The sequence below is a fragment of the Cygnus olor genome, chromosome 3, assembly GCF_009769625.2.
Source record: "Cygnus olor isolate bCygOlo1 chromosome 3, bCygOlo1.pri.v2, whole genome shotgun sequence".
NCBI lineage: Eukaryota > Metazoa > Chordata > Aves > Anseriformes > Anatidae > Cygnus > Cygnus olor.
The window spans coordinates 9,685,321-9,757,409 of NC_049171.1; the positions used below are offsets into that span (position 1 = coordinate 9,685,321).

Genomic DNA, 72,089 nt, shown 5'->3' on the forward strand with positions numbered 1-72,089 from the left:
GGTATCACTGTAGCCCCTGGGACATCACCAAATGTGTAAGCAGAGACAACAAGGAGTAACATGCTTATTTCCATTATCATGCTTTCTTGCTATATGGTGGAGATAATGAAAAAACAACATGATTTTACTAAATAAAATGTAATAATATTGGAAATAGATTTTAACCAAGAATTTTATTTGTCAACAGTAGAATTGTGCGGTTTAATCAGCAAAATACTCAGGTGCACAGGTAATCCTAAACCACTGCAATAATCTGCTGCACATATGCAAAGCCTCTTCAACCTTAAAAGGCATTTTTTTCTGAAATCTGTGTGACCCTTGGCCTGTCCTAGAATTTAAAATCACAACTACTACAATGATGTTTCTAATTTTGAAAAAAAATTTACCCTGTGAAGGAAACAAAGCCCACTGCTCATTAAGGCTGTATTTATAAAGGTGATCAGAAAGTGAAAAGCCTTTGATGTCAGTACCAATAACCTGAGTGACATGTCCCCTTCCTTTTTAACTTTTCAGAGCCTCAAGCCTAGCAGGTGCTGTTCATCATTCAATAATGAAATTTATAACTTGGTCCGCATATAGATTAAAGTTCAGTCCCGACCTGACAGCCATATCTGCTATCACTTTCGTGGCTTCATATATTTCATTATCATTTCTAGTCATGTCATACAAAAGGTACTGACTTTTTTTTTCTTCCTTGCAGCATCAGCACTTTCATAAAATGGAAAAAAAAAAAACAACTCCTCCTCAGATGAGACATAGGTAAACCTGATTATTTCTTTAACTACCATGTGCAAGCTTAATTCACGGAACCTTCCTTGTGGCCTTCATGCAGCTAGTACCTCAAGGGGTGCATCTTCTGGAGTGTTGGTTATCTAATGTTAGAAGAAAGCTAGTAGTGAGTGCTTCTTATGCTATATAAGGCAAGTTAGTCAGTCCCTTTGTGCTTCTATTCCCTATAGATTATGTGAAGACAGATTTTTTTTCTCTTCCTGAGCAGAGCTGTGCCTTGAAAATGCTCTGGAATGATCTCGTAGAAATGCATGTGATATTTTGTAGAAATTTGTGTTGTACAGTACCAATCAGTTAAAATTCTTGAATTGATGGATCAGCTCTGACGCTGAGTGAAGCCAACCTGTCAGACTCCTTGACTTTGAGTGATTATTGAACAGCTCAAAGAGCAAAAAGAAAAAACAAATTGTTCAGAGTGGTGGAAAAATGAACTCCCAAAACAACTGGAAAAGATTTAAACATTATTCCTTGGCGTATTTGTGAGCAACAGAAACAACCAAAAAGAAAAACAAAAACGAAAAACAGCAAAAAGAAAAACAAAAAGAAAAAGAAAAAAAGAAAAAAAATGAGACAGTAGTTCTGTAACTGATAACTCTCATATCCAAAGCTTTATTTAATTGAAATGCAGAGGGCTGTGTTAAACCATAGTGTGCACATTTGAGGAACATGCTATTCTGTAGAAAATTAGCATATGTGACAGCTAAATATTTGAAAAGAAAGAATAAAAATTAAATTAAAAAAAAAAAAAAAAAAAGGAAAGAAGTTGTTTCTATGTTAATGAACTCAGCGTGTAAATCTGGAAAACAAATTGAGTCTCTGAGAAGTGGCCAGATGTGGAGATGAGGAAAAGCTTCACAGAAAACACAGTGGTGGAGAGAATCATTTTGGGGAAAGCAGTTAGAATTTTGTAAGCAGAGGTGGCATCCTGTGTATGTGAATGTCTGTGGAGACAGCATGTGCTCTAACAGTATGAATATGTTGGAGGGTTGAAACAATGAGAGAGCTGAAGCAAAAAAGTTTACAGAACTTTGAGCTGGAGTTCTCAAAAAAACATGGTTCCCTGAACCACTCATGTCACGATGCTCTGGTACGACATGATATCTCAGAGGGGCTGGCCATAATGGAACATTAGAACCTGGACAAAAATGATGAAGAAAAACTGCCACTGGTTCAAGAGCAGTTACTGGAACAACATTATAATTTTGCTGCAGGAAATCCCTGAATTGTCATTAAGAAAGTAAATGTGTCTTAACTTTTTTGCAGATGCACTGAACAAGTTGTACCAGTAACACTTTTGTTTGTACTAAAAGAGACAGTAGATGATCAAGCTTCCAGTGGTGAGCTTAGAAGGAAATAGTGAATGGAAAGTATAGATAGTGGAAACTGGAAAAAAAAAAGGGGGGGGGGGGATGGAAAAACTGCTATTTTAGAAATACATTAAGCACTTCAACATGTCACCTTGTAGGAGAGAGAGAATAAAGTCAAGGTTTGCAGGATTCTTTGTAAGAATCTCTTGGCAGAATACAAAACTGAATTTAGAGAGCCCAACCTACCACAATTCAAAAATACATTTCTTTGCCTAGGGACAACACAAAATGAAGGAACTGGGGAGGCTTAATACTTTGAAAGGAAAGTATGAATAAAAGCTTCAACAGAATTGCAACATTTTCATGTTAGTGTAGAAAAAAGGCAGACCATTTGCCCAGGAATATACTCAAAAGAACTAAATAAATATGTAAAAAGGAAACATTTTCCACTACCTACAAGGAGAGAAATTCTGGAGGAGATGGCTTATGCGAAATATTTTTCTACTCTTGATGCCTCAGCAGGCTTCTGGCAGCTGTTCTTAGACAAACAGAGTGTATGTTTATGCACCTCCAACACCTCCTTTGGGAGACACAGTTTCCTCCAATTGCCATTGGGTTGTGGTTAGCACCATAGGTGTTTCGCCAGAAAATACAACCATTTTTGTCTGATGAGGGACATGCTAAGACCTAAACAGATGACACTGATCTGGGAAACACAGTAGAAGAGTAAGACCAATGTTTCCAAGGAGCTCCCAAAGAACCTGAAGTGCTGGCCTTGACCTCAACAAATAATAAAGAAATGTGAACACCGTCTAGTATGTATATTTCTCAGAAAATTAAAAGAAAAAATAAAAAAAAAAAAAAGAAGAAGAAAAATGGGAAAAGATGCAAGAAAAGAGATGAGAAGGGAGAGGAAGGGAAAGGAAGATGCACAAGGATTCTTTGCAACATAGGAAACTTAGTATCTTGTGTGATTTCTTCCATCAACTGTTTGTATTGCTGCTTTGCTAAAGTCATTGAGTGAAATGAGATGCAAAACTTAATAAAAAATCTGCAAGAGTTAAGTGAAGAGGCCTTTGCCCTTTGAGTAAGCATAAGTTGAAACTGGTGGTGGGTGTATCCAGTCAACTCAGATGATGGCTGATAGACCACCTCTGTCGAAGGATTTGACTAATATCCAGTGACCAAAAAAGGAAATGTAAAAGAAAAGTATCATCAAGAAGAATAAAAGGCCATGGTATTAATATATAATTAAAGAAAGATTGATGGATTTTGTATATGTGTCAGTATTAGAAAAGCTATTGTTGGCATTACCAAAACAGAACTGAGAAAAACAGTTCCTTTCTGGAAAGGACATGTATAAGAAAGAGGCAGTTCACTTTCAGGTGAGTGATTTAAGGTTACAGACTTCTTCTATACAGCTGTGGACAAAAATATAACGACAAATTTTGATAAATTGTTCTTTCTATAAACAAATCCAGACTGTGAATGTCAGGAGAGCTCTTTAAGACTAAGGCCTTACAAAAAACGCTGTGTTAACACACAGTATGGCTAAGAAACAAATTCCAAGCCAAAATTCTTTATCAGTTTTAAGAGGTTCAGTTAGAGTATTATCTCTGTTTTCTCTTTATTGGTACTCATATGACCATCCCTAAATACAATAGGAGGAATGTTACAACGATGCTCACACGTCTCTGAAAAGAAAGGATCAGTGAGTATTAGTGCTGTGGAGGCTATCAGGGCTTGCCATACATACCATAAATACAGGCCTCCACAGCCAGTGTTATGGAATAGGACATACTAAAAATGCTTTCTCCTGCTGACTCCCAGTTATATGCTGGCAGTAGATTATTGTGCTGAGCTTCCTTAGATGTTTTTTCTAGATTCCACACGCGACTGTGACCATCAAGTCCATTTTCATTATAAGTGATATACTGATGTGTATGATGTGCCATTGCTTATGTGCAAGAGTTCAGGCAGTTTGAAAGTAGGCAATAAATGTACTTAGTCCTGAGCTCCAAGTCCCTGCTCAGCAATATCCTGCTCAGCAATAAAGCTGGGGGAGTTGGCCAGGGGAGCTGCTGCTGCTTGGAGATGGGATGGGCATCAGTCAGTGGGTGGTAAGCAATTGCAATGTGCATCACTTGTTTTATGTATTTTTGTATCATTATTATTTTCCCTTCCTTTTCTGTCCTATTAAATTGCCTTTATCCCAACGCAGGAGTTTTACCTTTTTTTCCAATTCTCTCCCTCATCCCACTGGAGGCGTGGAGAGAGCGAACGTCTGCATGGTGCTGAGCTGCCTGCCCAGTAAAACCGCAACATCGTATTATGCTTTCATTTAATCCACATGTGCAGTGCATACATAGCTGAAGCTAGAACATCTCACTCTCAGATATATGTCCTAACTACTGCACAGGGGTTGTTTCATTATTCACTTGCCTTATTTCTGGGCCTGGAAACTTAATATATTGGTAGCACAGTAGTCCCAGGTTGATCAGGAAGGCTGCTCCCCTCTCTGACCACAGCACAGCAAGTTCTGTAGTTCCAATGTAAGTGCGGCTGTTCCAGTCTTTTAAAGTAAAGGAATGGACTCAAACACTTATTTTGTTCATGTATAGGTGAGGAGGAATTAGAATTAGCCTGCTAATACCACAGCTGGATTGAAGTCCATGAAGGACAGAACATCAAATGATCCTGCCTTCAGCATGTGTTTGGACTCTATGGTACCATAAGGCCCTCTAAGATACTGTAAGGCCCTGAGCATCCTGATCTAGTAAGATCTGTTTTGAATGTAGCATTGCATTAGATGACTTTTAGGGGTTACCCTACAAACTAAATTTATTCTCTGATTCTATTATTATGAAGTCTTCCACATCATGTCAGAGATCATCCATATCCATTATAACCATGCACATATTATGTCTGAATGAAATTATTTCAGCATATAATAAGCATTGTCATACTTCCTACAATTCATAGGGCCATTGATTCAGTCTATATAGTGATTTGATTTTTTTTTCTTATTTCATCAGCATTAATAAATGCTGTACATTTTCCTAAACAAACCATAGAACTTCATTTACTTAATGGTTAATTAGCATACGTTGATGACTTTTTTACCCCATTTAAGGAATTTTACTAGGCTCTCCTAAGGCAAAAAACCTGAAATGTGCAGAACCAGTTCCTTTCTAAATATAATTTGTTATTTTTTAATAATTTTTAATATTAGTATTTAATCTTTTTGAAAGGAGAGGTGAACAGAGATACTGGTCTCTGGTATTACATTGTGCTTCAGCAATGCCTGGAGTTTACCATGGTGAGCCCCAATGCTGAAACTCCCTCATTCTATGTAACACAGCCAAAAAAAAATCCTTAAGAGAAAAGAACCAGTGAACACAGCACTCACTGCAGACAGCTTTGTCCAAAGATGGATGGAGAAATACAATTGAGGTAATTGGTTTTTAGATCAGGACCACATCTGTATAGATTAGAGGTATACAACATAAACCAAAGTTTGGAGCTACTCCCAGTGTAGAACACTGGGGAATGAAGTTCAATTTTCTGTCATCCTTTCAAATCCGCACTGATACCCTCTGCCTCTCTTTGTCAAATGGAATGCAAAAGATGCAAAGACGTGAGAGCTGCAATGCCATCACCAGACTTCAGAATGTTTCCATCTCCAAAGCCTTTGTTTCGTTTGCAAGAGTGAAATTCAGTGGAGAGAGTGTGACTTGGCCAAAAGTAATTGAGAAACATGCAAAATAAAATGAGATAATACCATTTGAAACAGTTTGATCCAGAAGATAAACTGTTCTGAGGTCAAAGCTCACGGGTTCACAGAAATGGTTAAATAAGAACTTTATATTGTCTAGCTCCATGTGTATATTGAATCTTCTAATGGTGATTCCTTGGTGACGGAACAGATAAAAGTAGTGTGTGACATTTTCTGGTACCAGCAATGAGAAACACCTGCTGTCCCTTGACTAAGTAATACAGCAATATAAACCTGTCCCGGCAGAATGGTGCACCCACATTACCTACATGCTTATCATGCTTGTGGGCTGAGTCATGACTTCTGTAATCTAGTTACGTCCATGCAATGTCATGTTAATTCGATCAGCCTGCCTCTGCCTGGGCCCAGAGAAACACCTGAAGGTAGCGAGGAGACAAAGGCAAAATATGGAAGTAGCTAACAAATCTCTGAATCCTGAACACTGGACAATCCAAAGCTCTGTTAATCTGCAGTGCTAAAGTGAACAAATAAACAGATTTTAAATAATAGTGAAAATCTCTTGATATTTGAATGCAGAAAGGGATCACATGCTAGGAACAAAAATACGATATTATTGTACAGTCTCTTTGGTAGAATCATGTTACAAAGTAAAATCACTTTTATTACAACACATACTGAGGCAGCTGTGGACACAAAAGTAAACAAAAAGCTATGTTGCTTTTTGGAAGTAAAAATAATAATCTGTTGGTTGTTGTATTGTATCTGATTGGTGTGAACCAAGGACAGAAACAGAAATGGAAAAGCCTGAGAAATGCTTTCTTTTCATGATGTTTCCAATACTGATGAGTTCAGCAAAGAAAATAGATTTCTGCAAGAAATCTCTCAGAAATGGCATGTTCCAATTAATACGATCAGACAGAATCCTAATTATAAGATATCTCCTTTATTGAAAAGTATGCCCCATGCTTACTGTTTGGTTGAACTGACGCTAGGAGATACGTGGTTGTAGTGTATGCTGGAATGGTAAGGTAACTTAACCGTGAAGTCCAAGAGCAAAAAGATACAGAGAAATAAGAGACTTTAAAGATAACTGCTATGATGCGTAGTAACATTTCAAGGGAAAAGGAATTACCAGTTAGCTAAGCCAAAATTTAATTTTTGATTCAACAAGCTAGGAGGAAATATTTTGATTTGGGAAAGTCAAAACATTTCATTTTGATCAGATATATGAAAATTAAATTTACTGAACAAAATGTTCTCAACTATTTCCATATTTATTTTATTTTTTATTTTTTTAACGAAATTAGAATCACAGAATGGTTTGGGTTGGAAGTTACCTTAAAGATCAACTAATTGCAACCCCCTCACCTATATTAGTTTCAATAGATATGAGTAGAGAGAGCATTCAAACTACTAGGATTTCTCATGGCATAAAACCAGTCTTACCAATGTAAATATTCATAAACAGCTTTTTATTTGTTTGTATTTGAATTTAGTTTATATTTGTAGGCTTTTCTTCTTCATTCAGATGTATTTGTTGTCTGAATTTCATAGTTCTGCTACAATTAACAAATGAAATGGAATTTAAATTAAGGAGACAAAGGAATCGTACAGAGCTCACTTTCAACATGAATATGACCTGATTTGCCAGAATATTACAAGTAAATTTAATTTTTATTTTTTATTCTTAGAAAGGCATATGACAAATTTTAGCAGAACAAAGTAAAAATCCTTAACCTTTCATTCTTCTGCCTGTAAAAGGAAGATGTCTAAATTGCACAATACTCTCATCTTCTCAAATACTCATACCTTCAAGCCTTTCAACATCTATGGTGAAAGCATGCTGCAGTGATCATTTCTTCCAGCTATAATTTATGCATTGTAAGCTTTCCTATGTAAATGCAGGAAATGTATTTGAATACATTGGGAGATGCTGTAGCTGTGGGCTTTTGTTTTCAAAACTCTGTTAAAGAAAAAAAAAAAAAAACAGTGGAAGAGTAACATATATCTAGTATATGCTCAGTCTTCTGCCTGTGGGGACTCCCAGCAACCAAAGCAGTGCGGTGTTTGGAGCGCAGTGAGGATCTAGATCTCTCACCTTTGGACCTTTGGCAATTTGCTCCGAGCTTTCTAAACCGTTTGCCTCAGCTGCTTGCTACAGACTATATAAGTGAAGGTCCAAGTCAGAAGGCTCACTCTCCCTCTGAGGCAGTAGGGAAGAGGTGAAGAGGGGAGGGAAAGAAAAGCAGAGGAAAAGAGAGAGCAGCAAGAGGGTTCGGGGCTCGCCATGGGCCCTGTGCAGCTCTTGCTGCTCTTGCTGCTGCTCAGCAGTGGTGTTCTCACACGTAAGTACCGCCTTTTATGGCAGCGCTTTTTGCTGCTTTATTTATGAACTCGTTAAAACAATGATAATGCAAAAATCAGCAAGACAGTGGTTTATAGAATTAGAGAGGGTAAGTGTGGTTAAAGAGGCCATCTCTTCCCTTCAGAGGACTAGGCAACTATAGGAGGATCCCAACATAGGAAAAACCACAAATGTTTTCTGGTGCCTTTTGATCAGATTTAATGTATTTTACAACTTATAAGGAATTCACGTAGTTTATTTGGGCCTGATTGTTTTTCTGTAATGCGGTCCTTGTTCACATCCATGGAACTACTGCAGCTTACAGTTCAGGCTTATGCCAGGTTTTGCTGAACCATGTCTGGGGTGTGTGAAAAAAAAAAAAAGGGAGCAATAAAGCAAAATGTATTTGGCAGGTAGCACTTAGGTTTGAAACACAATTTTGTGTTAAGGAGACACAGCCATCAGTAGTAGTAATAAAAGCAGTAGACCAGCAGAGGTTTCCTTCTAAAATCAGAAAAGACAGTCTGGATCAATATGGTGCAGTGTATTGTGAGCTATCTCTTTGCTTCCCAAGAAGTGACTTTTCAAAATATGACACTGTAGTGTTATGACTGCAGGAACCTCAAGGAGGGAAATGAGTCTGGGGCCAATTATGCAGTTCTGAACCACTGTCAGGGTTTATATGCAGATCCAAGTCAGCATAAATACACCTTTGCAGGACTACCATTCTGTTCCTGACTGATGTTACAAAATTTTGAACGATGCACTTGTTTCTAATGCTTAATATTAGCGTTATTACTGTTGCTACTATATTACAATAGAGTGGTCAGCCTTGGAATTCCCATTATGGAAGCCTGGAAAGTCTGCAGGAAATATTCTGAAAAGTGTTGGCATTCATGTGTGATGTCCAAGGAATGACATAGCACCACATGAGTGCAGCAAACTTACTAGGATATATTTTATTATATTTACAATAGTCATATGGGATGTGTCTAAGACATAATGGAGCAAACAATTCTTAAATTAAATAGTCCTTCAATTCATGTTCTTTTTCTCCAAAGTGTGAACTCTGAATATTCACACTGGTTGCCAGAGAAAGCATATTGATTGTTTAAACAAAATAATCAACAAGTATATTTATCTTGATCGATATAATTCAATCCTATTTATTGCCCTACATTGTTTACCAAAAAAAGATTCTTGGAATAAAAAGGTTTAATAGCAGAGAATTGTAGTATTACTTATCAAAGTTGTCATTTTTCAAATGTACAAAACGCGAAATAAGCCATTCATTCATTATGCAGTATTTCTGTGTTCCAAATAGACAAAATGTTTAAAGCAAGCAAACTATGTTACAAGGTGTATTTCATCTGTCTACCTCTGAATTTTGTGCCTATTGTTTAAACTTTTTCATGTAATACAGAACCATTAAAAATACTTGCCAACCTAGAAGCTGATCCATCTCCTTGTAAATCAAAGTAATTTAATTCAGTGAAAAGTACATCAAAAGTTGGTATTAATTAGACAGGCCTTACAGTGAAAATGTAGTATTTCCTTTTATATATACATAGTCCTTGCTTTATGACTATAAACTGCCTGTGCAACTTTTAATTCTTGTTTTTATTCTTTACAGAAGAAGAAACACCTGAAAATGGAAATCCCGGATGTTCAAGTAACTGATTTCTTGCATCTGCTTCTGTTGTCTCATGTTGCTATATTAACTAAATACAATATTCAAAGCTTTTTCCTATTCCACACATTTCTGCCTCAGAAATAAGTGTAACAAAAGTGATGGCAATATTCTGAAGCCTTAACTGTCATTTATTTTAAGTATTTAATTATCCATAAGGCTTAACCATAAGAATATCAAAAGTTTTAGTAAAATCAGAAGAGATGAGATAGCGTTTCTAAACTTTTTAAAAAGCTCCCTTTAAGAAGCTTTTTTTTTTTTTTATTGTTTTGTTAATTTCTTAATTCTCAGGTGTGAATTCCTTAATCTGGAAATCCCTGTTTATCAGATGTGAAGCTTTACTAGTGAGGTTATGCACATTACACTTTACCATGAGCTGAACCTCACTTCTGATGTACTCTTCACAGTGGCTGCTAAACTCACAGAATTGCAGCTGGATATCTAACTAAATAACTGCAAAATAAATCATCAACTCTGTCAGCAAGGACAGCAATTCCTTAAAACAAGTCAAGACTCAGGAAATGCTGACTTTATGCCCTATCTCCATAATGAACTCTGACTGGCCCTGACTGCTTGGTTAGACACATAATGTTCCACCATAGGGTCAAAGTACCAAATAAGTTGTTTTGTCCGTTGTCCCTTTTGATCTTCAGGCTTTTTTTTCAGTTGTTGGATACTTTAGCACCACCGCCAGGCAACTGAGGCTATTTCAGCTGCCTGAAAGAAATTCAAATTCTTTTCTGGGCTTCACTGCCAATTTCTTGTGTATTTTTGATATAATAAATTCGTTGGTATTTGCATTTCTAATCTTATCATTTCCGTATTCCTTTTCCATCTATTCCTGTGCAAAAGCAGAAAATGAAGCAATAATTAGCCTTTTGGCTTTAGCCTAGCAGATATTGGTATTGCAAACATTTCTGAGAATGTCCAGCTAAGCAGTGATAAAGTCCAGGACAGTAAAAAGTAACGGGGATAGTGGTGATTTTTTTTACTGCAGTTAAATTTAAGGTTAATTAGATGACTTAAATCATTTGTCAAATGTTTGTCAGTAATGCTGGTTACTATATGGTAGCAAGTATTAATTATATTATATTAATTGTCGAGCACTTTCCTGAAAGTAATCTAGTTAAAACACTATTAAAATAGTTAAAGCTTATAAAAATTATAGTCCAGTGAGGAAATACAATATCCGTAGTAATGTTCCATTCTCCTCTCTAAGTATGCAATTCTGTGGTATATATGACAAGATGCCATTTCATTTGCCCTGTGACATGATAAATATTTTATAAAAGAGGAAGAGTACACCTACATTGATGGCAGGTGTAGGCAAGCAAAATCATACAGATTTGATGGTGGGCATTTGGGTTTATAGCAAGATGACTGTACCTTTTTCTTCTGCAAAAGTAGATCAGATATGTTGAGACAGTCACAAATAACCACATAGTAGATATTTAGGAAAATGAGTTTCACTTGGCATCACTGTAATGTCACAGTAGCAGTGAGCTGCTCAGTCCGAACAGAAGGAACAGTTATTTCAGGTTCAGATACAGCTAAAATGCTTTAACACAGTCACTGAAAATACCTGATCATATGTTTAGTTTAAAATGATGCCTGTAAATATAATGGGAGTGAATTGTACCTGAGGATATTATATGGCCTACATTATACATTCCAGAAACAAAAAGAATATCTTATAGCTCTGTATTTGACACTGAGCCAAAATATTCTTTCTTTATGTCTCTGTTATGATGTTCATTTTTGCTTGTAGGATTTAAAATTACAGACAAATTGCCTCTGAAAACAACAGCAACACATTAAATAATGGTGAAATTCATCCTTTTGAGGAATCCCATTATGTTTTATGGCTTCCTTTGATATAAAAGAGAAACACCTCTACTAATCCTTCCTCCTGCCTTATCCTCGCTCAAAAACTGAGTGGTTTTGTCTTGCAGTAGATGGTCTTTATATAGCAAATTTTATATAGCAAAAATTTAACACCATTAAAAAGTCTACTCTAGTGAAAATCATTGATCTACTAAGTGAATTCATTACAGTATATCACATTTCAGGAAGATGTTCTGTAGATTCAGATGAAATAGTAAAATGGTAATGGAGAAAGCTACTTTTGATGTTCTATCCCTTTCTGTGTTTATTTGTTTTCAGTCTTTCCCATGTGATTTAGGTAAAGAGTTTCTTGCATCTTTGAATTATTAGGCAAAAGTCTTAGGTGATTTTATTCATTTTATTAAGAATTTAAAAACTGCCATTTGATTAGTTTATTTTTAAAGTAATGGGGTCATTCTTAAAACGGTTCCACATCCTAACTTTTCTGCTGGTTCTGTCATTAACTCAATTAGGTGTGATTTTGAGGCCAGGTGGGGTCATATTGTCAGTTCTCATTCTATACAGCATTGGACCCAAAAACTTATGCTTCCTCCAAAAATTTTTGTCTGAGCTATAGCTACTTTAGAAAATATCCAGCTGACATGAAGGCATTACTTCTCTGTCTAAAAACTCCCCTATTGCAAGTATAAAAGAGAGTAGTGGGGCACTTATGCTTCCTTTATGAGGGGCATTCATTTTAGTTACACGACATTAAGTATGTATTGTAAGGATCTCAATATGCATAATCCTACTAAGTGATAAAAGCTCTCTTGCTTTCCTAATTGCAGAAGATGCAACCAGATTTAAACACCTCAGGAAATATGTTTACTTATATGAAGCAGAAACATCAAATGGAATCACGGGAACAGCAGATTCTCGAAGCGGTTCAAAGATCACCTGCAAGGTAAGGAAAAGAGGGTAAATACAACTCATTGGGACTGTATACTGAGTAACATAGGAGCTGGCAACTGAGAAACATCCTTCAGTGTTTTTCCAAACAGGATTATTCTTTTGAAAGTACATGTTGAGAGCCCTGAAGACTAACCCTCCCTATTCTAGACAGAAGGCACTTCATACCTTCATACCACTATATTAGTGTTCTGTCTTGATCTGGCTGTACTTTTAGGGGAGAGAGGAAGAAGACCTGGTAGTTGAACTTTGCTTCGCTACCAGGCTGAATGTGTATCAAACAATTCTAGAGGTTAAACTAAGACAGCTCGCTGATGCCATGAAGACCACTTGGTCACCTGTTGGTGGTAATAGTCAGGCCAGGATCAGTGCAGTAGGGGTAAAAGGCTCCACAGGGCATTAAACTAATGTCCATCCTGATCCTGCACCAGCTTGCCAAAAATATTCCTTTTTAAATGTTTTTTCAGAAGTTGAGTAGATGGGGAAAGTATTCTGTATTTAGCTGACACAATTTGACAGTCTAAACATCAATCATTATAATGACTCAAGTTTTCATACAATTTTTCTAGTACTATAAATTTTCAGAACCTAGGTTGCTTGTTTACCGTGTGTATACTCCATGCCATTAGCCAAGCCAATACCTGCTTTCAAGTCTTCTACCTCAAGCTACCTTAAGCTGTTTAGAGCAGTTTGGAATCTTTCCCAAGAGCTGCTATCAGCACAATTCTGACAATTTACCAAGCCAAGGAAGACTATGTTCTCAAAACTGGATCTGGAAACATGGTAATGAAAAAACAGATAAACACATCCTGTTTGTGTTTTCAGGTTGAACTGGAGGTACCACAGCTGTGCCACTTCATCCTGAGGACAATGCATTGCTCCCTAAGGGAGACGTTTGGTGTTGACGCTGAGGGAAGATCCATGCTGAAAAAGTCAAAGAACTCTGAAGACTTTGCAAATGCCATGTCCAAGTAAGCAATATCAATTATCAGTACAATACATCGATATCAATACATCAATACCTGTAGCCTTGACACTGAACAGCTGGTAATGTTACAGCCCTGACTATGCTCTTCCAGGCTTAAAACACACTGATGATAAGGTGGCAGGTTTATACGCTATTTCCACAGCAATACTCTCTCTATTATATTTAGGGCTAACTTGATACAGTTCTCGGTTGTGACTAGGGAAGTGTTGTTTTTTTTTTTTCTATCCAGAATTTTCACTTAGAATGTCTTTGTAATTTGTGTCATTTACATAATGAAACTGTTGGTTAGTCTCCCAATAGATTACTGCAAGTGGAAGGTTCCTTCTTATAAGGAAATTCTCAAATGGCTGTCTGCAGCCATTTTGAGATCATTTTCCATTGCTGATATGGTACAAAGACTGTGCAACAGAAAGGCATTTGAGACTGAAGTCCAGTTTTCCTATCATGATCTTTAATGACCTATGGGACTTATCTTTTCCTTACTTATCTGCTTTCGTAGCTTACTGCTATTATTTCCTCCACCCAGCTAGACCTCAGTGCTCTTTAGTGTGTTGTATTCATGCCCCTTTATGCATGCTTCAGCGCCTCACTATCCACTTCCTCTTGTTTCCCAAGCCATTTTAAGCCATAGATTTTAAAACAGCTTAAGGAAGTGTTAAAATATTTTTTTCAGAAAACAATCACGGTTTTATTTAAAAACCGCAACTAGCAGAGAATCTTTCCCATCTTTTTGTAGCCTATTGCAGTAGTTAATAATTACCTCATTCTAAAAATTTGCTTATCTCCTCTCTGAATTTGTGCAATTCCAACTTCCAGCCATTGCTCCTGATATTTACTTGTCCTTAGATGACGTAGTCTGGTGATATCAGAATGTCCTTGGTTAGAATTTTGCTGGGAAATACCTACTTTAATAGTAAGACTTTGTAATAGTAGTAACAATGAATAATAAATAATCATAGACCAAAATAAATGTGATGCTTTAGGTGTAGCCCATCATTTTATTGATAGCATGTTCTTCACCATGTGGTTTTGACATGTTTTCATACTAATGTTGGGGATTTTTTGGACAGACATGAGCTAAAATTCAGCATTCAGGATGGAACAAAAGTCAAGCTGTATCCAGAGAAGGATGAACCTTTGAATGTCCTGAATCTCAAGAGAGGGATTATCTCAGCTCTGCTCGTGCCAACAGAAACAGTGGAAAATGTAAAAACAATTTCTATGGTAAGTATTTTGAAAACCATTCACATTATTTCCTTAACAAATGGAAGAAATCTCACCTAGTAGAATTACTCCTAAATATAATTTTCAGAAGACCTGGAAATTCAAATGAGAGAGGGTGCGTTTCTGCTAGATCAGAAAATGTCTGACAGCATGAATAAAGGTACCAATTTCTTTCTTCTCTCCAGGATACTATATATGGAAAGTGCGACACTGAGGTTGAATTCAAATCCAGGAAAGGAAATGTTGCAGAAGATATATCAATTAACAGGAACCTTAAAATCTGTGACAATTTCAGCCCAATCAGAGACTATGTCAGTCCCATTGCCGTTGTGAAGGGATTAGTAAGTATACCACTAAAATTCTGTAATATAACATTCTTCACTGCATCACTTAAAATGATAAACAACTACTAATTTTGTATTTATCTTATAAAAGCTTCAATAGGTTTTCTGTACCCTTGCGTAAGAACAGACTGTGATTTTGCTGGCTGTCAATAGAGAAGAACAGATGCAGACAAAAATAATATAAGTACCATCTTCCATGTTCTTCTCATGATTTTTTAGAGGAGACCATCTCATAGTTTGTCTTCTATAGGGGAGTTGGTACTATTGATTACACAATAACCTATCAGATCATGTACAAATTGTTTGTTTAGTGGGTCAAAATTTTCAATATTTCCATTTCACGTAAAACATACAGTCCACCAACACCCTGATATTTTTGTGATGTGCAGGACAGGGCTCTCTGCCCTAAAGTAAAAGTTTTGACGTACTGTTCAGGCTATTAGGAATCCACAATGATCAAATGCAGTTGCTTCCATGAATATTTGCAGACTTCTTCCTGATAACATGGCATCTGTGCCTTTGAGTGTTTTTCCTAAAAAAAAAGGAAAAACACAGGACTTCATATAGTTCTGAAAAAATACATTTATTGATTTCTGCCACTTCTACAGCTTGTTGTAGAAATCTTTAAAATGTGTATAATAAGAGTGAAATTACAAAGAACATCAGCTTTTATGCGGGGCCTGAACTACTTTAAAAATTACAAACTAGTTCATATGAATGAGTCCTTTATCGTAAGCAACAGGGGATCGATCATGAAGTAACTACTAAGCCAAACATCACAGTGAGGCCAGAGGAAAAACTTCAGTGGGATTTTTGCCTGTGAAGAGACTTAAGAATAAAGATTACTACTAGCACAATTTCCTCTTTGTGTGAGAATGATTACAGTTATGCACCATCATTTTCAATATACTGTAACTGTTAACATTACAGAAGATGTGTGGCAGCCTGTAAAACTATGTTTGTTCCTATATTATTCAATAAAATGACTGCCATATTGTTTATTTTACAGAACATCCCATTATCTACCCTTTTGAGTAGTACTCAATTCTGTCATTACAATATTGATGCAAAGAAAAGGCATATAAGAGATGTTGTCTGCAGTGAAAAACACCTGTTTCTGCCTTCCTCATACAAGTAGGTTGCTCACTACTAAATATAACACTTCTAAAATTAATATTTATTTAGAATGATGATGTATTAAATTCTGCCATGACTTCTTCCCCAAATATGCATTTTGTTCTCAAGGAGGCAAAAAGCATAGCAAGATCCCTCAAAGGTATTTAGACTCATCTAAAGCTCTGAATATTTCTTTGTTTGCTAGAAATCGTTATGGTATGATGACAGAGGTCAACCAGACACTGAAGCTTGAAGATACTCCAAAGATCAATAACAGAAATTTTGATGGAGGTACAACTGCGATTCTCAATAAATGTCAAATACGGGAACTTTTTTTTGTAACAGTGAATTCATTAAAGATGTGTTTGAGGGCACCAAAAAATTAAAACAAATTTTAATGAATCTTCATTGATTTAGACATAAAAAAGATTTGGGTAGAAGCAGGGGAAAATTGAAAAATTTAAAAACACTTTGAAATTCTAAATGATCTTTGTCTTTTTATTTTAATTTTGAAATTAATCTTTATAGTTAAAAAGTTATAAATAGTCTGGAAAATAATTTAATCTTTTTGGAAATGAGCTTAATAATACTTTCTTAGTTAACCATAATTCCTTTTGCAGCTTTTAACTTCAGCTGCCAAATCTAAACAGTTCATGATTTCTATAATTAGGTTCTGAAAAACCCTTCTTTAAAATGCAATTCTTATTCCTAGTCAGAGTATATTTCTCCTAAGATACGTTCATTAAAAGTTAGAAAAGCAAACTCTGCTAATATGAAAGGTGTCAAGGAAATGTTTTCACGAAATTTTAAGAAATTTTATGCAAATAAGTATCATGATTCTGCTTTGGAGAGAATTGTATTTAAACTCTATTCCATTATTTTTACAAACTCTTCAGCTGTTAAATTTCATCAGTTGTGGTATAAAACAATCTACAGTGTTGATATTAATTATATTGCGTATAGCAAAAGGTAAAAATGAACACAGGTCCTTGATAAAGATATAAAGAATGCTATTTTTTCATTGCTAGATGAACTGGAAGAGAAAGGACTTGCCCTGGAAGTTGCAGATGCCAAATTTTCTCGTCAGGGTGATGCTGTTTTGAAAATTCTTCAAGAACTGCAGAAACTTGCAGCCTCCCAGCAAAACCAGCAGAGAGCAAGACTCTTTTACAAATTTGTTTCTGGACTTAGAAGTTTACACAACACCACTCTTGGCTCTCTTGTACCAAAGATGATGGAAACTTCAAGGTATGTTCCAACAGTTCATTATACAAATACAACATGTATCAAATACATAGCAAAATAATTTCAAAGTTGATTTGCTTCACACTCCTTTAAATTGTAGTTTAATGGATGTAAAGATTGTCTTTCATAAAGATAAGTATCATACTAATTTTCTAGAGAGAGAAATGAGAGTAAGTAAGAACTTTGAATTTAATATTTTTCCATCAGAAATTCTTGGATGGTAATGACAACTTGAACATTAAATATATGAAAACAATATAAGAATTTAAATAGGTCTGAAAGTTCTAGGTTTCTGTGAAGTACTAATATTGCTTGATCATTATATGCTCAAATCTGCCAATCTTACTGGAAAAGCTGAACTATAAATTAGAGTTGAAGCACAGCACAGAGTTTTTCTCCCAACCACCATCCCAAGTGTGTACGCCTGATGCAATCCAGTGAATATGTTATTACAGCCAAATATCTTTTATCTAATTTTTCTCAAGGACAATGTAATACCAATTTCCAAGAACACAGTATTGAAAGTGAGATTTTTTGAGACATGAGGGCACAAATCTTTGGTCTGTCCTCCACTCCCCACCCAGACTATTCCTGTCCTGGCTGGACTTACACATACTTCATGCCTTCAGTCTGTTGAAGGATCAGAGCCTCAGGCTAGTTCAATATATTTTAATACGGAGAGGTATGGGAAAGTCTGAGGTTGTGGAGAAAAAAAAGATATGCCTGTGTAATGACAGTATTGTTAATACTTTATTCTTGTTCATATCTAGTCATTACATTGTAGCTTGTAAAACTAAGAAACTTGTTTCTGATAAGCAATTGCATGACTTGCTTCCAGTCACACATTAGCATACATGATTTATATTAACACACCTTAATAAACACGTCAAATGTTTCTTTCAGACATGAAGCATGCAAGGATAACAGCAAACAAGGAATTAATTAACCAAGGCCATCCCTTTTCTTTTCAGTTCCTTCACAGTTCAGGCTCTGACTCAGTGTGGGACTCCAGAGTGCTATAGTGCCATTCTTCAAATACTGAGAACTGGAAACGTGAATCCACTTGTGGTAGACTTGGTTACATACACACTGGCACTATTGCCTTCTCCAACTCCAGAAAGAATACGGGAAATTCTTAACATGGCCCAGTATCAGCCAAGTAGAGCTTGTTTTTATGGCTTGAGTCATTCTGTTACTAAGTAAGTAATGGTAGCATGTAATTTTACAAAATAACCTCAAGAAAATATTACAAAAATAAATAGGCATTTCCTATTTTCTCCTTTTGTTTCTAATATCTCTGTTGCTTTAGGTTCTATAATGAGAAGATGATTGTGACAGAGGAAATAATGAATGTTGCAGACTTCATGATGTCACTGCTTGGCACTGATTGTTCTGGGGATGCTGAACTCACATACCTCACACTTAGGGTATTTTTATTTTTTCCTTATTGTAGCACGTGTATTATTTTACTTCTATTGGTGGAGAAAAAAAGTTTATCATTTTTCTATGTTTTTATCACTGACAGGCTATTGGAAACATGGGTGCAGTAATGGAGAAAGCTAAACCCAGCCTGAAATCTTCTCTTAAGACATGTATTAGAAATGAAGCTGCATCACTTTCAGTTCAGAAAGCAGCCATCCAGGCATTCAGGAAAATGACTATTACTGAAGAGGTAAACTGGGTCACAAGAACCAGCATAAACTGCTTTCAGTTCACCCTGACTGTTCACATAAATAATTGAATAAACTAGGACATTCCTATTAATTCATATTTTTTCTATCTCCCTTTTAGCTGTCTGCAGCTTTTTTGGAACTCCTTTAGTTAGTTTAGTTTTTGTTCACACATCTGAGAAGTTCTGCAGACATCAGATTTGGTGGGTGTTGCTCCTTTGAGATGAAGCTGCTTTATATAGACAGTTTCAATTCAAATGGGAAGTTTGGATCTGTTCCTGTCAGAGTAGCTTAAATGAAGTTCTTATTTGAAGCTAGGTTTAACTAAGGAATTAATCCAGATTTAAATGGATTTAACTAAGAAAAATCATGTTCCTATTCTATACTGTCACTTTGTTGTCACTGTTATTAGCAGTACTAGTGAGATTTATGTTTATAACACAGTTATATGAAAGCACCTCCTACAGAATGGGTGACATTATACAGTGCACTTCAGCTAAGTATAGTGAAAAACAGTTTCAACATCAACAATTTCCTACTCTAAAAGATGAGATCTTGTTTCCAGACAAGGTTTAAGGAGTCTGGGACCTGGAAGCACCTGGAGCTTACATCCTCAGATTTAGTATCATTTAAAACTTTTGACTTTTTATTATTGTTATTCATTATTTTCAAACTATGTTTTTAATTTTCCTGCAGCAGAATATCTTGATGACCTTCTTTTCTTAAACTGAATGATACTCTTTTTTCCCAAATTTGAAGGTTTTTCCACACACCAGAACACTTCAGATTCCCAACAACAAAAAATCATTATTCTAAAAAAAAAAAAAAAAAATTAACCTGCCAGATACAGGATAAGAAAATCTGTTTTAACCAAAACAGTAATTTCTATTAAAAAAAAATCCATGAAAAGAAGCTTTATCAGAATAATACCTATGAAAAACATTTGGTCAGTTTTAGAAACAAGGTGCTCTGTATTTACACAGTCCTAAAAAAATACATCCTAGAAATTCTTTCACCCTATATGTTCCCAAAGGAGCTTGACACTATGTCTACTAGCCAGCTCATCAGTGCAAAACATATCCTTCTCTGTTTACATAGGACCGGTCAGCACTTTTGAAAGTGTTCCAAGGGGATGCACTTGCAGACAAACGTCTAGCAGCCTATCTCATACTGATGAAAAATCCTTCCCCAAGTGATCTTACGAAGATTTTGAGAGTCCTAACAAAGGAGAAGAATGAGCAAGTGAAAAGCTTTGTAGCCTCACACATTGCCAACATCCTAGACTCTGAAGAAGTAGGCATTGAAGAGTAAGTAAAATTTTGTTATATACTGCTCTCCTAAGAAGAACAGTTTTTCCATAACTGCAGTGGTTGTTATATTAGAAATGCAGTTTTTGCATTTTTGTTTGTTTGTTTGTTTGGTTTGGTTTGGTTTGTTTGAAGAAGAACATCAGCTGGGTAAATCTATGTTTTTGTTAGAGCATTGCCAACTTGCACTCTTGCCCTTAGTCTTATTTTTATTAGTAGTATGTACAGAGAGCTAGCCATTTACAGTCACCTTAGTTGTATGAATGTCTACAAGGGAAACAAGAAATCTTATACCTAAAGCTAAATGCATTTCTGGAATTCATACTAATCATTTTTGCATTGCTATCCTCTTTCCTAGTCTTAAAAGCCGGCTTGAAGAAGCTCTGAAAGGAAATGAGGTTCCAACAGCCAAAGATTTCAGAAAATTCTCACAAAATTATCAGGTTTCCAAAAGAGTTTCGGTACCTGGAGTCGATCCCATCTCTGCCAAAGTAGAAGGAAATGTGATATTTGATCCAAACAGTTATGTTCCTAAAGAGACTATGCTAAAAACCACCCTGGATATATATGGATTTGGCCCAAGCGATATCTTTGAGGTACAACAATTACTGAAAGCTTTTGCTAGTATTCAGCTGTTTTCTTTCTCACTTCTGTTTGCTTATAACAACTTTTCGTGAATAATGTATTGTTTTTACAAGCTTTGGGAGAAATCTAAAGATCACTATGCTTACAAGGAGACTTTCATTTGATCTCAATGGGCTTTACAGCAAGCCATCCATTATGTGATGTCACTTGCCACTGACTGGATGGACGACCCTGTTGGAGTTATTGAACGCCTCAGCTAGGGTAAAATGAACCCATCTGTAACAAATTGACTTCATGCTAATGAGTCATTACTGGCACACTGAAGTACTCATAGTAGATTCTAAGTGAGATACAGCCTATGTGTAGGTTTTATGTTGGACCTCAACAAAGAAAGAAAATGAATCGTAAGACCTAGTATTCTCTTCTGTTGCATATCTTCCCTTAAGAATCAGAGACTTGTAGGATACACTTTAAATGCATTTTTTGTTCCCTAGAAAGTCTGTTTGTTGTAAAGCTCCAAAGAAGTGGGGAAGCTCTCTCAGTTATGGCATTGTTCTGTTCATTTCAGCTTGGCTTGGATGGAAAGGGTTTTGAACCAACACTGGAAGCTTTGTTTGGAGAGAAAGGATTTTTCCCAGACACTGCAAGCAAGGCCCTGTACTGGGTTGACGGCAGAGTGCCAGAGCAGGTTTCCAAAGCTCTCTTTGACTACTTTGGTTACTCCCAGGATGGCAAGCAGGATCAGGTACAGTTTGAAAACATTATCTGTGCAGTACAGCATTCCTATATTTACTCAGTAATTGCAGCATTTACATGCTTATTGTATCTGAGCTTTCTCCTTTTCTGGTACGATAAAATGGAAATCCTTAATGCTATTTAGCAATGCTCTTTTGTAATTGCATGTGGGAGAGGCCTTTGTCTGGAAGCAGACAAAATGGCAAGAACTGCACGTGCAGATTACCTAACATTAACCGAGTAATTGTTCTAGATGCGTGATCTTACAGATTTCTCATAAATCTACTTTACTACTTTCTGACTGAATTTTCAGGAGGTCATGAAAGCAATAATGCTTAACCTTGAAAAACTGTTAAAAGAATTAAGCAACAAGGAAGCTCCTGAAGGAAGAGCATATCTGAGAATCCTGGGAGAAGAACTTGGGTACTTGAAACTCAATGATTTCAAATTGCTGGGAAGCATGCTTTTAAAGAGCATTAAAACTCTTCAGAGTATTCCTGAAATGGTATGTTTCTGGTGTACTAATATGTGTTATTCATTTGTGGTTTTTTTTTCTACAATTTTTTTAAAGTTTAGATTGTGTTGATCTATATCCATTCTATGTAAAGAATGGATATTTGATGCCAGTGCTGGTCACATAAAAATAAAATTATTTAAAATGAAATACCAAAATGTAGTCTGAAGGACTCTGAGGAACCTATAAAGACCCCTTAATAACCAAGTGGAGTCCTCCTGGAAGATGGGTGAATGGAAGGGCAGAAAAAAAGGCGGGTTCAGATCTTATTGTATGACTGAGATATCTACTGAAACAATGCCCAAAATCTCAGTGCTTGCCAATATGTTATATTACTAGTTTTTTTATTATGAAAAATGTACATTAATATTAAACAATAGTCTATCATCTTAAAAAGAAAAGGAGATGTAGTACAGTTTAGGAGTATTTAGTAAAATGCTGCTTTCAATTAAGCCAAAAAGTGTTTTGCCATTGATTTTGGAGAAGCCAGTATGTTACATGTCATCTAAACCAACTCACTTTCATATGTGTATGTCAAGACAGGAGATAAAATGTAGAATCCAGCATAGATCTGTTAATTTCCTTGTTTGATTCGCAGATTGCACAGGCCATCTCAAAAGGTGTTGACAGAGACTTATTTGTCCATTACATGTTCATGGACAATGAGTTTGAGCTCCCAACTGGAGCAGGTTTGCAACTGAAGTTTGCCTTGTCCGGAATAGCGACACCTGGTGCCAAAGTAGCTGTGAAGCTTCATCAAAAAAGTGTAAGTCTCAACAGCTCTCTTTGTTCCGTCTTCTCCTATTAATCTACAATCTTGTTTAGGGATTAGACTGTAACACCAAAAGAATGTTAAAGACTACAAAATATTCTTGAAGTCAAAAAACAAAAACAAAACAAAAAAACCCCTAACTTATTAGAGGTTAATATGTGGTAGTTTACATTACCAGTGAATATGTGGATATTTACATTGAAGTGAGAAGTAATACATATGATAAATTAAATACGAGATATAATGAAATGTATGAATGAAATGTACTTTAATCACCCTTTTACAATAATCCTTTTAATCTCTGTGTAGTTCTCTATGTATGCTTTCAAAATGAGAGTAGTGCAAAAGCTACAGCAAGTGAATTAGTTTTCCAGACCAGTTAATAAAAATTTTTGATGTAACCAAATCAAAGTGAAAAATTTGCTTTACAATTAAATATTGAAAAAATGAGCTAAAGGAAACATTTTTTATATGAAATTAAACATATTTTAACATTTTAAAAGTTAAAGAGGGTGTGACAAAATTAATTCTCCAGTTAGAGTGGAAAATTTTAAATGAAATATTTATATTCTTTTTTCCAGTTTTAGTAACTATTTTACTCTATTTTAGTCAATATTTTATATAAAGTTCTCAATAGTTGCAGTTCACATAAACTTTTAATTTCTTAACATACACAGTATTTAAGTAAACATTTTAAAAAATGCCCTCAAAGTTATTATTGGCTGCTTTTTAGTATCTTGTGGAGTGTTTTCCAGAATATTGCATTCTGTCCCTTCTTTCTGTAATAGCTAAACAAAGGCTTGAAAATTAGCTGCCTTCTGTTTAGAGAATTTCAAATCTTGGATCCATTTTTTTTTTCCAAATACCTTACTCATTGCTTTTGAAAATTGCTATATTTTTTTCTACAATGTTTTTTCTTTTCAGAGCCATTATTTAAAAATACATGCAAGTAGCTTAACATACTTTCCTTCTGCAGCATGAGTACTTGTACAGTAAAGTAGATAAGGTTTCTTGGTGATATTATCTTGCTGTATTTGCTACATGACAGTTACCACTTATGTGCTCCCTCAGCTGATGTGACTTGGGAATCAATTATTTTGAATAGCAAAATCAATTATACAAAACCTACCTTTAGTTTATCAATAATGAGGGTATTATGTTTGTTTTCTAAAAAGTATAGGAAGCGTATTGTAAAAATACATCTTTTTGGTTTTATTAAATAGATGCAAGCAGAACTCATTGCTAAACCTTCAGTAGCAGTTGAGTTTGTAACACACCTGGGAATAAACATGCCTGAATTTGCTAGAAGTGGCGTGGAGATGAATTCCAATATATTCCATGAGTCTGGAATTGAAGCACATGTTAGTGTGAAAGCTGGACAGCTGAAATTCAGCATTCCTGCTCCAAAGACCCCAACAAAGCTCCTCAGTGTCAGGTAATGGGAACTCAATGAGAACTTTCAATGCTGTGTTCTTGCCTTCCCTTCTCTTTTTTTATTTTTTTATTCTCTCACATTAAATTATTGCAATAGCAATGCCTGCTAACTACCAAATGTTATTTCATTAAGCCCCTTCCTCAGTAAGTTATTTTTATTCAAAAAGTAACTTTGTAACCTTACTAATCACACAACATATGTGTAATATCTGAACACCTGTCCTGGGAATAAATGGCTCACTTTCCTGTTCCAGCAACACATTACATTTGGTGTCTCCAACCAAAACTGAAGAGATTCCACCTCTGATTGAGAACCGAGAGTTCTGGACGTCATGCAAGCCTCTCATTGCTGGTCTAAATTTCTGCACCAAATTATTGTACTCTAATGCCAGTGCCACAGATGCAGCTCCATATTATCCCTTGACTGGAGAAACCAGGTAAGTTAGAAAAGCTTTGACTATGTCTATTTTGTGTTAAATAACCTTCCTTCTCAGAGCTTAGTGTCTACAGTACACTCTCATATAAATCTTACCTTTAAAAATCTTCAAATTACAGACATGAGCTGATCAGAATGAGAGCTATTGAGAATTGTATGTTTTCTACTGTTTGTGGTCATGGCAAAATCAGTTATTTATAAGACATTTGTTTACTCCTTCTTTAGATATGAAGTTGAAATAGTGTCCACAGGAGAAGTGAAGGAATACTCTGCAAGTGCAAACTATGACCTACAGAGAGAGGGAAACGGCTTGATAGACACTTTGAAATTTGCTGTCCAAGCAGAAGGTAAGAGTGAAAAATCAGTATGGTTTAGCTTAGTTTTGAGCTATATGTCATTGAATTGGAAAAAGATTGTTATGAATAAATCACAATAGAGGTGTTTACAGTATAAAATAGAACACTGTTTTCACACCCAAATAGGCCAACACTTTCACTTTCATTTCATTTCATTTCATTTCATTTCATTTCATTTCATTTCAATGTTTTCAATCCTGGTGAAAGATCTTCATGATGAGAGGCAGATTTTGCATCCCAAAAAATGCTTTAATGTATTTTAAATGAAAATGTGGTGTTGGTGAATGAAAGAAAGGAAAAGGAGAAATTAACGGGCTCTATATAAGAGAAAAATACCATTTCTGATAAAATATGAAAGTAATGCATACAAATTAAGAAAAACTGCATAAAAATAAAGTTTTTAAAGGGAGACAGCAACTTTAAGTAACAAAGTTGTGACTGGATTAATCCATGATGGATTTAGAAAATGAGGAGAAAAAGATGACCCAGTTTCTAACTGAAATTCATCAAAGGTTGCCTTAGATCCCCAGGATGATATAATTTCCAGTTGATTGGTTTTTGATTCCTTTTTAGAAAAATCCACAAGACTCCATAGTTGTGAATAACCAGAGTACATATTTTCCAGGTGTAAAGCAGCATGAAGCCACGCTGACCTTCAAGTACAATAGAGACAGGAAGATTTTGACCAGTGATGTCCACATTCCAGATGTTGATATTGACTTTGGTACAAACTTCAGAATTAGTGATGAATCCACTTCGGGGAAGAAAGCATATACCTTTGTCTTGGACTTTAATAACAAGAAGATTCCTGAAGTTACTCTTACTGGCCAAATAAGGTAACTCAGAAAACCATTTAGACTTCTTCAGATGCTTTTGGATAAGATAGCTGAAGTTTTTACTGAACGTTGAAAATTTTGGAAAACAATATCTCATTTTTGGAGAAACTGCACATTCGTGTATAGAGACATATAAACTCATTCTTCAAACCCCCTTTAAAAGCCCTTGAAATATTATTTTATTTGTTACCCATCGCATATACATAAAATAACTATACCTAATACACCAACTGATCCTTCCTACTACATGTATAATTTCTGTTGGAAGATTCTTGAGGTAGTTCTGCCATGTTTGCAAACATGATTACAAGAATGACATTGTACTAGTGTTATTGCAGGTGTGATAGTCAAAGGATATAAACAAGGCAAGGTTTGTTCAGAGAGGTATTATCATTTACTAGATATATTCAGCTCTAAAAAAAAAATGTTATTACATCTCCCCATGAAGGAATCTAACAGCACTCAATAAGCAACAAAACCAAAAATAACTGACAGCTTCCTGTAAAAATTCCCACGCTTCATGATGAGAATATTTCCGGGAACATCTACAGGGGACCTAACAAAAATGTTCAGCCTGCCAGGGTTTCTAAAATTGTCTGCCTCACAAGCCCGTGGTGAAATGAGGTGATCACATTCTTTAATAAACCTCAATCTTCCATGGAATTCTGTGATCTTGATGGTGCCCCAGGGAGTCTTTGTCTTTGCTGTTCATGCAGAATTGCCTCTGATATCAGTGGGAGCTTTGGACAGATGTCAGGGACCTCAATTCCCTTTCATTTGCACTAACATAATATTAGAAGTTTGCTCAAGTCAACAAAGTCACAGAGATAAAATAAATGTGAGTAAAGGAAAATGAAGCCCAGTGGCATAATATATTTTGTCAAGTGTTTTACTTCTACTTGATTCATGGTCAAACTCAGTATCCTTAATAGAGAATTCAGCTTGAGTTCAGAATTTGGTTCAGGTAGAACATTAATAGACAGGTAGATATTTTCATCCATTTCAGTATTATGGATTTATATGATATATAATATGGAATTATTCTTGTATATATCCAAACAGCTGCATTATAACAATTTAATTTAAATTTCACAAAGTAACCGATAGGAGCTGAAAACATTAATTGACTCATAAAGAAGTATACAAGTTTTATTCATTCTATCTTTTGTAACATCTATTATGCTTTTACTTTAGATTTAAATGCTGAAATTGCTCCTGAGACATAGTGAAAATGTAGAATGAAATGTTTTACATTTGTATTTACATTTTGCTTTCACAGATATGCTGGAATGGAAGAAGCGCTGTTAGGAGGCACCATTTCTATTCCTCACCTGCAAACTGAACTTAGATCTGAAGCATTGGTTAATTATTCACCCACCAAAGGATATCTTCAGATGAGCTCAGCTGCAACAACTCATGGGAACACAATTTCAGAAAGAGTTCTTTTCAGATATGGTAGGAGCAAAAACATAAGCCATGTGTACAACCTATACTTTTAAACAACTTGTTACCTTAGTTTACATTATACCCCTAAATTGAACAAAAATATACTAATTTTACTCTTTTCTTTTAAAATAATCATTTTCAGATTCTGAAAAAGTTGAGCTAGAGTGGAATTCAGGTGCCAGTGCTGCTGTGAAAAGAATGTCTTCTGGCTTCCCAGTGGACTTTTCAGACTACCCAAAGACTTTAGAGAAGTATACCAATGAACTGCTGGATCAGAAGGTTGCTCATACGGATATGACTATGAGACATATTGTATCACAATTTATTGTGGTATGTTTCAACCTACAGTAGATATTAATTACAACATGACTGCATAGTCCTAACTAATTTTTGCCTCCCCCAAGGAAGACAAAATGGGTACTACTTGTAAAAGCACTCATCAGATTGAGTACGATTTATATTTTCAACTTTGATCAAGCCAACCACTTTACCAGATGGCTAGTGCTATACTAATAGTTTCGCTGGCTTTCAGATAACTTACATAACTTAAAGGGTTGGAAAGTCCTAAAACTTTGTTTTACTTTGGAAAACTTTTCTCCTCGTTGCAGGCAACCAACACCTGGCTGCAAAAGGCATCAAAAGATGTTCCCTATGCCCAGACTCTACACGCCAAACTACGTGGACTGCAGGAACTGAGCATTCAGAAAATTAACCTGCCTGTTATCACCATTCCTGAAGAACTTTTCCTGAAAAGGTAGATAGAGAAATAAGGATAATCACACAGGAAACTGAAAACAGATATTTATTCCTATGTTTGTGTTATTTTATTTTATTTCAATTTTATTTTATTTTATTTTATTTTATTAAACATTGTGGAATTGTTGTAAACATCATAACATCAGAATAATAACAAAGAATTTTAGGACCAGAGAGACTAAATTATATAGAGGAAATGATGCATATAATTAAGTAAGACAAATTTGAATCCACACTAATCACTCCTACAGCATATGAATGAGTACATCCTGAAGTCTTGTGTTGTATAGTAATGAGAACTGAGCAAAAATACAGTGTTCAACAACCTTTACTCTGGAGTCACAGAACTAATGAAGACAGATTTCTCATAGATTTGTGTTCTGCATCCCTACAGACACCTTCTCTTTGGCCATAACCCTAACATCTAAACTTTTTCCTGTGCAGTCCTACTGGACAGTTCTTCCTATTCCCCTAACACTCTGGTTGACCTTCACTGGTATAGTAGATGTATAAGTACCCTGACTCCATCTGTCACTTGCTCAGAGGCAGCACATGCCATGGTTGTACATATATGGGCTGGATACTTGCACTAGTTTGAGCCCATCTCCTCCAGCTACTCTGGATTTCTCAGAGTTTGTATAAATGTAATTACTCTTGAGGCTTTTATCCTTCTGTCAAATTTGATAGAAATCATCCAATATATTAAAAATTTCTGAAAGGTAAGGCCTGACCAACAAAAGAGGGACCAGCAGCAAATAAATAGTATATTCCTTCTGTCTCTAGGAAATTAAAAAATAAATCAGCTGAAGTGGATCTAGTCATTAAAATGTTCATGTGCCTGCCAGAATTTGATCTCATTGCAGTTTCTAGCATATATTGTTCTTGCCAACTAGTGTTCATACCATATTGCTTCTCTGCTCATGCATAAGGATTCAAGGAGCAGTGGTGCTTGGTAATATCTCAGTGGTACACCCACAGCTACTACTCTGATAAATCTTTTTTGTATAGTTTGCTCATGAGTTAAGGAAATACTGATTCATAAAATGAATGTAAAGAACTAAAGAAGCTAGTGTAAGATTGGATTATATAAACAGATGGGGAGAAGTGTTGCATTTTCTCTCTTAGTGCTGTTTTTCCGGATATCGTCTTTCACAGAGGTAGTATAAAATGTTACATCCCTATTTCTTTCATTGCATTCCTAAGCTAAGTATAAGCAAGGAAAATGTTTTTTCCCCTACATTCTTACCAATAGTGCACATTGGAATAACAGGAATTTCTACTTCTCTGTGATGTTGCTTTTTTAACTATTTCATGTAAGGAACAAATTTTTTAAATGTTTGCTTAATTTTCATCTTAGGAAATAGCTCTAAGTGTAAAAAAGAACATTTTGTAATATAAAAGACCAGTTAGACAAACAAGAAAAGTATCTTTGCCAGCTTATTGTTCATGAACAAATGAGCAAAGTTTCCTCCTGTTTTGCCTTTTCATAACACATATTCCCCACAAACTTTTCAGCTAACAATCCATTTTTCCAGTCCTAAATCCTGGTGGAATGCTTACATTTTTATATATTTTTGTTCAGATTAAAATAAATAAAAAAATATCCTGAATATTTGGATTAAACTTTTGAAATGCTTATGATCAGAGAAAAATTCTTGCTAATTTAGGTTCTTACAACATCTAATGCTAGTGAGACTTTTCATACCTATCTGTAAGAATATATCATTAAAAAAAAAAAAAGAATATAATCACTTTTTTCTGGTACTCAGCATGACACCTTGCTGAAGTGCAGCACGACTTTTGGAGGAATTATCTTTTCCTGTATACCAACAATTTTCTTTCAAATTCCTTCATTTTCATGCCAATACATCTTTTCATGAATATGCATAAGGCAGATTTAGATTTGGATTCTTAGATTAGAAAATCAAATGCAAGATTCATAACAATTGCATGTGTGGCCCCTTGAATGACACTCTCTACCTGTGAGCTAAGGTTATTTAAGCTCTGAACAAAGACTCAGGAATGTCTGAATTCTAATCCAAGGCCTTATGGAAATATTGTGTTTCTGGACTACAGGTTTCACAGCCTGGTCTAGTGGAAGCTGTCCCTGCCTATGGCAAGGGGGCTGGAATTAGATGTTCTTTAAAGGCCTTTCCAACTCAAACCATTCTATGATTCTATGACTACTTGATCTCTCAGTCTTCCTGATTATGAAATAAGGGGAAAAAACATTGACAGAATTCAGATATCAGAAATGCTTTCAGGAGATTCTGATAGATGAGCGCTTCAAAAATGCTGAGATGATCATTACATTTCTCTCTAAACCTAAAGTCAGGACATTGATATAACCATGTAAGCCCAGTATCCTGGGAATAGTAGGAATCATTTCTGTGTATATGTCATGGACTTGCACAGCTTTTAACAGAATCACTTTTATTTTCTAGTGAAGGCCGGATCAAATACATCTTCAATAAGAACAGTTTTCTAATTAATATTCCATTACCATTTGGTGGAAGATCATCCTACGACATAAGGGTGCCACAAACTGTTAAAACACCTCCTCTGGTAATGGAGTCAATAGGAATAAATGTACCATCTCAGGAATACAGAATCCCAGCATTTACTGTTCCAGAATCCTATCCTCTTCTTGTGCCTCTACTGGGTACTTTAGAGGTCTCTACTAATGTGTACAGCAACTATTACAACTGGACAGGAGCATACACTTTGGCTAATAGCAGCACAGAGAAAGCATCCAGCATAAGAACTACTTACACCACGAATGCTGATTCAGTTTTTGAGCTACTTTCCTACAATGTGAAAGGTAAGAATGTGTGCTAATATTGTAATGCTGGCAAAACTATTTAAATGGCTTTATTTTATACATATCAGGTACAGCCCATTTATTTTTACATTGCTTATTTAAAGAAAGAGGTTGTGTAATCTCAAATCACTTTCTCTGTGTTTTTGAAGATACAATGCGAATCCATTTATTTAGGCACTAAAGGTGAAGTCAGATAATTTGTTAAAGACTTAAGGTATATATTTTCAAATATATTCCATACCAAAGGCACAGTTCTTCAGAACTGAAGGCATGATCATATAAACATTTGTGTATTTCACAAGTCAAGTGTTTTCAAAATCAGGCATGTGTGTAGGTATCCCTCCAGTTTGTTTTTCTCTCTCCCTCTCTCTATATAGGTACACAAATATATATTTTTTATTACTTATATGTGTCCATATACTGCCGTAACTATGTGGCAGTTAGCCCAGATTCAGAGTAGGCAGTTGTTAAAATTGGTGTTCTTTTAAGATGGTTCTTAAACTGGAAAAGGTCAGGCTAACTTTAGTCTCTTATCAACTTCCCACCTCATATGAAGTATGATAAAAATGACATTTTTAGAAAAGGGAATGTTAGCTATGTTGTAGTTTCAGCTATTCTTGGGAGTCCATCTTGTTAATTAAATTTTAAATCGTGACATAACTTTGCATCATCTCATAATTATATTTCATACAGCAATATAAAGATTTGATTTATTCACTGAAAATTTAGCCCCAAATATAAAAATATTAATTTGTTTTGTTTTTTTTTTTTTTTTTAGAAATATTCAGGATCAACCAAAATATTTTTTCTTTTAAGCAAAATAGTATAGTAACAGTAACTGCAGTTCAAGTAGTAACATAAAAGCTTAGTGACATCAGACAAAGTCTTAAAGACAAAACGGTATAGATTACATCATTTTGTCATCTTTTGTCATCTTTTGTCTTCTTTTTCCTATTTCAGGTTCTGGCGAAGCATCTTATAATAGAAATGGATTCACCTGTGCATATGAAAATCACCTGAAGCACAGACTCTTAACTTCAGTTTTTAAATTGTCTAGGACAAAGAGTTATGAACCTAGTCTAGTTTCAAACTGCACTTTATCACTTATGGCATCGAGTACTCTGGGTCCTCAGCTTTCATTTTCCGGTGATATTGTTTCTGAAAAAACAAATAACATGAACATCAATAATGTCAAGATGGAAGGGCAACTGGAAGTGGCTTCTGTCTTTGCAAGAAGCATTTATACTATGTCAAGCTCATACAATGAAAAGAGACAGGTTTTGGAAGGGAAATCAAATCTGAAGTTGGATTCTCCTTACCTGCAAGCTATGAATCAACTATCTGGTAGATACAGTGATGATGTATTTTCCATTACTTCGGTTTCTGATGTACAAAGTGGACTATTAAAGAACACAGCTTCACTGAAGTATGAAAATAGCCAGCTGAAAATGACATCTGAAACAAATGGGAGGTATCGACAACTTGCAGCTGTCAATAAGCTTGAATTAATTTTGTCAAAGAAGATGGCAGCACTTCGCTCTGAGTACCAAGCCACTTACAAGCAAGCCCAGTATTATGCCTTGTTTGCAGGTTCTCTCAATTCCCAGGATCTTGTTTTCAACACTGATATCTCTCTGACCGATCAAAGGAATCGAGCAGCACATAAGTCATCACTCAATGTTAATCAGTATGGTCTAGCTAGCAGTGCAACTACAAATGTGCAATTTAGTCCATTGACAATGCAGAGTGAAATGAATGCCAAACTTGATACTGCTGGAGGCTCTATGTCACTATCCTCTTCTGGGCGCTATGGTAAAAACAATGCAAAATTCAATCTTGGTGGAAGAGTCAGCTTAACGGAAGTAACGCTGGGAAGTGAATATCAGAGTACAGTTCTGGGTATGGACAATAAACATGTTTTAAACTTCAGAGTTAATAGAGAAGGACTCAAGTTCTCAAATAATTTGCAAGGGTCATTCAAAGAGATTAAGCTGGAGTACTCAAATGACTTGACTATTCCTGGTTTATCCCTAATGTTTTCTTCAAAGTTAGACAACAGCTTCAGCTTTGACAAGTTCCACAAGCATGGTTTTGATCTGCAGTTGCAGCCCAAATCACTCACAGCTAAGCTGAGCAATAATATTAAGTACACCAAAACTGAAGTTTCCAACAAAGCAGAACTGCTCCTCGAGCTTCTGAAGCTGAACTTGGGTGGCAATATGAGAGCAGCCTATGGAGCAGATGAAATAAGGCATACCTACACTATTACATATGCTGATCTAGCTGCAAACTTTAAAACGGATATGGTTGCAAATGTTCAAGGTGCAGCAGTGAGTCACAGAGTTAATCTCAATATAGCAGGACTGGCTACCTCAGTTACTATGAACACAAACTGTGATTCCAAATCTCTCCGGTTCAGCAATGCTCTGCGTTCCACTATGGCCCCATTTACTGTCACTGCTGATGTCCATACCAATGGTAATGGAAAGCTGATTGCCATGGGTGAACACACAGGAGACCTTTACAGCAAATTCCTGTTTAAAGCGGAGCCTCTTGCTTTCACTTTCTCCCATGATTACAGAGGATCTACCAGTCACAGCTTCAAGTCTAGAGGAAGATACACTACTCAGCTTGATAACAAAGTTCATATGCTTTTTACCCCATCAGAGCAGTCCAGTGCTTGGAAATTGAAAAGTCAGCTGAACAATAATGTATATTCACAAGATCTCAATGCTTACAATGATGCAGAAAAGACCGGTGTGGAACTTAGTGGAAGAGCTTTAGCAGATCTCTCTGTGATGGATACATCAATCACACTACCATTCACATCTGAAGAAGTTAACATCATTGATGTATTAGGCCTCAGGGGCAGTGTGTCACAGCCTCAAGAATTCAGCATCTCTGGCTCTGTGAAGTACGATAAAAATAAAGATATGCATGTTATTAACCTACCACTCTTGGAACACTTACCAGTCTACTTTGAGAAAATCAGAGGTGCCATGCTAAGCACACTGCAGGCTGTACAAAGTTACCTGAAAAACATTGACATAGATCAATATATGAGACAATACAAGGCAACTTTGGATAAACTCCCACAGCACCTTAATGATTACGTGGAGAAATTAGATCTGAAAGGCAGAGTTAGCACCATGAAAACTAATCTGATTGCTTTCACAAAGGACTACAGAATAACATCTGATGATCTCCAAATTATGTTGGAAAAAGCCCTGGAAAATCTTCAAGAAATACTGCTCCAGCTTCAGGTCTATCTGATACAAATTGAGCAATACATCAAAGACAATTTTGAACAGTTTGACATTAAAGCACTTATTGCACAGCTTCTTGACCAAATAGTTGAAAGAATAACAGCTCTAGATAACAAATATAACATAAGAATGACTGTAGTTGACACTCTTCAGAGATTACAATTTTTTTTTCAAGAATATTATCCCAGCAAAATTGGAAGCAGCACAATGGCTTGGATTAAAAATGTAGATGATGAGTACAGGATCACTGCTAGAATACAGGAGAGCCTAGAACAACTCAAAATTCAGATTCAGAATATTGATGTCAGACGCATTGCAGAAAAATTGAAACAGCAGATTAAGATGTTTGATGTTAAACAAGTTTTAGAAAAATTGAAGCGTTTATTGCCAATTAAAAAAATGAAAGAAGTTCTTGAACAAATCAAAGACTTTATTCTAAATTGGATGGAGGACTATGAAGTGTCCGAGAAGATCAGTGCTTTCCGAGGTCATATACATAAACTGATTGTAAAATATGAAATTGATAAGCAGGTGTATTTTTTAATGGACAGAATGACAGAACTGCTTAACCAGTACAGAATAAAAGAAACTGTCCAGAAACTGACTGTCTACCTGAAAAAAATTGATGTGAAGACATATTTTGATAAAATTCTTGCTTTTATTGATGATGCTGTCAAGAAAGTGCAAACCTTTGATTATGCAATGATGATAAAGGAAGTCAACAAGTTCCTTGACATGGTTATAAAAAAACTCAAGTCTTTTGACTATAACCAGTTTATTGATGAAACAAATGAGAAAATCCAAGAAGTAACACAGAAAATAAATGAGGAACTCAGAAATCTAGAACTTCCACAGAAAGCAGAAGCATTGAAACAGTATATGAAAGATTTTAGTGCTGTGATTTCAAAATACATAGAACAATTAAAGGACACCAAGCTTGCTGCCATAATTAACTGGCTCAAGGAGCTCATAAACTCAACAACATTTGCTAATCTGAAAGCCAAAGTAAATGAGCATCTGGAAGACCTGCGAGAGAGGATTTCTGACATGGATATCTCCAAAGAATTTGAATGGTATCTTCAGAAGATAAGCCAATTCTACAATTCTGCTGTCATATACATTTCTGAACAGTGGAACATAGCTTTTAAAAAAATTGTTATTTTGGCTGAAGAGTATGATCTAAAAAATTGGGCTGAAAATTTAAACCAGTTTGTTGAAACAGGATTTAAAGTCCCTGAAATAAGAATTGTTATAGTCACTATACCTGCCTTTGAGTTCAGTCTCCAAAGTCTTCGCGAAGCAACATTTCGAACACCAGACTTCGTTGTTCCACTGACTGATCTGCATATCCCCTCCTATGAGATAAATATTAAGAGACTAAAGGACATGAAAATCCCAATGAAATTTACTACTCCAGAGTTTACTGTTCTAAATAGCTTTAAAGTTCCATCTTATACAATTGACCTAAATGAAATTAAATTGCAGATTGTGAGAACAATAGACCAACTCATGTCTGGTGATTTTCAGCTGCCAGCAATTGATTTGTATTTTAAAGATCTGAAGATGAGAGATATGCCTTTTTCTGACATTTCTTTCCCAGAATTACAAATGCCTCAGTTTGAAATACCGGAATTATTGGTTCCAAAGCTAAATCTAAATGAGCTCCAGATTCCTGACTTGAAGATACCAGAGTTCCAACTTCCACGTATCCCACATACAGTGACTGTCCCTACATTTGGCAAGTTGTCTGGTGCTTTCAGAGTTACCTCTCCATTCTTTACACTGTCTACGCAAGCTGAAGTTCATAATACTACAACATCTGTAAACAGTCCAGAATTTGTGACCTCCCTTTCAGCTCAAACAACATCCAAATTAGATTTCCTAGTTTTTAGTGTTATTGCAGATTCACGTCTCTTGGCCCCTGAGATGAAACAGCTGAACGTTAAAAATTCCATGAAGGTCAACCACAGGTTCCTTAAAGTTGATCACAGCAATGAAGTGGTATTTTTAGGGACTTCTGTAGAAGGTGAAGCTGAAACCAGAGCAAACTTCTATACAACAAAAAATTCCATAGGACTTCAGAATAAATTAATGGTCAAGCTGCAAAGAAAAATTTGGATACAGAGTGGAACAGCATATTCCCACAGACTGAATATTCCACAAGCTGCCTTCTCCAGCCAGGCTGATTTTGTCAATAATATGACAACAGAGGTAGAAGCAGGACATATATCATTTACCTCCAATGCTAAAGGAAACTGGAAATGGGCTTCTCCTAATTTCTCTGATGAAGGCACTCATGATTCACATGCCACTTTCAGGGTTGAGGGTCCCATTATTATATTCTTTGGTGACTACAGAATAAATGATAAGTACCTGAAAGTCAGCCAAGCTGTGAGATACGAATGTGGTTTCCTAAACTACGCAACGCTTCAGATTCAGTCTGAAATTGAGTCACAGCGTGTGGGGCGTAGCGTTCTGAATGTAAAAGGCACAGTACAGCTTGGAGGAATGAAAGTAGAATTAACAGGCTCTCACAATGCTCGTCTCAACGGACGGATTACTGGGACTGTGAATAATGAGGTTTTCTTCTTGGCACAGCCTTTTGAAATTCGAGTATTAACAAACAATGATGGAAACGTGAAAATCAGCTTCCCAATGAAATTGACTGGCAAAATTGACTTCCTGAATAACTATGGTCTTTCACTCAGTTCTTCTGTTCAGCAGGTCAGCTGGCAAGCTACTGGCAGGTTCAATCAGTACAGGTATTCCCATAATATGTCCGCTGGCAACAATGATGACAGAATTGAAGCTCATGTTGAAATGAGTGGAGATGCCAACCTAGACTTCCTAAATATTCCTCTAACCATTCCTCAGCTTAATGTTCCCTATACTGGAATCCAGACTCCTCAGCTAAAAGATTTTTCACTGTGGGAACGGGTAGGCCTGAAGGACTTACTGAAGACTACAAGACAATCATTTGATTTAAATTTGAATGCTCAGTATGAGAAAAACAAAGACATGCATGTAATCCCACTTCCTTTAGCAACAGTGCATGAAGCACTTAATAAATACATCACTTTCTTCAACAAATATTTTGAGAGAGGAAGAAACACAGCTTTAGATTTTCTCACAAAGTCGTATAATGAAGCCAAAACAAAATTTGACAAATACAAAATACAGACATCACTGAACAAACTGCCACGGACCTTCAGGATTCCAGGATACACCATTCCAATTGTGAATGTTGAGGTTTCTCCTTTTACTGCTGAGATGCCAGCCTTTGGTTATATGCTTCCAAAAGAAATAAGTACAACAGGATTCACAGTCCCATTTATTGGCTTTTCAGTACCATCTTACACATTAGTATTACCTTCTCTGGAACTTCCAGTCCTTCATGTTCCACAGGATCTACGCACTCTAAAGCTTCCTAGATTCAGAATCAATAGCCCATCAAACCACATCTTAATTCCTGCCATGGGAAATATTACTTATGACTTCTCATTTAAATCCAGTGTGATCACTTTGACTGTAAATGCTGGGCTGTTTAATCAGTCAGATATTGCTGGGCAACTTAGTATCTCATCTTCATCTGTCTTTGATGCACTACAATTTAAGCTGGATGGTTCAACCAGCTTGACAAGAAAAAGGGGGTTGAAACTGGCCACAGCACTCTCTCTGAGTAATAACAAATTTCTAGGAGGAGGTCATGACAGCACTATTAGTCTCACAAGGAGGAACATGGAAGCATCATTGACAACAAATGCACAAATTAACACACCAGTATTAAAAGTGAATTTCAGCCAAGAGCTTTCTGGAAATACTAAGTCTAAACCCACGCTTTCCTCTGGGCTAAAAGTAATGTATGATTTTAATACTCCTAAATATGGCACCAGTGCTAAGGGAGGAGTTGCTCACAAATTTGCTTTGGAGAGCCTTACATCTTACCTATCAGTAGAATCATCAACAAAGGGGAATATTGATGGAGTAATTTACACTGGAAATTCATTTTCTGGAACTCTGTTCCACGAGGCAAACACTTACCTGAATGCTAATGGAGCCCGGTCATCTCTCAAGCTTGAGGCCAACTCCCAAGCAGATGGACTCTGGAACAGTGAAATGAAAGAACTACTTGCAATTGAAGCATCTACTCGACGTGTTTATGCAGTCTGGGAGCACAATGGAAAAAACTATGCACGATATACACCTCTTTTCACAACAACGGGGTCTCAGAAATGCAAAGCAACCTTTGAGCTGGCTCCTTGGAGCATGTCAGCAGATCTTCAGATTCAAGCCACTCAGCCAAATTCCTTCCTGGACATAGCCTCAATTAATCAGGTTGTCCTAATGAAAATCAATACTGTGAACCAGAAAGTTGGCTGGAAGGGTGAAAGCCAAATTCAGTCATTATCTTTGGGACATGATATGCAATTATCAAATGAAAAATCAAAGGCAAAGTTTGATATTTCTGGATCTTTGGGAGGATACATGGACTTCCTCAAAAAAATGAAGTGTCCCATTGCTGAGAAGAGCTTATGGGATATCTTGAAGTTGGACGTCACTACCAGTGCTGACAGAAAACAATACTTAAATGCTTCAGCATCCCTCGTGTACACAAAGAGTGATGATGGTACCTTCTTCCCCATACCTGTGAATAAGCTAACCGATGGCTTCACATTCAATATTCCTGAGTTACATCTAAAGGTTCCAAGTCCTGTCTTCAGCACTCCAGAGTTCAGAGTTCCTTTCACCACTCTGCAGGTCCCAGCCTACACCATTGACTTGCGCAACATAAAAATTCCACAGACACTAAACACGATGCCATTTGACGTCAATTTACCCACACTGCCAAGACTAAGATTCCCCAAAGTGGATGTAGGAGCCAATTATATCACATTAGAAGAATACAAGATACCATATTTTGAGCTGACAGTACCTGAATACCAAATAACTGTGTCTCAATTCACTCTTCCAAAGAGTATTTCTCTTGGCAGTTTCCATGTAAATCTGGATGAAGTAGCTAATAAGATTGCAGATTTTGATTTCCCTACAATTACAATTCCTGAACAGAAAATTGAGGTCCCCCCTCTCAAGGTGTCCTTGCCTGCTGGAATTTACATTCCATCATTTGGTGCCTTGACTGGATCTTTGAAAGCTGTTTCCCCTTTGTACAATGTCACCTGGAGAACAGACTTATCAAATAAAAAGGACTCCTTTGAACTGTCTGTCGACTCTACCTGCAGCTCAACATTACAGTTCCTGGAATATGACTTGAATGGTAAGACATTATAATTCTATGTGCCACAGTTCTGGGGTAAACACTCCATACTGTTTTTCTGTTTAGCAATTACATTAGATTATACATCTCCTTTTGTCTTCATCAGCATTTTTTCATAAATTATTATCAGTCTCAGTCAGACACCTTGAAGGCTAATTACAAGTCATATGTATAACTAATGGCACACTCTGAAAAGAAATGGAAGAGATCTCTTTTTTTATATAGAGGTTTCTTACTTTAAATTGCAGACATCATAACGTTTCCCCATTGCTTAAGATAATACCCTTAAATGAGAGAAAGCGGGCTCACTTTTTATGTAATTCAGTTCAGATATATAAATGCCTACCTTTTTTCTTATAGAATCATAGAATTAACCATTAATTTTCATAAATAACCATTAATGTTCATAATTAATCATTATGAATTAAACATATTTGGTTTTCAAAATATTTCAACTCAGAAAGCTCAGGCATCCCATATAGTTTTTAATTCTAGACTTTAGAATAATAGTAAAAGCATACATAAGAACAAAATCATAAAACTCTGAAGAGATTAGAATCTAGAATCCCCATTTCTGGTCTGCATGAATGCAAAATTTTATACCCCTGTTATTATAAACATAGAGGAAAATTTAATTTTAAAATATTCTGGTTGAACAAGCATTTTTGTATCTTTTTATTTGGGGCATTATGGTCATTTAGTTTCTTGAGGTATAATTTTGCATACAATGGAAACAGTCCACAACTGGCCTAGTTGTGGACTAGCTCAACATGTATTTTGTATTGTTCTGGTAAAACACACTTTTGAAACCTGTTTCACAGCTGTTTCAAACTACAAATATGAAGGAGACATGTTTGTTATGAAGACCACTGGCAGCCTTTCTCACCGTGACTTGAGTGCAAACTACAAGCAAGATGTCAGTCTTCGGGGATTTGGGTAAAGATTTGTTCTGACAATCTAATTTATAATAGACAAAAGTGCCAATGATGTACTTGTTGCTTTGAACACAAATGCCCCAGAGTGCTTTGCTGTAATTAGTAAGAACCCATGTAACTAATCTGTCATTATTGGTGGTAACTTTTTCTATCTTGAGATAGCTGAAATGCTATTCCCTCTCAGTATTTCCAACATAGATTTTCTGAGCAGCCCTACTTCATATAATTGCTAAGATATAAACCCAGCATTTCATATTCAGAGCGGTTCTAGATCTGACCACCAACAAAGCTTTTTCACTGGAACCCTCTGTCAGCACAAGTCATTAAAGAGTAATTTTTATTCACAAGTACTTGTACTAGGGATTACAGAGTTGGCCTTCTAACTGCCTGTTTTGATCTCCAAGTGTTGTGCTGATATATCCAAGGGACAGAAGTCTGAGAAGGCAAGTACAAATGCAGATACAAAATACTGCCTGAACTTATGTCGATGGAAAAAATTGAAGTCAGCTTATAGAAGTCTTTAGAAAGCTTACAACAGGGCAGCTACAGGTTTTGATTTGTTGTCATTATTCAATGAAAATTCTCAACCGAGCTCAATATAGTATCTAAAAAAAGGAAAATTGTAGTAACATGAAGTTTTGAATATATTAGGCTAAATCCTAAGAAATTTGGATAATAAAGCCCTACCTTCTTTTGATGACAAAGGTATTGTTCACATGGACATATATATAATATCATAGGTAGTGCTATATTTAGGCATACTGCATTGTGTACTTCCTTAGGGCCTGTGCTGTCTTGTGTTCATTATAGCTGTGTATTCTTTGTTGTAGAGTTGTGGCCAACACTGCATCACTAGACGTCATCAGCCCAACATTTACTGATATTCATGTACGTTATCAAACGACTGACAGCACAATATCCTCTTCAGTATCTACACCTTCTGCTGGGACCTTAGGCTATCTCATTGAAGTAGAAACTGACATTCTGAAGAAGAAATTTTACTACCGAACTCGGGTAAGCTTGATATGTCCAATAACAAGCAAAAAGGTTGGCGGTGGTCAAAGAAAAAGCTACCTTTTAAAATTTGTGTATGTTGATATTAAGACATAAGTTAAACACCCTTTGTCCAAAGAAAAAGTGTATTATCAGTAATTATGGTTTTTATTTCCTACACTGGCCTTGCCAATTCTAAAAGTAGCATCTATGTGAAGAGACTGTTTCAGCTTTTTTCCCTCTGCCATGATCAAGAAAATACACCTGCTGAAAGTGAAGTACAGAAACAGTTTTTGATAACCAAACGATCAGGCTTGGTGTATACTTATCAGGCTACTTACAATTATTTCAAAAGTTGCCCTTATAGGAATCAAGCCCCTGGAAGTGGTCAGACGTAATGTGTCTTCTTTTTGGATCCATCAATACATTATGAGAAGTAAAAACCTTTTTAGATTTGCTAACAAAAGATGCTATTATTGGCATACCACAATTACAAAATATTTTACCTTCCAAGATGATAAACTAATTTAAGAATCACCATCAACTCATAATTCATTATTTATTACTGAAAACTGGAAAATGTGTTTATGTAAATAGATTTGAGGATCTTTAATTACTCTAAGTAGCTTTCACTCATTGTTTCATTGATTTAAATGATTGCAAAATGAAATCCTCTAATGTTTTCATATTAAGGAAAGGTTGTTTAAATTCACTTTAAATAATTTCAAGAATGAGCAGAAGGGTCATCTCCTAAGTAATTGACAGGTTTTATGAGGCCTCATAGCATTTAATAGAAAGGAAAGAAAAATCTTATTTGCAGTCTGATTTTAAAAACAAACAAAAAGACTAAATTATGTTGTGGTACTCCTGTGCACAGAGGCATAGCGTACCTTGATACAATATAATTTGTTCCAAAATAACCTTTCAAGATGGGAGCAAACATACCGTAGACAAAAATTTGTAGTGTATATATCTTTATATATATTAAATTTAAAGTTATGCAAAATGAAAACATTGAAATACACTTACTATAAATAACGTGGGATTTCTTTTATTTACAAGCTATCTTTTGGTTATCCCATCTTATATTTTCAGTCTGCTCCTCAGAAGGACATTGACATATTAAGCAGTGAGATATCCTTCAAGAATCCTCACCTGATTCAAATGAAATTCAACTGGAAAGAGGATGCTGCCAAAGACTTGCTGTTGGGTCTAAAAGACAAAGTACCTAAAATGACAAATGCAGTCTATAGATATGTTAATCGGTACCATAAGGAGCATATGGGACTGGATATTAGTGCTGCCACCTTGAAGATGAAGAATATCATGCAGAATAATGCTGACAAAGCATACGCATTTGCTGCAAAACAAATAGACCAAATAGATGCTCAGCTTCGCACAGCTGCCAGTGAGGCCTCTGGCAAATATCAGGAGATGAAGGTGAAGGCTAAACAGCTGTATCAAAAAGCAGCAGATCAAGCTGGACAGATCGAATATCAAAAACTAAAAGCAAAGCTTTTGGATGCTACAATTGACATAATTGAAGAGTATCACAAGAAAATAAAACACCTAATTGATTCAGTCGTTGAGTTCCTGAAGACCACAAAATTCCAGGTTCCGGGGCTTTCTGAAAAGTACACTGGTGAAGAATTATACCTTATGACTACAGAGAAGGCAGCAAAAACTGCTGATATATGCCTTTCAAAACTTCAGGAATACTTTGATGCCTTGATTGCAGCTATTAATGAGCTGGAAGTCAGAGTTCCTGCTTCTGAAACAATTCTTAGAGGTCGTAATGTACTTGATCAAATTAAAGAAATGCTGAAACATTTGCAGGAAAAAATCAGGCAGACGTTTGCTACTCTCCAGGAAGCTGACTTTGCAGGAAAGCTTAACCAACTTAAACAAATAGTACAACAAACTTTTCAGAAGGCAGAAGATATAGTTAGAAGCTTGCAGTCCAAAAATTTTGAGGACATCAAAGTCCAAACACAACAGCTGTACAAAGATGCAATGGCTTCAGTCTATGCACAGAAACTTAGATCCTTGGCAGAAGATGTTAAAAAATACATTTCTCAGGTGAAAGTTTTTAGCCAGAAGACATTCCAGGAGCTTTCAGAAAATCTGCACCAGCTGCTTCTCTATATAAGGGCATTGCGGGAGGAATATTTTGATCCAACTACACTTGGATGGTCAGTGAAATACTATGAAGTAGAAGACAAGGTATTAGGATGGCTGAAGAATCTAATAGACACACTAGTGAATTGGCACACCAGGTATATTGAAGATCTTGCTGATTCATTTACACGCCTGACAGACCAAGTAAGAGAACTGGTGGAAAAATACAGCCAGGAATACTATGAGCTTATAGCTGATGTTGAAGGGAAAGGAAAACAGAAAGTCATGGAACTCTCATCTGCTGCTCAGGAAAAGGTCCGATACTGGTCTGCAGCTGCTAAAAGGAAAATCAATGAATATAACAAGCAAGTCAAGGCAAAACTCCAGGAGATCTATGAGCAGCTTAGTGATTCTCAAGAAAAGCTAATCAGTGAGGCCAAAAAGTTAATTGATCTAACTATAGAGAAGTACTCTGCACTACTGCAGTATATCTCTGAGCTTCTTCGTTGGCTTGAGCAAGTAACAGCTGACAGCATAAAACCATATATAGCTGTTCGTCAAGGAGAGCTTAGAATAGATGTGCCATTTGATTGGGAGTCCATTAACCAAATGCCCCAGAAAAGCAGAGAGGCACTCAGAAAAAAGGTGGAATTAACACGCACACTAATTCAGCAAGGCATTGAACAAGGCTCCAGGAAATGGGAAGAAATGCAAACATTCATTGATGAACAACTTGCCACTGAGCAGCTGAGTATTCAGCAGATTGTAGAAAACATACAGAAGCGCATGAAGACCTGAATGGACATGCAGAAGAGAAGTGATAAGTTTATACCACAATGTATTTAAAAATAACAGCAATCAGCATACTGGAACTTCAGGTAGATACTGTTTGAATCTGAATTTGTAACTGAAAACTGAATAATCTACAGTAGGTTATTTTAATAAGCTTAATAAGCCAATAAATGAGTTCTTTATTACATTTTTGTGTCATTCATTACAGCTAGTTTTACTTGGACCATAGGGCTTAATCCAACAATTTTCAAGGTCAACGGGAAGCCTTTGCATTGATTTCACTGTATGTTGGATCAAGCCAGTAATGTGCAATACATATTGTAAATAGTTGCAAAAGCTGCAGAATACACAGAATAAACAGGTTTAAAATAAAGGTCACATTTATAAGCCAGGTGAAGAACAACTTGGAAACACATTTATTTCCCAACTTAGAAATACATTCATAGATGAGTTTGGGAGAAAAAGAAGAGGAAAGGGGCGCAAGAGAGCACACAAAAATAAGAAAAAAAGTAATGAATTCCAGAAAAAATATCAAAAAGCAGAAAAGATTATCACTGAATAGAAATCTGAGTCCTGGACAATTGCAGATAACAACAACATTCTATTGAGAAAAAGAAATCTACACACATATCAGTTTTCAGAAAGCTTTGCAAAGAAATTTAGATTTTTTTTCCTACTGGCTAATTTATGATTCAGAAATACATGGGTTTCTTACCTGTTTCCCCATGATACTTCTGTTTTGACATCAAGCTGTCTAACTTTTGCTTATCATGAATTTAGGTGACTGTCAAAGTTCCACTGACATCGCTGAATATGACGGGAATCGAAGTGTTTTCCCCTCAGTCCCCTAGGCAGGAGCCTAGACCTCATTTAAATGAATTCCAAGTTTAAAGATGAATTTAATAAAGTTGAAGAATTTCCTCACAAAATAGGACTACTTTGAGGTGGAATATGTGTGGAACTGTAATGGTTTCTTTTCAGCTATTGGAATACTGTATAGATAGTCCTTGAAAAAGGCCTACTTAGGCTGAAATAATGTTATCTCTTTGAGAATAAACTCTTTAACAAACAAGACTAGAAATTCTGTGTACATGTTTGTTTTAATACAATCAATCCAGTCTGGAATATGATTTTTGCTGGTTCATTAATGGGAAAACAGAAATTATCTCATTGATTTATTTGCAGTCATGACCTTTTAGAGCCTGGTTTCAACCCATGGTACAATGGGTTACATATGGGAAGCAATGGAGCACTAGTTTACAAATACCTGAGTAAGTTTTGTGGCAGCAGATACATATTTACAGCACAGAGCAGCGTCATGCAAAGCTGGTAGCTCAGGTCCTGGAAACAGGAGTTCCTAGTGCCCACACTGAGTTTATGCAGTAATAACACTCCCTGCTCTGCAGCACGTCCATGCTGATCTAGCAAGATCTCAGAGCAGGTTGGGCTATATAGCTTTGACATCCTATTACCAGATATTATCACCTGAGTAAGTCCCTGCTCATGGCAGGAGGAGTTGGAATTGGATAACCTTTAAGGTCCCTTCCAACACAAACCATAATATGATTCTTAGTCTGCAACTAATGATTGTTCTCACATATGCTAAATTAACCCCCAAATCAGAATGAATCTAGCACAGTTGTATATACACAACTATCTAGCTTTCATCAGAGTGAGCACCTCTTAGAAAATAAGGTAATTCAGTTTTCTCTTTAGCTTTCAGCCATCACAAGTTTAAAAAAAAAAAAAAAAAAAAGTTCTGATCCTAAATAAAACTAATCTGTGTATATCACCCTGCCCAGGGGAACCGGAGATATAAAAATCCCTGTTTACGTGTTCTCTTGAGTATATTAATAAATAAAGATGTTGACTGCAGAGCTTTTTCACCTTCATTCACAAGGAAACTGAAGCCTATGGGTCATCTGATCTTTACTCGATGTCAGATTACACAACTCATTTCCCTGAATTTCACAAATGTTTAAGCACAACCAGATTTCTCAGACCCTGTCTGATTCTTGCTTCCCTCCATCATGACAAATGGCCCTGTGAAACAAAGGACAATAGAAAAAAATATAGAAAAGTTATGGGAGAGGAGAGATTTAAAGTTCTGTTTTCTTTTGTTTTCCCCTTCATGGCTATTTATTTCTGTCCATCATCCATAGTTCTTGGGAGGATTATAAATTCTGAAGAAGGATTTACTTATAAAGAATGGGTTAACTGAATAATAAATATGCCAAATAGCATAAATACAGGCTCTCTTTGGCACGAGTGAAGATTCCCAAGAGCAAACACAATAGTTTGCACACTAAACTGTGGTTAGGGGTTAGAGGAGACTTCCAAGTCTCATAGCAGCATTGCCGCCAATTGGATTAGAGCTCTCAGCCCTGTAATCGATGTGACAGCCATCTTGCAGTCATTCCACAGTTGGTTTGGGGAGGGCCTGGAAGCAGAACATTGATCTCAAAAAAATAGATCTTGCTGGAACTTAGCTGCTGTAAAATCCCCACACCAGAGATGTCATCTTAAGCACCCCTCTGAAACCGCTGCCACGTTTTGACGGGGGGGTGGGGCAGGAGGGTGTTTGCCTGGCATGCCCAGGTATGACCCACGAGCATGTACAACTATATGCAACTTTAATTTCTATTCCTGTTTGGTTTTCCTATTTTTTTCTTTTAGGTTCTAGCAAATTTTACTTTTTTTTTTTTTTTTTTTTTTTTTTTTTTGCCATGTAGTTACATGAAATGTAGACAAAACCACAAATATTCAAATAATGGTGCAATTGACTCCGCTTATGAAACTTTAGCAATATAATCATTTGAAATATTATTAGTTCCATTTTGGGCTCTTTTTCAACCTCGTTTATTTAATAAGAAATAGTATATTTCATTAATTTGAATTGTGTGGGAGATAACAGGGAATGAGCAACTATCTGGGGCTCACTGACATTGTTTCTTTTTTTCCTATAGTCTTCCTCATCTGAATTCTCATAAATGCCAGAGGGGCTTTTCTTTATAATTTACAGCAAGTATCAGACATAGAGCAGAACTGGTTGTAAAAGTTTAATTAAGTGAAACATTTTAACAAGAAATTCAGAGAACAATATGCCCTGCTCTAACTAAGTGATTGTAGAAATAACATTGACAAGAAACGTGTGTGTTCCTAAATGAAAAACTTTCGCAGATGTAGGACAGCAAAAATGTTCCAGAATTTAGGTTATGCAACTAACTGGAGCTGGTCTTTTATTAAGTGATTTAAAAATACATGTATACATTTGCTGTGTATACACAGATTCTACACACATACCCACATCTAAGCTTACCGTATAGTGCATTATCCATCTCCATCTCTATTTTATGCTACTGATAATTGCAGAGCAATTGTCATTATGGCCTACCGATACCTTACAAAGTTTAAATTGAGTTATTCAGTAAGTGACACCAAATTTTGCACTCCTCTTCTGCTGGCAGATTTATTACTCAGATGGGAAAGCAGAATTTATTAAAGGCCATACGGATGTACAGAACTGCTTGTATTCTGTTGCTACTCAGCCAAATCCTGGCCCAGATGAAATCAATGGCAAAATGTCTATTGGCCTCAGCAGCCGTAGGCTTTGGCTAATTATGAGTATAATTTGAGAAGCACTTTATGATCCTGTAGGACAAAAAACTATATTGTTATCTATAAAAATCTACACAAATATACATATATATATATATATTTGGAAAACCATGCAGACAGGAAAATTAAGCACTAACAAATTTAAGACAGGCCAGAATGAAGGTTGCCTGTGCAATGCTAACCAGAGTCTCTCTGTATACCTAATGATAGCCAGTTTTGCCTAATATCACAAAGAAAGCGTGCTGGGGCCAAAAATCCTGGGTTCTGGTCCCATGCTTTAAACACGGAAATACGCTTATTCCTCTCACCACCCTCTCTCTGATTTCATTATCCATCCAAGGCATTGAGGGAAACTGGGGCCTTGCAGAACAAAAGCAAATTTTGGAGGTTTACAAGACCTGACCAAGCAAACAAGCAACCCACCCTGAGCTTAAGGCTGTCCTTGATTTGAGTGGGAAGTTGCACTAGAGACATCACAAGGTCCCTTCCAGGCTGAGTTATCTCATCACTCTCTGTGACTAAAGTGGTGTGGCATTATGTTATGGTACTTAACACCATACTTACTCTTTGGTAAATAATCTATGAGAAATAGCCTCCCTCATAATTCCAATGCATCATTATACAAAAATATAGAAGTTCTGCCATATCCCTGTGTGTAAATGCATCATCGTTCTGACTCCAATCATGAGGCACAGGACCCAGTATCCAGCTCAGAAGCAACCAATAATCTGAATACTTTCTATTGCTTGCCTACCACTGTTTTGCCAGCCTCTAGCAAAATATGCATAGATAGCAGCATATTTCTGATAAAACCTTTATGTCTAGCAGGCATCAATCCTGTTGGAAGACTGACAGAAATTTTGAATGCTGTTGAACTTGTATGATTAAGGCATATTTCAATAACAGGAATTTAAATAGAATGGTCAAGGTGATCATGTCATGTCCATCCATCCGCTATCTCTGCTTTGTGCAACCTGATACCCTATCATGGCTGAGTTAAGGGGAAGTAGGTGTCAGGGCATGTTTGCTAGGAGGTTCGAACTTCTGTCTTTAGATTGACAGTAAGATATCATAACAGCTCTTCAACTATGTTTGTATTTGAATTGTCTTCTCTCCAGAAAATAGGTTTATTCTCAACCATACACCACCACCCAAACACCCTGGGAATCTGCACAGTTTCCAGGGTATTACCTGCCAACTATTTCATATTATTTTTTAGTATAATGCATCATTTCCTTTGACCTTCAGTGCCTGTGATACTGACTTGTATCAACCTGGACCACCTACTGCAGAGATCCTCCTTAATTTCTCTTTTATACTTCTGGGTTCCAGGCACAGCAGAATATTTGAGCGAGGGGATTTTAAACCTGCTTTCACCTACAGTGTTGAAAACTTTTTCTTTTGCGTTCTCTTGCAGAAGAAGCAAGACCTCGCTGTTCTTTTACTGATGTGAATCACTCTGCAGTTTGGATGGGCCAAGGCCTGCCCTACCCTCCTTAAAGTACTTCTCTGCAAGCTTGCCATATATTGGGTATGTGTGTCCATAACCAGTTAGTCATTCCTATAATGCTGGCTATATACCTACATGAGTATAAGTTTGCAAAATCAGGTGGGTAGTATAGGTAACATATGACAAATTCTTCGTGGCCAACGCTATCATTCCCTACAGGTGTATCCTGTAATCTTTGCCAGTACCATATTCATTTTATAAGCATCCTGAATTCTCTCTTCAGTGTGATTCGTGACGGTTTAGACAGAAGTATCCCTGCCTTACCAAACCATGAAGGCTTTCCCAGCAAGCAGGAATACACCACAAAAGCATATTTTGACTGTGATTTGGTAGCTGTTAGGAGAATAAACAGCACTGATAGATCTTCTCAGAATGGTTGGAGATAGCTCATCTGCTAGCCTGGGCATTGGCAGAGGGAGAGGATCAAACACAGAGCAGCAGTTCCACCACCAACTTCTGGACATAACAAAGGCTGTATGAGATACTTACACCAAACTTTTTTTGCCAGGTGTTTGCTGAAAGCAGAGGTTATACTCTACTCTGTTATATACAGAGGCTATATTCTGCTCTGTTTTGTGTACAGCTTTGGCTAAGGATGCAAAGCAAGTAGTTAGCCTTCATAACTTATTTTTCTTTTCCCCACACTTTTCTCCTGATAGCACTACCTTTGCCACAGTTAGATGTATCCCAAAATTGTAGCCAAACAGAGGAAAAAAGTGAGCATACACATACTGATTATTTTGCAGTAGTACCTTTTTCAGTATTTGCTATGATATTAAGACATTATTTCTGAAAAGCTTGATTTTGTTTTTATTCAGGACCACCTTCTGTAAAAAGTGATATATGGGTGCTCTTCTGTTCAAGTGTACCATTGCCCTGAAAGCACTGATAACTGTAGCTCTTTGTGCAGGCTTGAAAGCTTTTTCATGCTGGAACCTCCAGAAATCACTCCATCTGTTAATGTACAGCTTTGTCATCAGTGTCCTAATCACCCTCCATGGCACTCAGAAATGACCCTGAAATGCCTTTTTTTTTAAATTTTATTTCTAAAGCCTTTAATATTCTTAAGTTTTCAATTGGTAGCCAACCTGAAAGACAGTCAAGATCCAAACCAGTAGCAAAAAGCTATTAGACCCCTATGCTAACTGAATCAAGCTTCTGCATTTAGCCAGAAAAATCCCCGTTTCTTGCGTGCACATGCACTCCCACACACCTCCCACTCCCATTGGGGCTGTAACACACTGCTGTAAAAAAGGCAGAAAAGTGGAGAGGTGGTATGACTGTCTCTGAGTTTCAGTGTACGTGTTAATTGTGCTTTCCTGCTTCTAATTTAAATTATTTCTGGGTCACTACCTTTGAATACTATCAGAGAGTCATTAATTAATAAAAAGGTCACACAGACACCTACCGCATTTGTCTTCTGTGACACTTCAAATAGGCATTTCACATTGTTAACAGGCTATTTGTCTCTCCATAATGCTCTTTCTCTGTCTTTATTACATTTGTTTCTTTAATAAGCTTTTGTTTTTCTCTATGGTAATGACTGGCTTACAACTTACTTACAATACAGAAAGTTATGCAAAACCATTTATTTGAATGTTGCGGAACAGAAAGCCAGCCAAACTCAAAAGAACGCACATCCCTCACACACAGCCCACATACGCAAAGCTATGAAGTCAAATGCATTACAGCAGTACAAACCCCACCTTGTCTCTCTCTCAGACACATCTGTCTATATGCACATACATCCATGCAAACACACGCACATGTACAATGTACATTACTGTCAAGTTAACAGCCTAAAGTTAAGCCTAAAGTTAATCCTTAATTCTTAGGTCATCCCCTTCATTTCAGCACATTGAGCTAGCCAAGTCTTCCCAAGATGACTGTCAGCAGCTAGCTGAGGTAACTCTTCCCACTCAGCTCCCATTAGTTCAGCAGCATCACCAATGATGTTCCACAAAGTTCATCATCCAAAGCTTCAATTCTTGTTTAAACAAAGAATCAGAAAGTCGTATTTGTAAAATGTCACAGTGAAACATTTTGACTTTTTTTTTTCTCCTTTTAGCTGAAACACCCTGATGAATTTGGTTTATAGTTTTGTGATATGATCCAGTTGGATCATATTCAGCATCTGCCAGTTCCTTCTCCAAAACATTCAAACTGAAGTTTTCAGACCCTTTGAGAAACAAACTTTAGTTTTAAAAATTAGTATTTTTATTTTAATAGTGGGGGATGATCTCAGCAGCAGGTGACTTCTTTGTAGCCATGCATATGTGTATGTCATTCGGACCTTCAGGTCCTCCTTCTTAAGCTTTCTAGAGAATGTCCCTATCTTTCTGCTTTCTGCAAATCTTAATAAATACCCCATGACTGATTACCCTCACAACATATTACCCATTACAGAGGCAGGATCTAGTTTTAATAGCTCACGTTCTGGATTAAAGTTCAATTCTTAGGCCAGCTTTGGATCCACTGCATGATTTGGTCATCTTACTTTCTCATATGTTAATTTCCCAGCAGTAAAATGGGAATTATACTTCTCTACATTTCAGCAGATTTGTCAGAACAGAACTAATTCATGACTTGGAGATAATCTAATAACTCTAATGGTGTTGAAGACCTTGACATAGATAGCCACATTGTAATGGCAACAAGAAATCAAGATACATGTATTGACTTCTCTCTCCCATCATTATGTTTATTGTTTTAGAAACTTGGAGTTGATTTCATGTGTTAAATCACTCAGAAACACTCTAATCCACCCCAAAACCATCATACATACCAGGCATCAAACATATAACACCCTCATACAGATAAATGATCCAAGGAATGGACTCAACGGCTGCTAGCAGTTAATTTATATCGTGGTTTTGCCATAAACTTTTAACTTTGGAAATAATCTGCCACCCGTTTCAATTTTTGGCTGCCACATAATGCACCTTTGTGAAGTCACCTTCTGTCTAATAGAGATGTTTCTTTTTATGGGTGAACATTTGTTTTAAAAATAACAAATAGTTATCTCATTTACTGTTCATAAAAAGTGTGCCACTTAACCGTATGTAACCAAGCCCCATTTCATCTGGTTTAATGTTTAGCAAGGCATGCAAATTCGTAGATATTACAGGGAGAAGATGATTTATTTAATAAAATTACATTACTTTTTTTTCCATTAGAAAAAATAATTCCAACTAAAAAACTGTTTAAAGTAGAAAAGCATAGCCTATAAAGATTGATACCAAAAAGTCAGCACATACTGGAAAGTCTGATGCTAAACTCAGCTGCTCCTTCACCCTGTCTCCACTTCTCCTCTGTATGTGGTGTGCAGCCAGTCTCTATTTCTGAAGTCAAGTACTCCCATAGTGATTACTGATGTCCACCATAATGTAGTTAGCAGATAGCTCATCTGCTCTACTGTGGATAAGTCTGCAACAGAACTTTTTCAAAAACAATTTTTTTTCTTGTGGGTAGTATAAAGGTTTGGATATATAAGATAAAATATGTAATATGCAATGTACAATAATACATACATACATTTACAATAACAGAATCATAGAATCAGATAGGTCAGAAAAGACCTTCAAGATTATCAACCATCAACCTGACCTACCCTGTCACACCACTAAACTATGCCACTTAGTGCTATGTCCACTCATCTCTGAAATACCTCCAGGGACGGGGACTCTGCCACTTCCCTGGGCAGCCTGTTCCAGTGCCTGAACCCTCCCTCCATGAAGAATTTCTTCCTAGCATCCAGTCTGAACTTCCCCTGGCACAATCTGAGATTTCTTTACATCCAATCAATTTTCACATGAGAAAAGAGACATGACTCCCCAGTGCAGGAGAGTCATGAACGTACCACAGTGTCCAGCAGAGGCCAACAACCTGGTCAGCACACAGCATATGAACATGACAGAGATGGGTCTGTTCAGTCTTAAGAGGAAAAAATTATTGGTGTCTTCTGCAACCTCTTCCATGGTTAAAAAGAAGAAACAGTCAAGCTCTTCTCAGACTGAAAAGACAACAAACAATAGATAATATCTATATGAAGAAAAAAATATCACCCTGTGACTGTTCAAAAACTAGCACAGGGTCCCAGAGATGTTCTAGAATCAAATTCTTTGGAGATGTTCAGAACTCAAATAGACACGGTCCTGAGCAGCTTCATCTGGCTTCACAGTTGAATTCAGCTTCAAAGTTGGCTCTACTTTGTGCAGGGTGTTGGATCAGATGATCTCCAGATGTACCTTTGACTCCAAATCACTCAATTTCATGGGAAGGTCTGGACATGTAAGCACCCCAAAAAAAGTGAAAGGCTGTGAGTTAATAGTCTTTTAATGCTAGAGATTCCCCAGAGGAAAGTCTATTTATGAATGCCCCTGCCACAGGAAAGTTTTCCAGTGGAATTCATGATCAATCATGCAACACAAACATGTATTAAGCCTGACTTCAGTGCTTCTTGAGCTCTCAAAACTGTTTAGTAATGTAAGTGGAGGAAGCTCACATGTTCCCCACTCCCATTGGAAGTCACAGAAAATTGCTCTAGATGACATTTTATGTTCGTAGACTCCCTGCTTTACTGCTGTTGTTTATCTTCAGCACATGTAGAATCTGTTTTTGGGAAAAGATAGGCCAATAAATGTGATCTTTTGTTTAGATGTAATGCATTCCTCTTACTCATTAGATGGCTTTTCGAGATTAATCTAAGAATGTTGCTCTTGCAGTCAACCAGATAAGGCATCTTTTTTTCTTTTGGGGAAGGGAGGAATGAGATGTCTACAATTTTTTTGGCTAGAGCAACACCGATATTTTATGCAATTGGGCCTTTGTTCTTAAAATAAACACATGAACTTGGCTTAAAATATGAAGTAGTAGAATTTGTTTGTTATTAGAATGCACTTGTGATTAACAGAACCACTAAACAGCAGCTGTCCTTGTGCACTGTGTGAGATGACCACACTTTCCCCACATACTTTGGAGGACAAGAATGGCATGTGCTATGATGCTAAGGATGTCGGAAATGTTGAGGATGCCTTTTAAATTACATTTACTGCTCTGTGTTTCTCCAACCAGAGAAGCGCTATAAGAAAGCAAGGAAACTGAGCAAGACAAACAACCTATGCTCAATTAACTTTATCTCTGAGCTTGTCTTCTAAGACCAGGCTGTGAAGTCTAGTTTGCCTGGGAAAGTGCCCTCTGGGACAAAACAAAAAACAAAAAAGCACACAAAAGGGCATTCATGCATTTGTGCTTGTCTTTCTAGGAGTGCCCATAGCACTGCAATATACACACCAACCGTAATGTGAACAGAATTTGGGAAACTTTTTTTTTCAGCTGGCTCTTCAATCCTGTGTATTCAAAGTTGGTTATGTCCTTTTCATGTCCCTTCTGATATGACCCTGGAATTATCTGGTATAAAGTTGGGGGGGATTTCTCCATATTTTATGCTTCAGTTAAGCCACTGGTCTGGCTGCCAAAAGGTGCAGTAAGTGACTCTTAGACAATGCCCCTGTTCATTAAACATTTTTTTTCCAGTATTGTTCTAATGAATACTGTGGTTTGGGCTTTTTGATTTTTATTTATTTATTTATTTTTATTTTCACAGGTCTAGCCCCCTCTTTCCTGTGTGTAATCTTGCTGCTTGGCCAGGTGACCCTGGGTGGCCTGCAATTTGGGGGGCACAGCTAGCTGATTCCATAGGCTGATCTTATTGCATCCCTCCTTTTTCAGGAAGTCCTTTCCCACTCTGTGTATCCTTCATTCCTCTCTCTTCTCCTTTCTAAACCACATTAATATATCCTTAATGTTCAGATCTCTGTCTTACATCCACCTTGCCACAGCTAGGATCCCTGCTCCCAGTGGGGTTGTAGTCAGACAACTTAGGAAATCAGGCATCTCAAAGTGGGAATCTATCCCACAGAGGAGAAGGCTTTTGATATCAAGTTGTTTGCACAGTGTGTCTGAATACACATTGTCCCTGCGGTGTCTCTCCCAGCTACAGAACCACCTCCGCAAACCACCAGCCTTTGTAACTATAGTAGGAGGACAGTGCATTGGAACAAATCAGGGCTGGGAAAGGGATATTAAGTGCAGGTTAAAAATATTTATTTCATAGCATATGCATGAGACTCGTCAGATTTTCTGCCAGCCAGATGGGCCAACTGTAATCAGTGTATGGGCAACACAGCTTTCAGAGAGGAATGGCTCATTCTGAACCACACCCTGACTGCAAACCCTGCCCCAAAACTTTACCTGGGCATGGCAATGAGACAGGGAGGGGAAAATATTGGAGGGACAAGCTTACATGGTGAGTAGAGAGCTAGAAACAGAGAGTGGGTCTTCTTTGTCAGCTGGGAAAAACTCTCATCTGAACTACAAGGAAAGAGGAGCTACAGTTGTGACATTTTGATCTTTCCTCTTTTACAGAAGTAGATAAGAGTTAAAAAAAAAATATATTCAAAATAAATATCCCAAATTAGCTAAAATATTCAGAACAATCAGGACTGACTTAGAAATCTATTAAAAGCTGATAGACTGTAGAGTCCTAGGTGACCGAAGATCTTCTGGTAATGATACTAAAATTTTAAAACTAGGCATGTTGTGGGGTTTATCAGCAGAACCTGACACATCACTAGGACTTCATGTCTTCTGTCACTAAACAACAGCTGAGAGGAGGAAAGTTTATTTATTTATTTATTTTATGTTTTTAATCTCTGTGATATTTAAGTTTTGGATTTAAGCACCTAAAGGACTGTGTGTGCCATGAAATTGTTTTGTGTATGTAGCCTTAAGACTCCTTTCACAATAAATCTGCCTGGGACAACTGAGCAGACCCTGAACTGTTTTGAGCTAATCTGTCTCTAAAAGCAAGTGTGATTACTGGTGAAAATATCATTGCTATATAGATTTTAGGGTGCAAAACTCATGGGCAATACCAGATTGAAGGAACTGCAGTGGAGGAACTGCAGTGCAGTCCATGGAAACCAAATAGCAGCTTTGAGAAAGAGGTGTTTTCCAAAAGGTTACTCACGATTAAGAGCATTTTGTGCTAAAGAATGAGACAGTGACAGCTCCAGTGACAGCACTGACCTGAGCTAAAGCCTTGTAAATGCATGGATGTAACGAGAGGAGGAAGAATTTTCTTACACCCATCTTTTCCCCACATTCAGTATATGCACAGACCTCACATCATTGCTTGACTTTCACTGGTCTAAAACACTTGAAGCACATTACTTTTGGCAGCTCTACAGTGGGGTCAGCAACCTCCAGCAAGAGCCAGTAACAAAGACCTCAGGTGCAATAACATCTTAAATCACCACAGCTGCTTGTTTGGCACATGTGAGTCACAGGTCCACGTGGATGAGTATAAAAACCTAAAGGTTACGTCTATATTAGTAAACTAAACAGTGTCAGGGCCATCAAGCCATCTGGAACAATCTGATTGCATCCATAATATTAAACTCTGTTAACCTCTAGAACAGGACAGACGCCTTCATGTTGCCTATTGGCAATGGTCCCTGGCCTGCACTAACTCACAAGCCATACCTAGGAATTGTCTGGGAGATTGTTAGTAGATCTAGGCCAAAACCATGCCAAGGACTGTTCTAACAATTGAAAAGAGCAGATGAGTATGTTCCAGTGCCTGTACCCATGCCTTGACACTGTTTAATTTACTAGAAGACATGTACCCATAGTTTTCCAAGTGTCACTGATCCATTTGATGTCCCTACGTAGTTTGGTCTCTGCAGTTAGATATTGAAAACATATGCAGCCTGACAGTACCTCCTTACTCTACGTACTCATAATCGGTGTATTGGCATGCTGCGCCCAAGCTTTCCTCCAGAAATATACATTTTTTTGATGGTTGCAAATGAATACATCTCTACTTGGAATAAAATAAATAAATAAATAAAAACCAGCGTGTATTTGTCAAGCCAAGCATACTTTCAGAACCGGCGCAGTCTGGAATGCACATCTGGAATGTGCAACGGCGTTAAGGGATCCTGAATACCAGAAGAGCAACAAGTTGGGCTTCTGAAGCACAACACTTAAAATATTTGTTGCACAGGCTTTGATTTTCTCTGGTTGTCAGTCCCCTACAGTCACTGCTCTGGTGTGAAGTGTCTTGGTGCTTTTAACCCATCAAGTCTTGGTAGAAATCAATAAGGTTTCTGGTTCTGGTCCCACAAATATATGTTAAAAATACACTCCTTGTACAACACCTTTTCTGGAAATGTGAGGCCTTTCCTTCAGCCATCCTAAACGTAAGGTCATTCTTAGAAACTTCTGAAAATATACACCCAAGCAAGTTTCCTGTGCACAGTCCTGCTCAGACACTGGTCAGACATGCCAGCCTCCTGCTACAGCTCTTTAATAGCACACAAGTTCGTACATGCCACAGCTCCTCCTGCAACCGCAGCTGTTGCCCAGGCAAAGGCAGCAACAGGTCCCCACATCCTTTCCACCCCCAGCATGTTTCAGAGGGTCATGAACACAGAAAATTTTGTGGTTTTCAAAATTCTTCCTTCCCCACCTGAATATCAGAAGTACCAAGGGACGTAAGACCATCAAGATTAAGTTTTTTCAAGACTCAAGTGGGCTTTAGGTGCACCTGAAAATCATTTATGATCATAGAAAAAGAAAATTCATCCTCCAATGCTCAAATTTTTGCAGATAATCAAAATAACATGGGAGAAGTGTTTTGCCCAAAGATTTTTGCATTTACTACCAAAAACAGTACAGGTTTGACCACTGCCTGTTCTGCTTCTCACTGGTTCTACCTTCCCTGTGGAGAAGAGCACTGGGGGTTATAACTTAAGGGCAATAAATCCAGAAACCTGAGAATCCACAAAACAAGCCCAAAACGTAACTTTCCCCCTTTAAGTTGTTGGCTGCTTCTTTGCTTTAGCCTGCTTTCCTTCCAAATGCAACATGTTTTTTGGAACATCAACATGCAACATGCTTTGCTATCATCTAGTTAGTTCATTCTTATTACAGATCCCTAAACAGATCTTGGTTCTTTATAAATTAAAAAAAAATCACCTCTCATAGAAAATGCACGAGACATAGAATGCTCCCCACCCTCCCTATTTCAGAAGGACAATTCTACCAGTTTCAAAAGCTTTCTTCCTGGTTGTTTTACCAATGATTATTTTTAATGTGGTGTCAATAAATACATTCATATTTGGAGCAATGTTGACTTGAACAAACAAGAAAAAAAAATCAAAAATAACCTTTCTCCTATATATATTCCAAGAAAAGGGGTCATGTTATACACTCAGTAGTAATTATGAGGCGACCCCATAAATTATTGTCCAGTGATTCATGTTATTCTGTAGACTTTAGGTCATACACTTCATTTCAAGCTGAAAGTGCTGTAAAGGATATATTAGACTCTGGAGGAAACAATGAGAGAGTACAGTGTACACTCCATATGGGTATCATGGGAGACCTGGCTGTGAGAAAGCACTTTCCAGCAAAATGTTCTGAAATTACTGCAACGAACCTGAGCTGAAGAAGCGACTAGACTGCATGTTTGCTTGCTGACTTGAGGGGGGGGGGGGGTCCTCAGCTTGTCAGCAGAAGCAATGACTAGAATTAAATCTCCCTAAGTTCTTTGTTCAGTGCTGGACAGAAGATTAAGCATAATAAAATTAAGGTGGTTTTGCTTCATAACACAACTTACCATGATTTGACACTGTATAGCAAGAGTGGACTTACCTCATGTAATGTTTTCTTCAGTCCACCCCAAAACACTTTCTGCAGGAGACAAATAAACCTAAATTTTAGAAGTGGGAAACAGGCATGAAATTGAGGTAAAGTGTCCCATGACCCCCTAGAAGCCCTCAGCCCCAACTGGGAGTATGTGGGCCCATCCTATAAACTTTTGACCTCAGTTCTCTGAGCCATTTATTCTTACCCAACCTGTATCTCCACGAAATCAGTGCATGGCTGACAGTTCCTGAAGGAACCCAGACAAACTCTCTCTGCTCAGTTGACTGCCAAGAAAACAATTTACCTCTCAGAGAAACAATCAAAGCTGGCAGGGGGAGGAGGGAAAACCCTCACTAAGCATGGAAATCTGGGACAAGAGGCAGCGGGCACAGGATGAAGCACAGGAGGTTCCCTCTGAGCAGGAGGAAACACTTTCTTTATATGAGGGTGACCAAGCACTGGCACGGGTTGCCCAGGGGCTGTGGAGTCTCCTCCCTGGAGATCTTCAAAATCCACCTGGACGTGGTCCTGGGCATCCTCCTGTGGAGCAGGGGTGGGACCAGGTGGACCAAGAGATCCCTTCCAGTCTCAGCTATTCTGTGATTCTGTGATTCTCTGAACCTAGCTTTATTACTGAAGATGAACACGTCTGTCCACAACTAATTCTCTCTCCACAAACACTGAGTACAAAAACCTTCCCTCTTCATTCCATGGTATTGAAAGCAAGTCCTTTTTTCCACCAAACAAGCACCTACTGATCTGTTTTCAACCCATCATACTCAAACATTCTGTCTAAAATCAGGGGCACAGGTAGGTAAAGGAGAGCCTCACACTACATTTTTAAAAGTGAGATGGCTACAACAGATGCGTTTCTCCCCAAAGGAAAACTTGCACAATGCTACAATACCACGGACATTTTTTATTCACTTGAGCTTTGTGCTGGTTTTTGGAGTCATGCCTCTCATGATGGCCTTATGTGAGTGGTTGCACCTCAACTGGGGAACTTGGCACAGCCAGGACTGTTTGACTCTAACCCACTGCTGACACCATCTTCATTAGTATTATCTGACTGTTTTGGTCTCTACAACAAGATAATCACAGCCCTAAGCTGCTTATTGGGAATGCTCCTTGGTCTGTATTAACTTTAGAACTGTGCCCAGAAATTGTCTGGGAGCGTGGTAGTTGTTTGAGGTCAAAAACATGCCAGAGAATTTTCTAAAAATGTAATATTGCAAACAATTGTCTCCCAGTCCCTGCATCTCTGCTCTGGCTCTGTTTAATTTACCAGTATCAACATAGCCAGGAAAACCAGGATTAGTAATTGTACCAAAATCCCATAGGCTTGCCATATTGTGAACAGCTGCTGGTCCAAGCAGTGTTGCCTTGCTAATGTCTTCCCAATCACCAAAAGTCAGTTTTACCCGTTAGAAAACATTGCCAGTATTGCTGTCTTTCTCTTTCCTTTCCTTTCCTTCCTTCCCTTCCCTTCCCTTCCCTTCCCTTCCCTTCCCTTCCCTTCCCTTCCCTTCCCTTCCCTTCCCTTCCCTTCCCTTCCCTTCCCTTCCCTTCCCTTCCCTTCCCTTCCCTTCCCTTCCCTTCCCTTCCCTTCCCTTCCCTTCCCTTCCCTTCCCTTCCCTTCCCTTCCCTTCCCTTCCCTTTCCTTTCCTCCTTTCTTTTCCTTTCTTCTTTTCTTCATTTTTTTCTTTTTTTTTTTTCTTGTAGTGATTTTTTGTTGTTATTTATTTACTTCGTTTTGTTTTTGAGAGGCTGTACCCAGTAATGTACAGCCTAAGACCTCAGGCTGTGTCACTCCTGTCCAGCCAGTCCCATCCATGGGCTGCCCAGACGCTGCTGCAAGGAGTTGGCTGCAAATCAGACCAACCGTTCTGGCAGTATCAGTTTCCCCCAGCTGGTGTCCTCCTGGCTATCTCACACCTCATATCACCTCGCTAAAATGCCAGTGTCCAATATATGTCAGGGAAAGGCATCCCCACAAGCCCTCGTGAGGATGGCAGCTGGAGGGGGCTGCCCCAGTCAGACCAGTTCCAACCTTACCCTGCTTCCCACCCCACAGCTCACAGAGCCCAGCAGAAGTGAGCTGTACAATCTTCCCTGCAACAACCTCCTTCTTTCTGGGAATTCCTAGACATTGACAGAGTTTTATCCAGCATGAAAGTGCACGTGCTTTACACTTCATATGTGCGATGAGTGGCACATCCCCTTTGGGTTGGGTGGGGGGCAGAAACAGACCAGCTTTACTGTGCGTGTGCATGTATTCCTCACCACATGATGACAGAGGGATGGAAGCAGATTATCTCCAAGTACTTCCAGAGGAGTCAATGCAGCCACCAGAACAAGATGTTGGAGCACCAGTGCCCTGCAGCATGGAAGAACTTTTGCAGTGTCTGGAGGATTGCCCTTTTCTTTCCATATTTCAGCAACATTTTGTGCCAATCCATTGATCAGACTATCCAAGATTTTTTGGGTGTGCTCTTCTCCATTTATTATCTAGCAGGCAATGAATAGAGGGCTTTTGCCTGTAGTCCTGCCTAGTGACAGAGCCCTCAGAGGGCTGCGGTATGCTTCATGGTTAGCTGAACCTCACTAAAAAGCCTGCATTTGCTGTCAGTTGCTCTCCAGGAACAAGCTGCCATGCTACTGTAATATTATTGCTTACATCCCAGTGTTATAGTGTGTGACACAAGGTGAGGAGAAACATGAGGCAATAACTTAATGATAAGGACTGTCCTTTGCTGTATAAAACAATTCATCACTTCCAGACAGATTTACTTTTCTCTCTTCAAGCAGTTTAGGGCACGTGTGAGAGCTGCTGCAGAAAACAGCCACGGGGTTGCATGGTGCACCTTTTAGTGGGTGGTCCTGCCAAATATTTTTGCACGTGGCCTTCACGTTGGCCCTAAAATGGTTTCCAAAACAAGGTCAAACAAATGCATTGGAAACTACCGCTGCCATCATTCAGGGAGTGAACAGCATCAAAACATTAAAACTGTGGAGTAAAACATACCATATGTTGCTGCTGTGACCGCATCCAGCTTTACCTCGTTGGCTTTATCAGCACAACACATCCAGGGAAGCGTGCAAAGCACCTTGGCCGAAATGCACTGGTCAGTCAGACGATGGCACTACAGACCCAGCTCCACCAGCTGTGTCCCACGCTCATTAAAACGTCCCTTGGGCCATTCATTATTCTGGTTTCATTTTCAATCCCGGCTTTCCCCTGGTTACCTGGTTGGAAACTGTACCCCCTGATAACTCATCCACCCGCACAGGCAGCCCATAGCAAAGGTTGCTAAGAGAGGGACTGCCACCTGTTAAGAATCTGTGGTTTGGGGATGCAGTGAAGTGTGCTCCTTTCCCACACTAGTATTTTAAAAGGTTATAGATCATGTGTGCATAATAGGCAGAACATTAGGTCGCTTGTCTCACTTACAACAATAATCCATTTTGATATGGGTCAGGTTGACACAAAGGGTCCACCCATACCAGATCTATTGACGAAACTGATCCCTTTCCCCCAAACTAATGAAATTTTCAACTAATGGGTACTTAAGTTAATAAAGTGTGCCACACATCTGCTAGAAGCCATTTGTAAAATAAAGCGCCGGAGTTCAATTTTGAGATCATTGACATAATGTTTGAGTGGTATCCCACAGGGACCCAGCATGGGACCAAATTAAGGAGAGTAACACAATAAACGTGTGAGAAATAACGTTGGTATATAAACAGTAAGTAGGAGCTTCTCTTTCTTTAAAGGAAGTGTAATACTGCTTGGGGTTCATACCATCACTAATGAATTGAGCAGGACAAATCCTGATCTCCCCTCGCAGCCAATGGGCATTTGGACAATGACTTCAATAGGGCCAGGATTTAACCTGGGGAATTATTTTGACGGAAATTGGCAACAAGCTGGTTCTTATAGCTAAAAAGTATCTTTTCACTGAACATGTGCATGTCTAAAATTCTCCTCTCCACACTATTTTGTCCTTTCTTTTGTGGAGGAAAATGGAGAGGGAAAAAAAAGATTTCAACAGAGCCTGAGAGATTTACTTTTTAATTCCTGAAGTCACCTAGCTTGATGGAATTCAAGCTAAATGTCTCTTAGCAGTAACAAAGCTCTCCTTTTCTACAGCACTCGGATTAGACACAGGAATCATTCTACTTTATCAGCTGAATTTTAATAGTCTGCTTTCCTATGCCACATACTGCAAACCAAGGAACAGCCTGGAGTATCAGTGACTGTTTAATCATCTTCAATGGCATTGTTTGTTTTGTTTTGTTTGTTTGTTTTTGTTTTTTTAATGTATTTTTCAAAAAATTGTATCACTATAGTTGACCTATTTTTTGTATGAAAAATATTTTTCATTTTAAAATGACATTGAAAAATGAAAATCATGGAAGTTTAGATGACATTTATAAGCATTTGCTTTTTAAAAAAAAGGTAAACCAAACATCCTAAAAAACAACAAAAGATTTCTTCAACAGAAAAATCATCTTACTTCTATAGTACTTCTGTCATACTTTGAGGAGGGAAACTAGAAAAATTACCGTACTAAAACTAAAATTTCAGCTCAAAACAGTGAAAAGGACTTACATCACTATTTACTGGTTTCTCCTCTTCTCAGAGTCTATATAGAGGAGAGATATGCCAGTTTTATAAGCAATATCTCTAAATTTCCATCTTAACATATATCTAAAACAGTTTTTTTCAGTGAAATAGGCAGATGCCAGATGATGTGCAAAGGCTACAGTGAAGAATCATCAGAGGTTATGCTTTGTCTTTGCCACAGATTAACATTTACTGTCTGGTTGCAGATGGTGAAACCCTGTAGCAGACAAAAGCTCCAGGCCTGCCTTTGCTGTGCACGTCCCATAGCAGAACTCTTCAAAATGCTGGTAAATTGTGGTGGCATTTAAAGCAAATACTGGAAATTAATTATTTTTCCTAATAATTTCCCATCATTTTTAACCTGCTTTTTAACCATATAGATAAACACTGTAAACCTTCTTCTTTCCCTCTGTTCAAGCAGTTTTCCTTAGTTTCAGCTTTAGCTTTGGAAAACAGGCAGCAAACACCCATACAAGTTCCTGGGCTGAGCCTAAATCTGGCCTTAATCTAAATGTGGTTGAAGCCTCCTTAACCACCCCGCACTGGCACACGTCCCCTCTCATCCCTAAGCACATACATGTGCTGTTCCAAGAATAATGTTTCTCACAATATTTCTCAGCTTTCAACACTGATCCCAATTGTCTTTTGCAGTACAGAAACAGGGGAGGTGGAAATAGTTGGGGATGTGCAGAGGAAGATCCCACTCAAACTTCACTGCTGTGAGGCTGTTTTTTCTGAGCTAGTTCACTCCAGGATACATCCATGCAATAACACCATTTCCCAAAGCAGTTTGTTTCCCTGTTCACGATCTTATATCATGCAAATATATGGGAGCCTTCTAGCAGGTTGCAGTGGGGTTTGAACCACATTCCCCTTTTTTGATTAAAAATAACTTGAGTGGACTCAGGTGTCTGTTGTGTCTGCCATGGTTGCCCCCAGCTAAGCCTGCAGGTGGGTGGACACAGAGTAAAGTTTGACTTTGGTCAGGGCAACCTCCACCCTCACATGGGTCACCCAGCTGCCAGCCTTACCAAATTTATCCTGCTCTCAAATATCACCCTATGGCTTTGCTTCAGACACAGCTCTGGATCCCAGACTCCCTGCACATACAAGGCCGCAGCCCCTCTGCAGATGCTTGCACAGATCCTCTCACTTGCAACACACGAGCACACACACAGTTCTCCAGCAGCTGACCAGGACTCCCCTGGTCCCTCCAGTAGCCAACTTGCCCACGGACTCACCCTCAGAGCCCCACACACCTGCTTCCAGTGCACCAGCAATGGCACAACCCCACTTGATCCAGTTGCTGGCGCTACAGACACTGCGACCCTCGAACAACAATCAGACTCCAGGTGCTGGCACTCTGACCCCCATACATACGCATGTGCAGCAAATAAAGGAGTCCCTCAAGCCTGATTTTTTTTTTCAAATGCACCTCTGGGATTAAAAAAAAAAAAAAAAAAAAACACCATCTCTACAAACCCTGCCATATTTTCCCTGTTGCAGAATGCTTCAGCTGCAGAGTTCAAATTTCAGAGCAGTCTGAATATCAGATTTTTGCACTAGAAGAAACAGAACCACAGAGATATGCTAACCTCACCTACAGAGCAGGTCAATGATAGGGCCAGGAGTGAATTCCCAGTTTCCCAAGTCCCAGGAAGGGTAGAAGTCTAACCCAACATACATTTTAAATCTCATATTTTATCTGTCCTGAAATTTTGCCTGCTCATTTCTAGCCAGCAAGACTCTATTGCTTTTCAATCTGATTAGACTAAGCCACGCAGATGCCAGGTGAAAGCTGATGTACTTCTCCTGGATTGGAGACTTAGTTATTGGTTTGTTTGTTTTCTCTGCAGATGGATTGTCTGTCATTTTTTCATAAGCACATTGGCAATACTCCCCTACTTGGACTCACCATTAAAAAGAAAAGAGAGGAAAAAAAAAAAAAGAGAGAATGAAAGAAAATTAAAAAAAAGAATCCAACTTGCCTTGTGACTTGCTCACAGGACTTAAATTTTGGGTTAATTTCAACACATCAATTATTTGTTGAGATACTGAGTGATCTCATTTCATGAAAAGAGAAGAAAGGGATTAAAAAATCACGCAAATTGAAGAAATTTACATCCCCTTCCAAGCCTGCTACTTACTCACCCCCCATTCACTGAGATGTAAGGAGAGACTGAGTTTGATTTCAGCTGTGCTAAAAGGCAGAAAGGAGAGCTGCAGGCACACAGGGGTGGGAAAAAGACAAGTGTGGGAGACGGAATGGGGCAGGTTCATGAGTGTATAACTGGTACATTTGGGACAACACTTGTAAGGTGAGAAAAGCCAGCCATGATGCTGATTATAATTTCAGGGTGGGTTTGGGGGGAGTATGGACAGACTGACTTTGTCTCAGTGTGTCTGTCTGGGGTGGTAAAGCCCAATCATATATATATACACATATATGTATACACATACATACACATATATATCCACCTTGCTGAATTTATGCCAGAACAGCACTGTCCCACCTCTCAGTACTTAGAAACCTTTTTTTTTTTTCTTCACCTAAAATTTATGCTTTACCCAACTATGTTTCTTCCTGTGTATTCCAGGACTCCTCTGAAATGTTCAGGTCAATCCAAAATCTTCCTTGGCAAAAGAGAGGAAAGGATCATGATTACCACAGCAGATATGTGCTCATTCACTGAGAGCCTGAGCCAGCCCAGAGCTAAACAGCTTGGACAGGCACTTGAGAGCCACGTTCCTGGGGAGGTAAATCTGTGTCTCCATAGAGCATCACAATCCAGCCCACACCTGGGACATGCTGGTGGCCACTGCAGATGAAAGAGAGCCTCACAGCTTTCTGATCCACAGATCTTCCTTAGCACTTCCAGCAGTATAAAACTCTTAATGGGAGTGGAATCAGCCCTGGCTGAAGTGCACGTAACACTTAGCAGCTTTTATGGACAAAAGACCCTCCTTCCTCTTTTTCCTCCCATTTGTTACTCTTAACTCCATTGACTTTAGCTGATTTCTTGCATTATGAATGAGAGGAGAGGCCACCCTAGAGGATACAGCAGTATGCACCAGGACGTGACTCCAGCTGGTGTCTTTGGGAATGAAGCTGCTGCAACTAAGGACACAGTGGGACTGACCTTTAGCTGCTTGGACTCATCTAGTGGACCTGAGGCAATGGAAAGTCATCACCCCTCCCAGGCTGCAGAGTCAGCAAGTTAGGTTTTAGCAAAATCTTCTTGAAATTGCCAAGTAGAGCTGATTGGGGGAAAAAAAAAAATAGACCTTCTATATTTCATATGTTTTCATTCTGAAGTATTGCTCTTTTCCATTTTCTTGATTTCTCCCCATGTTTCCAATTCAAAAAGCATTATGGGAATAGCCACCAACATTTTTCATTTATCAAATACAGGGGTTTTGACACATGATATATTTTAACATGAATTTCCTTATGCTTTCTATAAAAATGTATTAAAATAATATCAGGGAGATCACGAATTATTTCCTGGTCAAAACACATGCAGAAAGTCTACTTGCCCATGCTATCTTTTGGAGCAAAGAAATTGCCATCATATCTATTATCAACTCTTCCTTTTCAGGGAAACACCTGCAGAATCTGCATGGGGAAATCTGGCAGAACTCCACTTCAACCTCATCGTGCCTCAGTGTTACTATTATAGCCTGAGGTTAAATTCTGCTGGCAACACACATTTATGTTCTGGAAGCAATTTTTTGTTAACACCTATGGTAGCTCTTAGCGTCGAGTTACTTAACATGACAATTAGTAGGAATCACAGCAGTGGTGTTCCGTTTTATGCCAAATTCCTACCAAGAAACCAAAAAGGGAATTAGCTATATCAAATAAAGAAAAGAAACACCACCTGAGTATCATTTGGAATGAAGAAAAAAGTGCCAGACTCCATGAATCCTGCAATAAATTTTTGTGCTCTTGATTTTATGTGAATAATACTTAGACATTACATCTGCTATATATATACATACATACATATATGTGTCAGTGTATGTTTTAGAGCTAATAGTTCTCTGTAGTCCTTTGTTTCTCCCAGATGGGCTATGCTTTTGCATACCTGCAGCTTTGAATTGATACCTATACCCACACACAGTTTTTCTTCTGAAAGATCACATTTTTCCAAACAAGGAATATTTGCTATGAGCTTAGCAAAAGAACCAGGAGATCCCTGACAGATATGATGTTTTCAAGTCCAGCTTTTACCTCTCTGGAAAAATGGAATATGGAGGTCACATATCAAAAAGTGAATGAAATATTTTTCACGTGCTTTTCAAAATTTGTCCTCTGCTCATCAAATCAAATGGAGTTTCATTGTGCTAACTGTGCAATAACAGCATACTGCAGACCTCTGGAACAGCATTCACTATTGCAGTGTAAGCACAAGGTGAAATCCATCTACAGCTCCATCCCACATACCTCACACATCACCTTTAGTAAAAAGCTGCCTGGAATGACTGCCCTTCAAAGTATGTGGCCATGATATACTGCTGCACAGAGGCAAGAGAGGAATCCAGCCTAGAGCCTTTTAAAGATAAAGCTTCAACATTACATTGTAAATATCTGTCTGTTTATGCAGTAGCAGGTGCAAGCAAATTGGAAGTGGAATCAAAGATGAGTTCAAAGGCAGGGTAGCTGGATCACATGATGCAGTCATGGCACCCTGAAATGTTCATATCATCACATTTCCTTTTACTCTCTGTTAGGTTTAGATAGCCACACGAGCATAAGGAGACACATGGTTTTCCTGAAGCAGTAAGAGCATATTGCACAGAGCTAGGCAGATCCATTTCTTAACAATCTGGAATCTAAATAATTTGAAGTATATGTTTAATTATTGATGATAATTTCCTCGTCTCATATTACCTGCCAAGATTTCCGTGCAGCTACTCAATAAAGAGGGTAGAGATTCCTACAGGCAGGGTGTGAAAATCAAGAGCAGTTTGCATTTACTGCAAATTTAGTGCAGTCAGAAAAAGTGCACATTGTCAGGACATGCCCATGCTAAACATCACTGGCAGTAGCAGTTACAGAAACAGGGACCATTGCAACGCACAGTGTGTGACAGCCCTCAAACACAGTTTGGCACCTAAATATCTTTGTAAACTTTTTTCTAGGCATCAACATAGGAAGAGAGAATCTGTGTTCCAAAGACAGTAGATTAATTCTTAAATTTCCTAATAGATATGCATTTTTTCAAAGAGAAATCCCAGATTTCTTAGACAAGAGTGGAGGGAAAAATATGCTCTGCCTTATGGAAACTGGAATAAGATTGTGCAAGCAGCATAAGCAAACTCCATCTGTAATTGTCATCTCCCTGGTGGGCCACACCATCAAGCATCTCTGAGGTCTGTCATGGTCTCTTTGCTCTGTGGCCAATAAGGACATTCATCAAAAGCTTCAGGTTCCCAGCTCTCACAAATGGGTGGCTCCACTTGGGAATGAAAGGGTACAACTGTATTGGAAAATAGCTACATTATAACTCCAGAAAAGGAAGGGATTTTGTAATAAACAGGGAATATCAGAGACAAATGAGAAATAAAAAAGTAACGAGCCCCCTCCAGTGTCACCACATACGTGATTAATGAGACTTAAGGAATTCGCCAATAGACTCTCCAAGCAACTGAGTTTAGTTTCAGTGGTATGCAGTCAGGTTGTATTTGTATTCAGAAATCCCAGCTGTACTTGATACCCAGGACTATTCCATGTATGTGAAAAGAATTACATGCAATTCAGCTAAGAAAAGAAAAAGAAATCACCATTCAAACATAGGACATTTTTAAGGCCAGGATATTGTTATGGACATTTTTGCTATCTAACAGTTTCTCTCCTCCTTGCTTTAAGTGGAATGCAGGGAAATTAGAAAGAGCTGAAGTTATTAAAAAGTTGTAATTTTACAGTGGTCTTCAGAAAATTTCAATGTGTGTGGTATAAAATGAAATTAATGAATTTTTAAAAGAGTAAAATACACATGCAACGTGGTGGCAAATGAAGACAATGCAGCTTGGTCTGCCTGACTTTTGTCCTGTTACCTAATTCACATGCTTAACTTCTTGAACCTGATCTCACTGTCAATAGAAAGAAGACACACTTCCCACATGTACTTTATTTTTCAGACTGTTGGATTCAGATCTGAAAAGTCCCCTGTGCATCTTGCACACTGGTCATCTTTCCATGTGTTGGAGGCCACACACTGGGCCTTTGAGATTGTGGCAGTAAGACTGAAGACTAATCGACTTCACATCTGTAGAAAGCTTAAGGAAAGAAACCTGAATAAATATTTCAAGGGGTGGATAAAGTAGCATTTATACAATTCTGGTCCATTTCTAATACCCACCGAGATCCCCGGCTGTTTCAGTGTGAAGCCAGAAGTAAACCAAAGTTGAGTTCCTTTCCCGTTCATAGTCTTTCTGTCTCTACTTAAAAACAATATTTTAAAACATTTAAACCATATGGTGTCTTTATAGAGAGTTTACATTTTTCTGCAGTCAAAAATATATCGATAGCTCCTTATTAGCTGATAATATGATATGATGATAATATCTTAATAGCTGCATAAGAATTAAAATATAAACTAGGAATAGTACCCAGCCTAAAAAGCAGGAATCCACATCTTAGGACAATCCAGAAAAGGCTATAGTGGTTGCATGGGGTTTGGTTGGAATGTCCTATAAGGAAAGATTATGTTTAGTCTGGCAAGGATTCACTTGAAAAGTGGTTTAATGATAGTATACAAAACACAGACAACTCAAATCTGGACAAAAGACAGAAGTATTAGAGAACCTAATTTCTTCAAATACTGTAAGATGATTAAAGTAAAAAAAACAACCAGATCTTATTGTAACAGACAACTGCTGGTCTTGTGTAGCCCTTTAGCCTTTTAAAAATAACCAGGAGAATTGCAGAACAATTAGTAGAACAAATATTTGTTCTTACAAAAAGCATATTGAATAGATTTGGAACACAGGATGCAAGTAATTATTAGAATCAAAATAGGCTAATGTTCTCCCAATGCTATTTGTAAAGCAATTTGAGTTTCATTATTAGAATGTGTATTTAACATATCATTTTGAATCTCATTACATGCTATTTGGACTAAATTTAATAGGATTATTATTTTTGGCATTCACGGTCATGCAATGTCCATAAACAATGTTTCCGAACCCTTTAATACAAGAAACAGACATATGGTGTCAAGAAATGAGCAGACCTTTCTGCATTTTTAACAGCACGCTTATAAAATACTTTTCATTCCTATATTTCTAGGAGTATTGGTGAATGTTTCACAGTTAAAGTATTATCTATCCATCTATTTGATTATCTATTCTGTCTTCTATGCATCAGAATAACCATGTTTTGATTAAAAATCTTATTATGTTATTTGTTGCCCCCATTTTTGGTTCATTTTTAATTTGTTTTCTAACACATTTCTGAAGAATGCCTTAATGCTTATGAGGTGATAGAGAAAAAAACATTAGAGCTCATCTCGTTCTAAAAGTACGAGAAAAGGAAACAAGACAAATCTTATTTCTTAAATATGAGAAGTCAAATTGTCTCCTCTCCACACCTAACATATTTTCTAATACACACTGCGAAGCTCCCATGACTGTCAGTGGGCTGCACAACAGTGTCTGCACAATGAGGCAATGTCAACAGTAATATCAGAGATCAGCCATGAACAGCTCAAAACAAGACCAAGGTGAATGCTGTCCTGTCCTTCAGATACATCCCACCATGCACATAATTTGTAGCTTAGTGTTCTTCCTGTTCGTCCACTTCCATCTCTTCTTCCAAGCTACAAGCTACAAGCCAGGAAAAAAAGTAAGCAGAGAGACAGAAAGGGGGACCAAGAATGGAGGGGCTGCTTCAGGTCTGCAGCCACCTGTGAGTTCAAACAGTGCAGGAAAGCTGGGACAAAGTGAGCTCATATGTGAAAACAGGGCATAGCTTCCACTTTAGGCTGGATGTC

At 37.6% G+C, this 72,089-nt stretch overlaps 1 protein-coding gene across 1 annotated transcript; it reads left to right on the forward strand.

The window, feature by feature from the left end:
- The first annotated feature begins 8,119 nt into the window (after nt 1–8,119).
- Nucleotides 8,120–45,695, forward strand: APOB (apolipoprotein B). Its single transcript, XM_040553319.1, has 29 exons — nt 8,120–8,177; nt 9,810–9,848; nt 12,539–12,654; nt 13,485–13,630; nt 14,718–14,871; nt 15,057–15,212; nt 16,225–16,349; nt 16,537–16,622; nt 17,360–17,579; nt 18,548–18,775; nt 18,886–19,003; nt 19,102–19,248; nt 20,345–20,553; nt 20,912–21,149; nt 21,707–21,883; nt 22,187–22,378; nt 22,986–23,153; nt 24,383–24,594; nt 24,848–25,030; nt 25,255–25,376; nt 26,011–26,221; nt 27,501–27,676; nt 27,810–27,997; nt 28,276–28,421; nt 30,868–31,244; nt 32,205–39,785; nt 40,607–40,721; nt 41,551–41,734; nt 42,809–45,695. The coding sequence occupies exons 1-29, from the start codon at nt 8,120–8,122 to the stop codon at nt 44,627–44,629; spliced, it is 13,893 nt and encodes a 4,630-aa protein (XP_040409253.1). The 3' UTR covers nt 44,630–45,695.
- Nucleotides 45,696–72,089: the final 26,394 nt, after the last annotated feature.

Coding starts and splice junctions, on each gene's coding strand:
- APOB (XM_040553319.1), top strand. CDS start 8,120: ATGGGCCCTGTGCAGCTCTTGCTGCTCTTGCTGCTGCTCAGCAGTGGT. Junction 13,631..14,717: donor TTTGCAAATGCCATGTCCAA/GTAAGCAATATC, acceptor TTTTTTGGACAG/ACATGAGCTAAAATTCAGCA. Junction 15,213..16,224: donor TTGCCGTTGTGAAGGGATTA/GTAAGTATACCA, acceptor TTTATTTTACAG/AACATCCCATTATCTACCCT.